This window comes from Schistocerca nitens, chromosome 10 (genome assembly GCF_023898315.1).
Source record: "Schistocerca nitens isolate TAMUIC-IGC-003100 chromosome 10, iqSchNite1.1, whole genome shotgun sequence".
Classification (NCBI taxonomy): domain Eukaryota; kingdom Metazoa; phylum Arthropoda; class Insecta; order Orthoptera; family Acrididae; genus Schistocerca; species Schistocerca nitens.
The window spans coordinates 74,722,232-74,794,320 of NC_064623.1; the positions used below are offsets into that span (position 1 = coordinate 74,722,232).

Sequence of the window (72,089 nt, forward strand, 5' to 3'; positions counted from 1 at the left end):
ACCACGTTTAGTAAAGTCTTCTCTCTGCAAGAAATCAACAGATCAGAAATGTGTGTTGAGGAAGGCTTTACATATTTTTTTAACTGTCTGTTTGCCTTAGAAATTTCTACAATCACACAAGAACTTTCTATCAGGTGATGTCTGTGTGTAATTCCAACAATAACTACTGATGCATTCTTGTTGCAACTCAGGGTTTCTTTCAAATTATTTGCGGCTTTAATTAATTAATTTTTATATACTTCATTGGCACCTCCAATTATTACAGTACATAGAGTAGAATTAGACGTTTTTGCATCTTTTGTTTCTAGTTACTTCAGCCACTGGTGCACCTGGTTTTACAGAAGGAGTATCATTTATTTCATGTTCAGTACATAGATACTGCATATAAAATTATGTAAAAATATTTGACAATAATCGATCATTTTACAAACGTAAGTATTTTGTACCTAAAGCTTCTTTAAAGATTGACATTAACGACAATTTTGCACAAGGAAAATAACAAATAAACCCACTGGAAATTTCTTTATCGTTTTAGTGGCAAAATTTTTATATATCGGCATCGCACTTTCTGGCACTGTAGCACATAAAACCGAGAAGAACAGAACGTCTTTTGGATAGATCTTTAGTGCACTGTAGTACTGAAGGTACATCTTTGTGGAATACGTATGTGTAAATACGAACTTCAACAAATACGGGATAATGGCTTCCGAAACTGAAATCGAGATTGCGTTGTACGATGTGTATTTTTTACTTATCGTGCGCACACAAATTAAAACACGTGCGGTATAGAAGTACATGAGCTATAACTTCGTATATAATTTTTGTTCTGCTTTTGTTTTCGTCAGAGATTTGCATAGGTCAGGGCGTAAGACGAAACTTATGCGAATGAAGCAATGACATTGCTATTCTTTTTTGAGATAAATTCATGTCTCTTTTATTTGGGACATATCGTGGCATCCATTTAGAGATTTCCGAGGATATAGTACGGCTTGACGTAACAGCAAAACTTAATCCTAGAACATTAAAGCAATCCTTGGACATAAAAACGTTAAATGGGGAGGGTATTGTGACACTGTTACTGAATCATTGTAAATTTTACTACTCCATATTTTATTCAAAGGAACTCAATAAAAATGTTGGCGGGAACCAACCAACTGCTATCGTAAATTCTAGGAGGGTTTAGTGATCTAGCGTTAAATTGCAGTGACTTTCATATTCCTCGTTGTTACAAATACTTCGCTGTTATTCTGCGAAAAGGTCGCGATTTCCAGATGTGTAGTTAAGCTGTTTTCGGCTAAATTTTTCTTAGTATCTCGCGATTTCCCATGGTTCTGTTAGGAAGGGACGTAAGAGCGCAACTTGAATTGACAGAAAAAAATCTGTTTCTGGTGACAGAACGATCTGTAGCGTAGCCAGAGGTGAAGGCTACGTTGGAATGCAAGTTTGCTTGTAGATTGGCGAAGCGAAATTTGGGAAAAGGCAGCACAACAAAGGCTTTGAAATGGTAGGAAATTGGGTGTTTGGTATAGTTCAGTGAGGGTCGAGAAATGGTACCTTGAGCCCAATGTGTTGTTCAGAATAATAAAACAGAAGATCCTCCATGGGGCAACGATCATTAGTGACTGCTTCAGTTCACACAAAATATGTGGTCTTTCTGCAATATCGTGGGATGGCACCTCTGAGGTCCCACGACGTTCAGTCCATGTTCTGTGTGTGAACAGAACGATCTTCCGTATCTACGAAGTTCAGGTTTTCAAGTTTTCAGCACCTTAAAGTGAACCATAACCTGAACTTCGTAGATACGGAAGATCGTTCTGTTCACACACTGAACATGGACAGAACGTCGCGGAACCTCAGAGGTGCCATCCCACCATATGGCAGAAAGACCAAACATTTGGCGGGTTACCTAGCTGAGTATATGTTCCGTCGAGCACATCGCCATAAAGAAATAATTACATCAGCTTTTTGCTGAAGCAGGCAAACTTTACCCGTCCTGCTAAATTATAATACTTTCGAAAAATGTTGCAAAAATGACTAGCTACTTCTGTTCCGTGCCTTTTGTCGGAAACTGGCGCCTGCAATTACCTCAAAATTACTGGTGTGTTACAACATCGGTTTGCTTGGTACTGTAACTTATGTACATCACAGTGGAATATCTACTTTATTCGTGTTTCATTCGTAAAATTTTTCCGTCGTTTGTATGTTCGCGCAAAACGTGTAATGGCCTCTCATTCTGTGTTCTGATTGGCTGAAGAGATCGCTTGTGTTGTGCACAAGTTGTGTGACAAAAGCACATCGTACAGCGCAATCTCGATTTCAGTTTGCTACGCTATTGTGCCGCATTTGGTGGGTTGTGTATTTCTACTTGCTTGTTCTGCAAATATGTAGTTTGAGCGATACAGAGCATGAAAGATCTATCCAAGAGACGCCCTTCTTTTTCTCTGTTTGTTGTGCTACAGTGCCTGAAAGTGCGATACTATATATTGTCCCGTTTTATTTATTTATTTATTGTATTTTGCATGCGAGTCACCAGTTGAAGATTTTTGCAAATGTTGTAACATTTTTTTACAAATTTCATACAAACAGTAAATGCATTTTATATATGCCTAAGTGACTACGTATAAGCGTAAATGGTACGTATATCTTACTTAGATGTATGTGTCTTATTTCTTAGCAAGACAACAGAATTTACAGTTTTTGTTTGAACAGAGAGCAGATACATTTTATATATGCACAATTGCTAACATGTACATGATACCAATGTCAGTGTACTTAGAAAAGACTATAAAATAAGATATTACATCATAATTATTACAAATGTCCAGACTTTACATAACAAAATCTGCAGAGATTTCAGTTCAGTTTAACATGAGTACTCATTCAAAGAATATAAGCACTTAAGCACTTACCAATCAAGAATGAATTCAGCTTCACTTTGAATAAGTTCCCTTTGTGGCACATTATAAAGCTCGGCTGTTTATTATATCACATCAGGACATTAATGCATGCACTATGGTCTATTGTGTTTAGCTTAGTTCTTTGTCTGTAATAGCACCTTTCTTTCTTGTTTTACATACCAGCATATCAGAGCACCCGGTTTATTTGTTTTTAGCAGTCATAAAAAAAGTAATTAATTTGCAAAGACACAGTGAGATATTTATGATGTACAAAGATGATCGTCTAGGAGCCTGTGTACCCTCTTCTATGGATAATTCTGACTGCTCTCCCCCCCCCCCCCCCTCTCTCTCTCTCTCTCTCTCTCTCTCTCTCTCTCTCTCTCTCTCTATTTTTTTATTTTTTTTCCCCAAGGTTAATATTCTGTTCATTGGATGTAGCATCAGACCCTCACATCTCTAGTCCATGTTTAACTTGTGAAAATGGCCCCATAATAATTTGTTTTTAATGTCTGTTCAGAAACTGCTTTTGATAGCTGTCTATATAGTGAACTACTGGTATTGTTACATGTAAAACTGATTTGGTTAACCCATTGTAGATTTTCATCTAGGTAAATACCTTGAATTTTACAGTATTTTGTATATACCTTGCAAGTTTGAATGACAGTGACCGTGATTTGTTGTTGACATTAACCTTCAGACCTTGGTCCTGGAAATAACTTGTTACTCGATGTAGTCCCTCAGCTGCAACCAATGTTTACTCACCATTTTGTTTTCTAACGAGTAACAGTGAGGCATCATCTGCACAGGTTACCAACTGGGAATTGAGAGGTAGCTCTCTATCATTTATGTACACAAGGAAGGGGTAAGGCACCCAAACTGAGCCTTGCTGTTTCATATGTGGACTGGGAACTTAAGACTTGAGAATTGATATTGTAAGTCAGCTTTGTACACTGCTTACATTCAACTAGATGTGTAGTTAGTATTTGCATGGATGCGGCATTGCTATCACTATAAGGGGTGAGCATAAAATGATAATTGGATCCTTCTATTGCCCACGAGACTCATCTCCTGATGTAACTGAAAACTTTAGAGAAAACCTCATTTGACTTGTACGTCCATTTTCCAATTATACTGTAATCATCAGTGGACTTTAATCATTCAATGATGGGAATACATTGGATCTAATGGCAACAAATAGATCTCACCTCTTTGAAGATGCCCACATCTAAACTGCTATCAGTGACCATGACATGGTTGTGGCAGCAATGATTACGGAAGTACAAAGGCCAACTAAAACATCCAGAAACATATATATGTTCAGTAAACTAGATAAAAAGTCAGCAATGTCATATCTCAGTGAAGCACTTGAAACTTTCAGCACAGGTCAGCATGTAGAGTTACTCTGGCACAAGTTTAAAAGAATAGTCGATCAACCACTGGATAGACACATACCCAGTAGAACAGTTCATAATGGGAGGGAAACCCATGGTATACAGTCACAGTAAATAAACTTCTAAAAAAACAGAGATTACTGCATAATAGGTGTAAAATAAATCATAGGGCTATAAATAGAGATAGCAATGCATGATGCCTGCAATGACTTTGTTAGCAAAATATTGTCAACTGACATTTCAAGAAATCCATAGAAATTCTGGTCATATGGAAAGGCTGTTTGTGGCATCAAAGTTAGTGTCCAGTCCCTAGTGAATGAGACAGGAGCTCAAACTGAACATGACAAAGCAAAAGCTGAAATGCTTAACTCCATTTTCAAATTCGGCTTTTTAAAGGAAAACCCAGGAGAATTGCCCCAATTTATTTGTTGTACCACTGAAAAGATGAATGAAATAAGTATTAGCGCCAGTGGTGTTGAGAAACAGCTGAAATAGTTAAAATTGAACAAAGCTCCAAGCGTCGATGATATGTCAGATTCTATACTGAATTTGCAGTTGAGTTAGCCCTTCTTCTCACTATAATCTATCATAGATCCCTCAAACAAAAAACTGTGCCCAGTTCTCGGAAAATGGCACAGGTCACACTTGTCTACAAGATGCGTAGTAGAAGTGACCCACAAAAGTACCATCCAATATCGTTGACATTGATTTGTTGTATAAACTTAGAACATATTCTGAACACAAACATAATGAGGTATCTTGAACAGAATGACCTCCTCAATGCCAACCAGCATGGTTTTCGAAAATATCATTCGTGAAATGCACTTTCCTCACATGACATACTGAAAGCTTTGGATCAAAGCAACCAGGTAGATATAATGTTTCTTTATCTAAAAAGCATTTGACTCAGTATCGTACCTACACTTATTGTCAGAAGTGCGATCATATAAGGTATCGAGTGAAATTTGTGACTGGATTGAGGACTTTGTGGAAGGTGGCGACACAGCTTGTTATCTTGGATGGAGAGTCATTGTTTGATGTAGAAGTAACTACAGGTGTGTCCCCAGGAAAGTGTGTTGGAACCCTTGCTGTTCATGTTGTATATTAATGGCCTTGCAGGCAATATTAATAGTAAAATGAGGGTTTTTGCAGATGATCCAGTTATCTGAAGTAAAGTACCATCTGTGAGAAGCTGCATAAATATTCAGTCTGATCTTGAAAATATTTCAACATGGTGTGGAGATTGTCAACTTGCTCGAAATGTTCAGAAATGTAAGATTGTGCACTTCATGGAAAAAAAAGAGATAGAGAGAGAAGAAGAAAGTATCCTGTGCCTATAATATCAATGAATCACTATAGGAATCAGCCAACTCATACCAGAACCAAGGTGTAACACTTTTTAGGGATAAGCAGGTGGTATATTGGTATAATACTGGAAAAGTGCAATCAGTCTACAGAAGAGATTGCTTACAAATCACTTGTGTGACCCATCCTAGAATATTGCTCAAGTGTGTAGGATCCGTACAAAAAAAGGTGGTTGTTGTTGTTGTGGTGATCTTCAGTCCAGAGACTGGTTTGATGCAGCTCTCCGTGTTACTCTATCCCGTGCAAGCTTCATCATCTCCAAGTAACTACTGCAACCCACATCCTTTTGAATCTGCATACTGTATTCATCTCTTGGTCTCCCTCTATGGTTTTTACCCTCCACACTTCCCTCCAATACTACATTGGTTATCCCTTGATGCTCCTGGACATGTTCTACCAACCGATCCCTTCTTTAAGTCAGGTTGTGCCACAAATTCCTCTTCTCCCCAATTCTATTCAGTACCTACCCATTAGGTATGTTATCTACCCGTTTAATCTTCAGCATTTTTCTGTAGCACCACATTTCGAAAGCTTCTTTTTCTCTTCTTGCCTAAACCATTCATCATCCATGTTTCACTTCTGTTCATGGCCGCACTCCATACAAATGCTTTCAGGAAAGATTTCCTGACACTTAAATTTATATTTGATGTTAACAAATTTCTCTTCTTCAGAAACGCTTTCCTTGGCATAGCCAGTCTACATTTTATGTCCTCTCTACTTCTACGATCATCAGTTATTTTGCTGCCCAAATAGCAAAACTCATCTACTACTTTAAGTGTCTCATTTCCTAATCTAATTCCCTCAGCATCACCTGAATTAATTCGACTACATTCCATTGTCCTCATTTTGCTTTTGTTGATGTTCATCTGACATCCTCCTTTCAGGACACTGTCCATTCCGTAAGAAAGAACTAACGGGGGATATTGAACAGATACAGAAAAGGGCAGCATGAAATGTCAAAGGTTTGTTTAACCCATGGGAGAGTATCAGAGGGATACTGAAGGAACTGAAATGGCGGACTCTTCAAGACAGACATAAATTAGCCCAAGAAAGTCTTTTAACAAAGTTTCAAGAACTGGCTTTAAATGATTACTCTAGGGATATACTACAACCCCCTAAGTATGACTCACATAGGGATTGTTAGGATAAGATTAGAATAATTACTACACACACAGAGGCATTCAAATAATCATTCTACCCACACTCCATACATGAACGGAAAAGGAAGAAACCCTAATAACTTGTAAAATAGGATTTACCCCGTGTCATGCATCTCACGATTGGTTCAAATTGCCCTAAGCACTATGGGACTTAACACCTGAGGTCATCAGTCCCCTAGACTTAGAACTACTTAAACCTAACTAACCTAAGAACATCACACACATCCATGCCAGAGGCAGGATTCAAACCTGCGACCATAGAAGCAGCGCGGTCCCGAACTGAAGCGCCTAGAACCGCTAAGTCACAGCGGCTGGCCCACATGATTGGGCGTCAAGTTTACTAAAGAGTAACTCATAGTTCACTGAGTCACACTTTACTGGGGTCCAGAAATATGCATGTTTTTTGTATACTTTGATCAAGGAAACTCTAGTTGCTGTGATCCTTTCAGAAGCCATGCTGCACCTCTGTTAGCAAGTTATTTTTGGAGAAATAATGACTGAGCTGTTCCAGCAATACAGTTTCAGGTACTTTACTGAATATGGGTGTCGCTGATGAATCTGAAATTTTAAACCTCCTCCTTGGATCCTTTTCTGTGTGTTGGTTTAAGTGTGCTCCATTTCAATACATTTTGTGTGTTCTCTGATACTGCAGTTAATCAGACGCATAAGTATTTTAACTTATTCTTTATTACATTTTTTAAATAACAACACAATGCAAACCTTCGCAGCCTGATGAGTACTTATTCTTTAGGTTATTTGTTATCCTGCCTTGTTCAACCACTCCTTTGAATTCAAAAGGTGGCTCTTATGAGCTTTACCTTATCACTTAAGTTTTGGGATTAAATGGATTGACATCTGCAGATACAAAATATATATTTAAAATGTTTTATACTTCATTGGGATTTTTAGTTATGTGTCCTTCATATCTGATATTTACAATTTCAGTTTCTGGCTTTGGAATGACTGCTAAGTTTATTCACTATTATCCTTGAAGTGTTGGCTGTAGTGGCTGATTGAGCTATTTCGCTGCTGTACATCTGTTTTCTTAGACTTGAAAGCTGTTTCTGAAAGATTTTTTTGATTCATTATACTTATCCCTGAAAATCTGATGACTTGTGTAGCACATCCAGGTCCTGGATATTTTACCTGAGTTTGACCATATTTGTTGGAAGTCTCAGTCTGCTGTTTTTTGCACTGTGGTTATGGGTTAGTATACTCTTGTCTTTCCTTAACAGGACAGCAAAAGATAAAATATCTTAGCATAATAACATAGAATCTGGCACATTTGTTTTCTGACCTCTTAGGATGGTAAAGCAGATCCCATTCCTATGTACCTAATTTAATATTGCAAAATATTGCCTCAATAATCAGATTGCCATGCATCCCAGTATCCTACTAAATGTATCTCCTTATCTTAACCTTTCTTTCTTCTTCTGTAGTGGTCAATCCAAGGATTGGTTTGCAACAGCTACAATGGCAGCTTGTCTCCATTCTGTGTGTCTTTCAGCTTTTCTCTTCATTTCTTTATAGGTGTTACATCCCACATCTTTCATGATTTGATCCATGTACCTCAGCCGTGGCCTTCCTCATGGTCTTTTTCCCTCGACATATCCCTCTATGATTGTGTTCAGGAGTCCTTTATGTCTTAATAGATGGTCTGTAAATTACACTCTTCTTTTAACAATGAAACTCCAGAAGCTTCTCTTCTCACCTGCTCTTTCCAGAACCACTTCGTTTGTGACCTTGTCGATACATTTTATTTTGAGCATGCGTCTATAGCACCACATTTCAAAAGAATTTAGCTTCTGGTCTTCCTCTGTCCCGAGAGTCCATGTTTCACACCCATAGCATAACACACTCCACACATATGATTTCAAAAATCTTTTCCTGATTTCAAGGCTGATGCTCTTAGATTTTAAGATGTTTTTCTTCGTGTTAAAAGCAGCCTTTGTTTGAGCAATTCTACTTCTCACTTCTGCCTTGCTCCTTCCACCCCTGGTAATATTACTTCTTCTTCCATGATGTTTTCAGACAGTTCTGATTCGCTGTACACTTTTCCTATATATTGTTTCCATCTTCTGCAACTTCATCATCGTCATCCAACATATTGCCATTTTCATCCATCACAGCCTTACACTTGTTTCTTCTGTCTCCAAAGAAATGTCTCACACATTTATAGATCTTGTCAATATTTCCCTTTCTCATGTTGTCCTCAACTGAAATACGGAGATCATCAAGGTATTTTTCTCTTGCTTGTTTTGCCTCTCTGTTGATTCTGTTTTTCAGACTCTTGTATTTCTCTTGATCTTCCCTCTTCACAGAATTTTTTAATTTCCTTCCTTCTTCCATCATATTTAGTTGGTCATTAGTGATCCATTCCTTCCTTTTCTCTGTCCTTTCTTTTCCTACTATTACTTCTTCTGCTGCTTCTAAAATACCAATTTTTATTTTTTCCCAGCTGCTTTGGATGTCATTGCAGTCCTCTGCATTTGTTTTCTTGTCTGTTTCTAGTTGATAGTGCTTCAGTGTATTTTCATTTTTCAAGTTTTGTCAAATCCCATTTGCATGTACTTCTTTTTTTTAATGTTCTTATGTGGATGATAAATCCCTATAACTGTGTCTTCTCATAATCTTTCTGCATCCTTTGATGTGGAGTTCAATGCTTGTCACTTTGATCAGTTCTTCTGTGATGTACTTATCTAAATAGTTTATTTTCTTAGGCTCAAGATTCTCTCTAACATAAACTGTGACACCACCAACCTTTTGTTGCTGTCTACACTTTATTTTTCCTAAGAAGTATCCCTCTAGTTCACAGTAAATAATTTCATCACATTCTAATCCTTGCTCAGTTAACACTAATCCACTTTTGGCACAGATAACAGTGGCTACGCATTGTGCATGGAAGCAGTGAGCCCTTGGTAGGTTGCTGGATGGAGTTAGTGCCACACACACACACACACACACGTAATTCCCACGAATTCCGGGGAGGGGCACAATGAGCTCTGACGCCATATTCAATCACATCCCAGATGTGTTTGATCAGGTTCAGATCTGATGAGTTGGGGAGCTACCATAGCAACTGGAACTCACAAATGTGTTCCTCAAACCACACCATCACATTCCTGGCCTTGTGACATGATGCATTATCTTCTCAAAAAATGCCACTGCTGTCGGGGAACATGATCATCGTGAAGGGGTGTACATGATCAGCAACCAGTGTACAATACTCCTTGTCCATGATGCTGCCTTGCACGAGCTGCACTGGACCCGTGGATGCCCCAGAGCATAATTGAGCCACTGCCAGCTCGTCTCTGTCCTTCAGTGCAGGTGTAAAGGAGCTATTCCCTGGAAGGCAATGGATTCGCACCCTCCTGTCGGTGTTAAGAAGGTATCGGGATTCGTCAGACCCTCAGCATTCCGCCACTGCACCAGCATCCAATGCCATGGTCACATGTCCATTTCAATCATAGTTGCCAGTGTTGTGGTGTTGACATTGGCACATGCATGGGAAGTCAGCTGTGGCTGCCCATCATTAGGAGTGTCTGGTGCACTGTGCGTTCGGACACACTTGTACTATGCCCAGCATTAAAGTCTGATGATAGTTCTACCACAGTTCGATGCCTGTTCTGTTTTACCAGTCTGCTCAACCTACTATGTCTGACATCTGTAATGAGGGATGGCCATCCAACCCGATGACATCTGGATGGAGTTTCACTTTGGTTTTGCTATGTGTTGAAGACACTCTCCACAGAATTCCTTGAACACCAAACAAGTCACCCAGTTTCCTTAATGCTTGTGCTGACTCTCTGGACCATCACAATCTGCCCTCTGTCAAACTCAGATAGATTGTGCACCTTCCCCATTCTACACATGGACAGCACTCTCACTGATACTACACATGCCGCGCGCGCGCGCTCGCGCGCGTGTGTGTGTGTGTGTGTGTGTGTGTGTGTGTGTGTGTGTGTGTGTGTGTGTGTGTGTGTCTCCAGCTGGCTGTCATTCCTCAACAGGTGATGCCGCTACTGCCCAGATGGGTTTATATCGATAGTAGAGTGGTGGTCCTAATATTGTGGCTGATCAGTGTAGAAGTATGAGCCTTATTGGTATTTTTAACTGATCACACTGATTATCTTCATTTATAAAGTACTGAGTTGGTTCACTTAATTAAGTGCTGAGTCCAGGCATTTGTTTCTGTTGCAGTTCTGAAGCTACTACCCAACTTGGCATCTGTCCATTTAGTTGTCATAGAAGGTGCTGAGGTGCCTCTCTTCTCCATAACAGTCCAATGAGCTGCAGAAGTGCTTGTTGTTGCAGCCACTGAAGCTGTGTGTTCTAAAACATTTGACTGGATAATTGATGCTGAAAAGTTTGAACTTGTTGATATCACAACTTCTGTTGTTCCCACTCACTGACTTGGCTGTTCCCACCCATTGACTTGGCAGGCTGTACACTGACTTTGCCACAAAAATTTGTTGTCTTGAGCTCTGGGTTTTATTGGTCTTGCTTATCTTCTTGGGACACTGCTTGTGTCCGGCCTTCTGAGTACATAGACCTACTGTTGGCGCAAACTGATTTTCCTACTCATTAATGCTCTCTTGACATCACTGTAGTTAATAACAGGTACTGTTTTGGTTGTAGCTGTGGTGCCATTTGGCCAGTTTCATCTGGATCCTACAGTTTGAGTGATATTGAAAGCTTTAGTTGATTGTTTACAAGTAGAGTTCTTTCCATTTCTTCTTTTCCTGTAGCATTTAGGTTCAGTACAAAAGAAGTATACCAGTCTCTGTTCTCAGGAACTCTTGCAAACTGATTATTTGGAAAGCTTTCACTATCTGGCTATTTTCTTATTTGTTCGTATTGTTTCACCATTCGTATAAGACCTGTTCTGAGGATTGTTTCTGTGTGATATTCCAACTATTATTATTATTATTATTATTATTATTATTACATCTTTGTGTTGAAGGCTCACTAGTGTTGATATCATAGCTTTTAATGCCTTATCAGCCTTTTTTTTAGGCTATGTTAATTGTGCCACCCTAGGTGACAGTAGTATTGTTCATTGAGAGGTTCTGTAAGTTGTTGCAGCTTTCTATTATAGTACTGTAGTTAATGGTGCACCTTTTATAACATTTCCTTCAACTATGTAATTACTATGACTTTGATTTATTAAGCTGACTGCAGTTGACTGTCCACGGCTGTCTGCAAACACTGTTATTCTTGCCCCATGTTAGGATGAGCTGCTTGTGGCATTGCTGTATCCATTGTGCGAATATTTTTTTGTTTGCTTCTGCACAACACCACCTTCCGTTTCGAATTCACATTTGCACAAGAGAAATGAAACACTGTTTTACATCTGATGCACATAATTCCTTTGAAGACGCAATTTCCACATTAGCAAAGGCTTGAAAATTTTTGGAAGATAACACAAAAAGTGATGAAATGTACCTGGATGAAAACTTATCCGAAAAGGTGTCTTGCATAAGGTGGAATTGCTCTCCAATGCTACACGATACTATATTGTACTGTTAGTGTTTAGTGCATTACTGTATCTTTAGAACAAAACATTCTCAAAATTAACTTTTAAGGCTGTCTTATTAGTAACCTATGGGCATTATATACCATTTTTTGTCTAGATTTCTCATTAAAGAATTAATGTGATATTTGGCTTTACTTTCAGTATGCAAAATTACACCTATACCTCGTTACACTTTTTCAAACAGACTATCTATGTCATTGGGATGATGGTTCCTTGTCTCCATCTGGCTATCCTGATTCAGGTTCTCCTTGCTTTTTCTAAATTACTTGAGGTAACTGCTGGAGTGGTTCATTCTATAAGGCCATGGCCGATTACCTGCTCTATGGTTTTCAAACTATGCGTATTAACTATGTTAATGTCTGTGTGTACAAATTATGTTTTTAGCTCTTACACTGCAATATCACGACAGGTACAATGTCCTTATAAACATGATCCATGTATAAATAAGCCTGCTGTCGCTGCTGCTACTACTACCACCACCACCACCACCACCACCACCACCACCACCACCACCACCTTCTGAAGAGTACCTTAAATGCAGCTTGCAGTTGGGCTGCCATTTAATGTGCTCCTGTTAAGAATCTTTGTCCCTTAATGTTCAAAACTATGTTGTGGCCTGTGCTGCCCTCATCTAAAGCCACATGGAAAACGCAAGGAGAGTTGGAATATGATTGTTTACAGTGGACTCTTGACCACAAGTAAATTAAATAGTCTCAAAGCCGAATATCAAATATTCAACAAGTACATTTTTGGCTTGTCAGGTCACCCCAAGAATCATGGAAGAGCAAGAAAAATTATGCATAAGAAAGATCCATATCATAACATTTGAATTCAAAGTACAAACTATGCATAGTACAAAATCAGATGTTGCCCAAAGCTCAGCTTGAAAACCTGGGATCAAGACCACTTGCCCTATTTATCTGAAATAAAAAGAATCTACATGCAAAAATACAGTGACTGAGCTATCTAGGTACTACTCAGGAATTGACATCACAGCCCTACAGACACCTGTACCTCGTCTCCTAGGCTCCATACTAAGATGAAGTTCTCGTGCATACCTTGTGGGAAAAGCAGCCTTCCTTACAGGAGTGCTGGTCTCGCAAGGTACGCAGAAAAACTTCTGTGAACTTTTTTTTGGAACATGCCCATGCAGCCATCTCAACACACGAAATGTTATAATGCAGTTTGGTTTTGAAAATTCATGGTGTACATTAGTTTAATTCTGTGAAGATATATTCGCGTAAGATCTGTGAAGGCAGTTCGATAAGTGGTCAGATAGATCGGTCGATAGAGTACTTGGCCACCAAAGGCAAAGATGCCAGGTTTGAGTCCCGCCCAGCAAACATTTTTAATCTGCCAGGAAGTTTCAGATCAGCACTATCTGGTGTGGTGCTAGTATATTCAACAATGAAGCATCATTTTACTGTAAGGATCTATCTGCATCTGAGTGACATGTACAGACATGTGAATACCGTATTTACTCGAATATAAGCCGCACTCGAATCTAAGCCGCACCTGAAAAATGAGACTCGAAATCAAGGAAAAAAAATTTCCCGAATCTAAGCCGCACCTGAAATTTGAGACTCGAAATTCAAGGGGAGAGAAGAGGTTTAGGGCGCACCTCCAAATCGAAACAAAGTTGGTCCATTGTAATATGAGACACAATTTAGGTCGAATGAATGACGATACAGCTACAGTAGTTTGGTTCGAGTCGTAAGCTTAGCAGTAAGCTTTACCAAGTAGCCATTGCTATGCGTCAGGCGCTCCGTCCGTATTTATACGGGTACTCTTCCTTTTTCACGTGCTTCGTCTGGTTTGAATCTATTGCTTATTTTGCTTCGATCTGATAAATGCCGTTTTCTTTGTTATAGGTGTTTATGTCTCTCTAAGCTGAAAATACATTACTGTACTGTGTCATGCATTGTTTGTCGCATTCTGATAGTGCGTGTTTACGGACTGTCGCCGCTCGCGGCATGGCTTGCTTTTGTACGCGCTGCTGCCGCTAACAATAAAAAAGAGAGAGAGAGAGAGAGAGAGAGAGAGAGAGAGAGAGAGAGGAATCGTCTCATTAGCGAAACAATGCCAAGAGACTGCTATTTGTTGTTACTTACACCGCTGTTTCTTTGATAATGATTAACAAGAACCAAATAATAGACTCTGAACGAGAGTTTAGCGAAAATTTTTCTCCGTTTGAAAATTTTTGCGGCCGCTTCTTTAGTACATCAAATTCTGCACAGAAATTAGAGTCATCTTAGATTTGAAAATCTAGTCAGTTGCCGTGCTTCATTTCTGACTATCACTTAATACGAATATAAACATGACACGATACATACATTCTTCCGCGTTTGCTGTTGTCTCACTCTAGTTTCGTAGTTTATTAGGCAGGCAAGATTTAAATGAGATAGCAGCAAACACAAAAGAAAACATGGCAAAATGTTTATATTCGTATTATTCTTATGGTGAAGAGAATACTGCATGTGATTCACAATTCATAAAAGTTCCTATTAGCAGCCATCTCTTGTCACAGATAGGAAAAATTTCAGAACGTAGAGTTGGCCATATTGACAAACATCCCAAACAGTCTTGCCAGTCGGATTTTCGTAGTACATTGAAATTCTGCCGAAGATGAACAATACGGAGTTTGTATTTACTTCGTTGGATAATGTATGAAAATGCAGCGGTCAAAACTCGGGGCGGAGAAAAAAAGCTCGTCTTCCACTTTTTTTTTTTAAAAAAAAAATTATTTACTGACGCAGAGGTTTTGGCGCCAGTATTTATCTTTGTGCCTACAAACCATGCCTGTGTAGCGCTACATATATTCGACAGCAGAAGTTCGTTGTGGCGGCACCTACCAACATTTTTCAGAACTCCCGCTTGCTTTGCACTCGATTTTAAGCCGCAGGCGGTTTTTTGGATTACAAAAACCGGAAAAAAAGTGCGGCTTATATTCGAGTAAATACGGTATATGCACATGTATAATGAAGAAAGTCTAGGTAGTCAGTTGTTACCTTGTTGAAGAAAACATTGTGACATTTGCCTGCAGTCATTTAAGAAAACTTTAATCATCATGGATGGACAGTGAATGAGCCTCCATCCTCCTGAATCTGAGGCAAACACAATAAATGCTCCACCTCCGTCGGATATACCTAGTGTACTGTTCTCTTATATTTGTATATACTCAGAACAGTTTATCTAAATAACACTAAAACTAATTATTCACCTGTTCATTTATACTCTCAACACGACCCACATGACTTTAGACTAACGATAGTACTGGCACTTCTGTTACAACCTGCCTTCTGCCCCTCAGCGAATGCTGTGAAGTGTTTCCTTCAGTTAAGAAATCGAGTTGAACTCACGAGGGCTTAAATCATGGATTTGTTTGATTGATGGGGCTGCTAAGTGCTATACCATCTACTGCACTTCCCTGATTTAAGCCCTCATGAGTTCAACTTGATTTCTAAACTGAAGGAAACAGTTCGTGGCATTCACTTCAGAACTGCTACAAATTCGTCGGGCAATAGACCATGCCGCTCGAACTGTCAACACAACTGGCACTGCTAAGAGTATCCTACGACTTCCACATCACTGGCAATGGGTTATACACAATGCTGGTGACTACTTTGAAGGTCAGTAAAACTTTGAAACACACATCTATTTTCTACGAGCTGTAAATAAATAATTGCCATTATTAAAGTTCCAACCCTCGTATATTACCATCTCCTCTTGGAGCACAGGAAGGGGAATATGTTCCTATTGAAAAGACTGTGACAGGATAGTGAATAACCAGCTGCCTTAATCCTCATTCCGCCTTCCTCACCAAAAATGCGGTCATACCAACATATTTGCACTCTTCTAACACACAGATCCTTTTATCCAGTCTCTCTTTGTTGTGAATACCCACTGTGGTGTCAGGGGCTAGAATAGACCCACACCCTTCCTTGCCTGTCGTAAGAGGTGACTAATAAGTGCCTTTTTTTATGTCGCAGTTTTATGTTGGTATTTTGACTATTCTTTGGACTTCCGAAGGTTTTCGTTCTCTCTTCGTTTTTTAACACTTTTTCCCCTCACCTTTTTGGCTTTTTAAATTCTTGTCCCCATTTTGGGTTGCTACACTATGTCTCACAGAGACCAAGTTCTAGAACATCTTTCAGAATTGGATGTCTGGCAGCTCAACATTGGAACTGCAACATATTTCAGTGCAGTCAACGGAACATACTCAGTTATTGATCTCACAGTTTGCAGCCCAAATGTCTTACCCTAAATTCAGTGATGTGTCCATGGTGATCTTTGTGACAGTGACCATTTTCCTATCATTCTCTCCCTCTCTACTCACAGACATCTGGAACATGCTCCGTGTTGGTTGCTTTGGGAAGCTGACTGGCTTTACAGCCACTTTTGCAGGCATGTGTGTGACGGATACTATTGATACTATTATTCAGGCTCCACCAGCAATGATACCCTAATACCCTACTCCTATGCTCATCCCGACAACCGCTGGTGCGATGGTGGTCTGAAACTGTAGCCACAAGTTATGAGAGAGTACTGCAGGGCAATTCAATGGCATAAGCACCATCCCTCTATGGATAATTTAATAGCATTCAAAAGACTCCAGGCTAAAGTGTGGGTTCTAATAAAGAAAAGGAAGCATGAGTGTAGGGAGTAAAGTGTGTCACCTATGCAATCCCATTTCCCAAGTGTCCCAAGTATAGACTAAACTCTGCCGCATTTGCAGCTATCTGCCACCCATGGTGATTCCGTGCATTCTTGTCATTGGTAACGTCTGCACTGATCCCGTGGTACTTGCTGAATGTTTTGCGGCACACTTCACTGAAGGGTCCACTTGCAGTAATTATCATCCTCATTTCCTGGCCTGGAAACACCTTATTGAGAGCAGCCTACTATCCTTCCATGCAAACAGTTCTCTATCATACAGTGTCCCTTTTAGTGAATGAGAGTTTCACAACACTTTGCTAGCGTATCAAGATATGGCACCTGGACCTGACAAAATCCATAGCCAAATGCTCAAACATCTTCGTGCAGACAGCATGAAACATATCTTTGGGGTTTTTAATTATATTTGGTGGGAAGGAGAATTTCCCCCTGAATGGCGGGAAGATGTAATTATTTCCATCCTGAGACGTGGAAAGGAGCCACATATTTTAACTAACTACCAGCCAATCTCTCTGATGAATGGGCTTTGTAAGCTGTTGGAATGAATGGTCAACTGCCATCTTTGTTGGTGTGTTGAAGCTGGAGGGCATATATCAAGATTCCAAGTGGCTTTTCAGGCTTTTTGGTCCACCATAGATCACCTGGTTCATTTGGAATCTGCAGTGTGCAATGCTTTTGCCCATTTCCAACATCTGGCTTCCGTGTTCTTTTACCTACAGAAGGCCATACAATACCACCCGGTGACATCATGTCCTGTCTACATTGCATTAGTGGGATTTCCGAGGCAATTTACCCTATTTTATCCAGAATTTCCTACCTCTCTGACTTTTTTGGGTCCAGGTAGGTTTGACTCTCAGCAACCGATATGTAGAGGAGACTGGAGTCTCTCAGGGATCGGTTCTGAGCGTAATGCTGTTTGCTGTTGCCATCAGTGGCATCGTAAATGCAGTGGTCTCACAGTCTGTCCATCACTGTATGTGGATGATCTTTGGCTTTACTATGCCTCTGCACTACTGCGCACCACTGAGGACCAACTTCTGGGGGCTGATTGTAAAATACATGACTGGCCTGTGAATGATGGCTATCAGTCTTCTCCTGCAAAATCATGAGTTGTGCATTTTTTCCAACTCCAGACTGTGCACCTGCACCCATAAATTTATCTTGGTGAGCAGTTACTTGACATCGTTTAAACTTTTCAATTCTTAGGCATTTTATTTGACAAGTTAACTTGGCTGCCACATGTCTGCCATCTCAAGGCAGATTGCATGAAGAAGTTAAATGCTGTATATTTTCTTAGTAACTACTCACGAAGTCTGGACTGCATAGTTCTTCTGAGATTTTACAAAGCACTGGTTTTTATCCCACTGGGGCTATGGATATGTTGCCTACAGGTTGGCATCACCATCTGTACTGACTTGCTGGACCCTGTTCACCACACTGGAGTATGACTGGCAACAGGGGATTTCCGTAAGAGTCCTGTTGACAGCCTCCTGGCTGAAGCCAGTGTCCCACCACTGCAGATTAAATGACAGCAGCATCTGGTAAAATACACAGTCACAATCTGTCAGATGCCTACTCAGCTGTGTCACTTAACTGTCTTCCACAACCAACAATTCAGACTGTTTGCGCATTTCCTAAAACTGAATAGACCAGCTGGGATCTGACTTGATAATCTACTGAAGGACCTCCGACAGCCTCCTTTAGCCTGTGCTCCCAGAGATCCCTCTCAACACCCCTAGTGGTCTGTACCCTGAACTATGATACAGATGGACCTCTTAGGTGGTACCAAGAAGGTTGCCGATCCTGTCCTCCGACACCTGTTTTGTTCGATCTTCCACGATTATTCTAATTCAGTATGCATCTACACGGGTGGATCAAAAGTCAACAACAGGGTCGGTTATGCATTTGCACAAAGGGGACAACGAGAAGCTCTATGCTGAGTGCCTGCAGTGTATACACTGCAGAGTTGGTTGCCATATCTCAGGCTTTGCAGTACATCAAATCCATGGTCACAACAAGTTTTTGGACCTCTAGTGATTCCATGAGTTGCTTAAAAGGCAAATCTATGTGCTATCCCAAAAAATTTTTGGTCACCAACAATCCAGGGCCTATTGGTAGATCTCTACAGCTCTTGAAAGACAGTGATCTTCATTTTGACACCGAGCTACATAAGCATTCCAGGAAATAAGCTTACAGACTGTGCTTGCTAAAGACACAACTACAGGAGACATTGGAGTACCAGGCTCCAACTTAAGATTGCAACTTCGACACAATATTTTGAGTCTCTGGGAATTAGAATTGCAGGCTACTGTGACCCAAAACAAGTTGAGAGTCATTAAAGAGTCCGCTAAGGTGTGGCATACGTCTTTGCAGGCCTCTCAGAAAGGTGGCATTGTGTTCTGCTGACTACACATCGGCCACACGAGACTCACCTACGAGTTCCTTCTGTCTCAGGAGGATCCTCCTCACTGCAGCTGTGGTAGTTTACTGATGATAGCGCACGTTCTTGTTGAGTGTGCCCTGTTTGATGTGCAGCACACTCTCAGCATGCCTACCTCACCACCGCAGATGCTTGTGGATGATGAGACAGCCCTTATAAAAGTATTGCATTTCCTGAGAGAGAGAGAGAGAGAGAGAGAGTGGATTTTACACTAAACTCTGCTCTCTGTGTTGGGATGGTTATAGGAGAGAGAGCCTTTTCTTGTGGTAGATACCCACCATGTGACCATGAGTTACTTTCTTCCCCTCTCACTTAGTTGTGCCTTTACACCCCCTTGTGCAAAATGCTGCCTGGGTTATCTCTATTTTCTTTTACCTATCATGTTACAACTAGTGTCATACCATTTTCAAACTCTGTGACTTGCTTATATAGTTGGAGTAGCCAAGTCCCAACTTTTTTGCTTTTTAATATTTCAAGCATTTCTATCATTCTCTGATGAAATGGAGGGACCCTGCTCACTTACACTGTCGTCTTTTGTGTTTCTTTGCCACTGCCGCTGTCTCCACTATTTCTCAGAATTTTGGAAATTTGGGGGGGGGGGGGGGGGGGGAGGTGGGTTCCAACTTAATTTTTCCCCTGTACTCAAGTCTCAAACGTTTAAAATTTTGGTTGGAAATGCACCCTCCCCAATACTTACGTGTTAATGTTCGCTGATCTGGGAGGGTCCAGACCCAAGCCTGTGAATGCTGTCCACTCGTCTCTCTTTTTCATTTCCACTGTCTCCTGTCTCTTTTCCTCCCAATGCCCCTATCTCCATTCATCTCTCTCTCTCTCTCTCCCTCTCCCTCTCCCTCTCCCTCTCCCTCCCTCCCTCCCCCTCTCCCTCTCCCTCTCCCTCTCCCTCTCCCTCCCTCCCCCCCTCCCTTCCTTTCCCCCCCCCTCCCTCTGTTACTGCCATTGTCTCTCACTCACCATCAGTATCTCCTTTATCTGTGGCTCCCACTGCTATTGTCTTCATCCAGCTCTCTTTCTCTTTCACTGTCACTTTCTCCCACCATCAATGTCTCCTCTCTCTTCCATTGCCACTGTCTCTCTGCCACAAAAGGTGTGAATATGCTCCCATGCAAAAAAAAATTGTAAGGGGGGCAGAATGAGGATTGGGGCAACTGGTTCCCCACTTTTCTGTTCAAATCTTTTCAAGATTTACATGTTGTCGTTGTTGTTGTTGTGGTCTTCCGTCCAGAGACTGGTTTGATGCAGCTCTCCATGCTACTCTATCCTGTGCAAGCTTCTTCATCTCCCAGTACCTACTGCAGCCTACATCCTTCTGAATCTGCTTAGTGTATTCATCTCTTGGTCTCTCTCTACGATTTTTACCCTCCATGCTGCTCTCCAGTACTAAATTGGTGATCTCTTGATGCCTCACAACATGTCCTACCAACCGATCCATTCTTCTGGTCAAGTTGTGCCACAAACTGCTCTTCTCCCCAATTCTATTCAATACCTCCGCACGAGTTATGTGATCTGCCCATCTAATCTTCAGCATTCTTCTGTAGCACCACATTTTGAAAGCTTCTATTCTCTTCTTGTCTAAACTATTTATTGTCCATGTTTCACTTCCATTCATGGCTACACTCCATACAAATACTGTCAGAAACGACTTCCTGACACTTACAACAATACTCGATGTTAACAAATTTCTCTTCTTCAGAAACACTTTCCTTGTCATAGCCAGTCTACATTTTATATCCTCTCTACTTTGACCATCATCAGTTATTTTGCTCCCCAAATAGCAAAACTCCTTTTCTACTTTAAGTGTCTCATTTCCTAATCTAATTCCCCCAGCATCACCCGACTTAATTTGACTACATTCCATTATCCTCGTTTTGCATTTGTTGATGTTCCCTCCTTTCAAGACACTGTCCATTCTGTTCAACTGCTCTTCCAAGTCCTTTGCTGTCTCTGACAGAATTACAATGTCATCGGCGAACCTCAAAGTTTTTATTTCTTCTCCATGGATTTTAATACCTACTCTGAACTTTTCTTTTGTTTCCTTTACTGCTTGCTCAATATACAGATTGAATAGCATCGGGGAGAGGCTATAACCCTGTCTCACTCCCTTCCCAAACACTGCTTCCCTTTCATTTCCCTCGACTCTTATAACTGCCATCTGGCTTCTGTATAAATTATAAATAGTCTTTCGCTCCCTGTATTTTACCGCTGCCACCTTCAGAATTTGAAAGAGAGTATTCCATTCAACATTGTCAAAAGCTTTTTCTAAGTCTACCGATGCTAGAAACGTAGGTTTGCCTTTCCTTAATCTTTCTTCTAAGATAAGTCATAGGGTCAGTATCGCCTCACGTGTTCCAACATTTCTACGGAATCCGAACTGATCTTCCCCAAGGTCGGCTTCTTGCGTTTTTTCCATTTGTCTGTAAAGTATTCGCGTTAGTATTTTGCAGCTGTGACTTATTAAACTGATAGTTCGGTAATTCTCACGTCTGTCAACACCTGCTTTCTTTGGGATTGGAATTATTATATTATTCTTGAAGTCTGAGGGAATTTCGCCTGTCTCATCCATCTTGCTCACCAGATGGTAGAGTTTTGTCAGGACTGGTTCTCCCAAGGCTGCCAGTAGTTCTAATGGAATGTTGTCTACTCCCGGGGCCTTGTTTCGACTTAGGTCTTTCAGTGCTCTATCAAACTCTTCACAATGATATCTCCCATTTCATCTTCATCTACATCCTCTTCCATTTCTATAACATTGCCCTCAAGTACATCACCCTTGTATTGACCATCTATATACTCCTTCCACCTTTCTGCTTTCCCTTCTTTGCTTAGAACTAGGTTTCCATCTGAGCTCTTGATATTCATACAAGTGGTTCTCTCTTCTCCAAAGGTCTCTTTAATTTTCCTGTATGCAGTATCTATCTTACCCCTCATGAGATAAGCCTCTACATCCTTACATTTGTCCTCTAGCCATCCCAGCATAGCTATTTTGCACTTCCTGTTGAGCTCATTTTTGAGACATTTGTATTCATTTTGGCCTGCTTCACGTACTGCATTTTTGTATTTTCTCCTTTCATCAATTAAATTCAGTATCTCTTCTGTTGCCCAAGGATTTCTACTAGCCCTTGTCTTTTTACCTACTTGATCCTCTGCTGCCTTCACTATTTCACTCCTCAAAGCTACCCATGCTTCTTCTACTGTATTTCTTTCCCCCATTCCTGTCGATTGTTCCCTTATGCTCTCCCTGAAACTCTGTACAGCCTCTGGTTCTTTCAGTTTATCCAGGTCCCATATCTTTAAATTCCCACCTTTTTGCAGTTTCTTCAGATTTAATCTACAGTTCATAACCAATAGGTTGTGGTCAGAGTCCACATCTGCTCCTGGAAATGTCTTACAATTTAAAATCTGGTTCCTAAATCTCCATCTTATCATTAGGCTATATAATCTATCTGAAACCTTCTAGTATCTCCAGGGTTCTTCCATGTATACAACCTTCTTTCATGATTCTTGAACCAAGTGTTAGCTATGATTAAGTTATGCTCTGTGCAAACTTCTACCAGGTGGCTTCCTCTTTCATTTCTTAGCCCCAATCCATATTCACCTACCACGTTTCCTTCTCTTCCTTTTTGTACTGTCGAATTCCAGTCACCCATGACTATTAAATTTTCATCTCCCTTCACTACCTGAATAATTTCTTTTATCTCATCATACATTTCATCCATTTAAAGAGGTACATATTCGCTGTTTTGTTGTGCTCATACAGGAGGATTTTTCTGTTGGTTCCCTTTTCCCTGCTAGAGTAGCTTACACGAAACTAATCCCATGGGTCGGTAAAGTTTTGAAAGTTAATTTGTAAACTTTGACACATATAAACAACAAATAACTATCCATAATATAAAGTTAATACAAAATCATTTGCTTTATGCTCTTTCTCAATACATTGCTCAAAGACCTCAATTCACCGAAAACGTCCATCTTATGGTTGTATTAGTGAAACAGTAAAAATGTTGTTAGAGATGTTTTACTGAATTTCCAGTCTTTCTAGTTTTACAGTCTTTGGCAGTTAATTTAAGGTCTTTTCAGACAAGTTAAGACTGTTTTTCATTACTACAGTATCAGGTACATTATACAGAAATACTGTGTCATAAAATTTTCAGTCAAAAAAATGATGACTAAAAGCATAGTTTGGTGACGCCGATATTACATCTGTAGTTTACAGTGTCAGTACAACAACTTTGAAACTCTGGATCTTGGTTACAGATAATGATACTGAAAAATGTTTTGAAATTCCTTTGAGAATATAATCTTAAGAACATATGGTAAAATTTTTGACAATTTGCCATCAATAGAAATTACAGAAGTGACCTTCCCCACAATAGGTACCTTTGCTACCAGAAAAATCATGGTTATTCAGGTGTATCTTCATAACGGATACAGATTTTCAAAAATGAGAAAAATAGGATTTATAAATTAAGGTCTAAAGAATGAACAGTAAAAATTTGGACCTTTTGCTACGGTTAGTTACATAGTTTCTTTTGACACACAGTGCAAAAATTGTTATAAACTACTTTTTGAGATTTTCTTTGTACGTTCGGTAACTTTGAACCTCTGATTATTGGTGATGGATAATGATATTGAAAAAAGTTTCAAAGTTCCACAGGAATGTCATCTTAAGAATAAAGAGTAAAATTTTCCACCATGAATAGAAATTATGGAATTTCCATCCCCACAATTGATATTTTTCATACCCCAAGATTGCCAATGAACAAATTGTGCTTTTATAAGCCACCTAGGGTCCACCCTAGACCATACCTAATGCAAAAGAATCATCCCGTTTGCTCAATCTGCCTGCGCTGGAGAAAGTGTGTAGTGTTGTGTTTTAACCCCTTACTGGAGGATAGCTACAGTTTGCTTGTCCTGTCATTAGGTATCCAAATGGTCAGTAGGTCAAGAGTTATCCAAAACAGTTGACCTCTTATCTCTCCAGTGAACAGAAACCGAGATATGACCTGATTGCATTTTTGCATGCATTTTTTTGGAACATTATGGTACTAACATTATGGTACTGTGCGCTATTGCGCAGTGAGAATTTTTGGCATTTCTCCAATATTCCCCAAAATGCCTCATGTTTAAATCGTGTTAAACAGTCTTTAAAATAACAATAAAATTGGGTTGCAATGTTTGGACATGGACACATCCCACCCCCGGCCCAGTCCTGGCTCTCAGCGGCCCTGGAGTCAGCAATACATCACGGACACCCGATGTCCTCATGTGTGAACTCTCCCGGGACGGTATTGTGGTGCCATTTCTCAACAGAACAATTCTCGTTTGCACATATTGTGTGTCTGTATGAACTGGTTGCATGATGTTGAGGGACTCTCTTGGCCTGTGGTATCAGCTCGGATGTTGTCTCCACCTTAGTGTCAGTACCCTGGATATCGAGAACCAGTCACGAGAGTTGTAGGTTGTAGGTCAGAATTTCCTCAGGAGAGAATACAATGGTTTTATGACACCCTTCCCAAACATATGAATGCCTTCATTCAGGCCAGAGGGGTCCAATGTCATATTGATATGAGGGCTCATACTGTCAAGATCTTTGTAAAGTTGACTCAGTTTTCTAATCACTGAAATAACGTCGTGTACTGTCTCAGCCTGTGAAGTTTCATTTCCTCCTTCCCATCTGGCTGTTTCACTTAATTCGTCAAGCACTTTATTTCCATGCTCCTTGACCTGTTCAGTTGTGTCTTTAAGTCCCAGTTCTTGTCTGAGTTTTGTATTCCTTACCATGTCGGATAGTCTGCAGTCAGCTGTTCTTCATAAGGGTCTCATTTCCATAGCTTGCGTTTTTTGTTCATTTCCAGCTGTTAGAAGTCTCACTGAATAAGTATAGTTGGCATTGCCATTGTTTTGTTAAACTGTGTTAGGGATTTCCTCCTCATATTTTTATTCAGTGTTCAGTATACGGTCCCATTAATATTATTGAATCTTCCAATTTTTTTCAGCATGTCTTTTTCAGTTGTGAAAGAGATGGTATTTCCTGATACGTTGAGTTCATTCACTCCTTATTTTTTAGTTAATGATTAATATTTAGCTTGGAACTGAGTCTTGATGTTTAAAAGCCATGACTCATTTTTTGGGTCGATGTTAAATTATAGCTCTTGGCAGTTATATCTGATTTATAAATGGATTTTTGACGGGAGTCCTCATAGCCAGTTGTAAATTTGTGGAAGCGAAACACTATTTTTTTATCCATTTTCTCAACCTTTGGTCAACTTAGATATTGAAAAGCATTAGAGGCAAACTGTATCATTGTCGCAAGTGTAAATGTATCACTTAAACGTTTTATTTCCTGGCAATGCCAATTTTGAAGCCTTTGTACGTTTGTTGGATTACTCATAGCAAGTGCCATGGTATGCCCCTTGTCTAGTATTTCCGTTAGCTTTCTCCTGCCTGCATTGTCAAAGTTTTTCATGTAGTCAATAAACTGATGTCAATGAAATTCTACTTGCTTCTCAATTATTTGTCTTACCTTTCATTGTATACTGTGCAACAATATTATGAATAGGAAAGTTGCTACTCAACATATAGCGGAGATGCTGAGTCGCAGATAGGCACAACAAAAAGACTGTCACGAATAAATAAAGCTTTTGGTCATTAAGACCTTTGTCAACAATACACACACATACTGTCTCTCTCTCTCTCTCTCTCTCTCTCTCTCTCTCTCTCTCTCTCTCTCTCTCTCTCTCTCTCTCTCTTTGTGATCAAAAGTATCCCGACACATGGCCGAAAATCACTTACAAGTTCGTGGCGCCCTCCATCGGTAATGCTGGGATTCAATATGGTGTTGGCCCACGCTTAGCCTTGATGACAGCTTCCACTCTCCCAGGCAGATGTTCAGTCAGATGCTGGAAGGTTTCTTGGGGAATGGCAGCCCATTCTTCATGGAATGCTGCACTGAGGAGATTTATCGATGTCAGTCGATGAGGCCTGGCATGAAGTCGGCGTTCCAAAACATCCCAAAGATGTTCTATAGGATTCAGGTCAAGACTCTGTGCAGCCAGTCCATTACAGAGATATTATTAGTGTGTAACCACTCTGCCACAGGCCGTGCTTTATGAACAGGTGCTCAATCGTGTTGAAAGATGCAGTCGCTATCCCCGAATTGTTCTTCACCAGTGGGAAGCAAGAAGGTGCTTAAAACATCAATGTAGGCCTGTTCTGTGATAATGCCATGCAAAACAACAAGGTTTGCAAGCCTCCTCCGTGAAAAACACGACCACACCACAACACCACCGCCTCCAAATTTTACTGTTGGCACTACACACACTGGCAGATGACATTCACCAGGCATTCGCCATACTCGCACCCTGTCATCAGATCACCACATTGTGTACTGTGATGCATCACTCCACACAATGTTTTTCCACTGTTCAATCATCAAATGGTTAAGCTCCTTTACATCAAGTGAGGTGCCGTTTTGCATTTACCGGGGTGATGTGTGATGTATGAGCAGCCACTCGACCATGAAATCCAAGTTTTCTCACCTCCTGCCTAACTGTCATTGTACTTGCAGTGGATGCTAATGCAGTTTGGAATTTCTGTGTGATGGTCTGGATAGATGTCTGCCTATTACACATTACAACCCTCTTCAACTGTCGGTGGTCTCTGTAAGTCAACAGACAAGGTCGGCCTGTACACTTTCCATACATGTCCCTTCATGTTTCCACTTCACTATCACATTGGGAACAGTGGACCTAGGAATGTTTAGGACTGTGGAAATCTCGCGTACAGACATTTGACACAAGTGACACCCAATCACCTGTCCACGTTCAAAGCCCATGAGTTCTGCAGAGTGCCCCATTCTGCTATCTCATGATGTCTAACGACTACTGAGGTCACTTGTATGGAGTACCTGGCAGTAAGTGGCAGCACAATGCACCTAATACGAAAAACGTATGTTTCTGGGGGTGCCCGGATACATTTGATCACATAGTTTTGGTAAAACTTGCCATAAGCCAACACCGGTTGCTGGCATCTGCATGAATTTCAAATCTTGTATTTTTATTTTCTGTTATTGTGTGTGTACTGTACTTAATGAGTCAACAGTTATATTTGATGTTGCTTTCTAGTTCGTATATGCGTTAGTGACATCAACAGTCTTGCCTTTGTTTAATTTCTATAATTGACCAACATTAAATATTTTGAACCTTGTATTTAATCTGTATCCAAATATGGTCTGTCTTTGATATCAGTTTATAAATTTGTGGGAAAATTTAGACAACATCTCTTTGTGTAAAGTAAATATCTTGTAAGTAAGGAAACCATGACTTTTTTTTTCTTTCAGGAAATAGGGTCTTTTGTGCAATAAAAGTACTGGGCCTTGTCCAGAAACCATGAGCTTCAATTCAAACAAGTGTAATTTTTGTTCTACAGGTAATACTGCACTTTTCTTATTCTTTATGTTTTATGAGCAAGAAATCTTTTGAGAACTAACATTTACTATTATTTATATTGGAACTATGGTTGATATGAACTTTATGTACAGAAAACTGCTTTTGTGTTTCAATGTGCTTTCCAGTGAATGTGAAAAAAATCAGTATGTATCTTTCGTGTTTAACTTCCATTACTTGATTTATGTGAAGTTATTATTGGTATTTCTTTTTACACACACACACACACACACACACACACACTGAATTCCATACTTGTTAGCTTGCAGTTTTTAAAATTTCAGCTTTCTTTCTTCTTCTTTTACAATCTTGGAAAGTGAGACATGTTTGTAATATTTTACTTCACTCTTGTGTACTGCAGGGAACTGGTTGCTTGTATCAATGTTTCTCTGACTTTTCTTGGCTTGTTCATTCATTAATCCATGTTGTATTGCTCATTCTTTTTCATTGTGCTATCTTTTAGTTGTGGGTATATAAGTATGCTTACATGTCCAAATTGTGACCACTCAAGGGTATTTTGTACTTACTATACTGGGAAAAATCTTTGTTTAACGTGCAAAGAAATAACTAAGATAGGTGTAAAGCTTGTTTACTTCATAGAACAAGTAGGTAATTATCTGCATAACTGAACAGAGTTTAAATGGAAAAAGGGTGACTGGTTTGAGGGGAGAATGGAAAGTAAAGGAACATATATATTCCTATGTCTGCAGCTGGATTATGATCTGGAGAAGTTCTCTTCTGTACGATTGATTTGAGTGCTAATAATAGTATGTTCTTGTGGTATATTTTGGGTACTATCTTAGTACTATTAAATGGTATGCATATGAGATTTGCCCTTCTAAGAATTGTTACCTGCCTATTCAGTGGTATTTATAAGTAACCTTTCGGTTATTGAAGAGTCTTTAACATGATGTTGTGTAAGTGGAGTCAATAACATGTTCAGTGCCCCAAATGTTTTAAAAAAAAATCTCCCTGTGACATATTTTGATTACATAAACATAAATTTTGGTATAAATTGAAATTTCATCTATCCAATTGAGAGAACAGCATAAAAATAATTTGATGCAATATTCAGCTTTAACTTGTTTACTCTTTGTATTTTGCTATCAATGACAACCAGTATTTCCATTTCTGTCTGACTGTGTCTCATCTGTGTGAACTGTCTTCAGATACAGCCTTTTAGTAGCTGCTGCTGACACTGCTTTCGTCCTCACCTGACCACATCTAATTACAACATAGACATGATGTTAATTCTGAGAGCGAAACAGTATCATTTGTCGACATTGGGTAGGACACGAATCATCGCGCAAGCAGTCTACATCAGCATCCTAACATGATGACCTTTATGTTTTCGTAATCTTATTAACCATAAATACAAAAAAATTACTGAAAATTGATCTACGATTTATTTATTCATTTTGCTCCACAGTAGCGCTTTGCAATAAGGCAAATTCAGTGATAGAACTGATTTTGTAGTTTTGGCAGGAGGTTTGAGCCAAAGTACGCATGATGCTTGAAACTTTTCTATTACTGCTGTGATTGACACACCTCATGGGAGATTGTACAATTCTAAGTGATAAATTAATGCATCACAGTTTAAGATACTTTATCAAATGTGTATTGCTCATAAAGGAATTTGAAAACAGTGTAGTGGAATTAGTCAAGTTCAATGAGATTCAATTGATTCATAATATATTAGTCTTAAAAACATTACATTGTTTAACCATCTTTATTTCATGAATTCCTTTAGATATGATATTGTTCTGGAAAGAAGAAGTTGATATCATATTCCAATGCAGAATGTTACTAAAATGGAAGAAAATCACAATGACTGACTGGTAAAGACCTTTTAAGTAGACTGTGGACCATTTGTTTCATTTACGTTGATATTATGTGGTCTCTCTTCTTTCTGACATATCCAAAAGAGAAGACAGCATTTTGATCCTGCAGCCATTATTAATCAAGGCACAAAGGAATTACGATATATAGCTGCTGGTGGGCGTTGATTAAATCAATGGGGAAAGTTGAAAATTTGTGTTGGACTGCGATTCAAACCCAGGTTTCATGCGTACTAGGCAGGCGCCCTGACTAATAAGCCATCCAGACACAGTGGTCATTGCAACTGCAAGGACTGCCCAAGCACACCTACTGTCAGACCCAAATATTCAACTTATCCGCACACTACTGACATAGTGCCCCTGCCCATTATCCTCATTACTCACAGGGCTGCAGGGCCAAAATGGTGTCTGCCCTTTTGGACATTTCCAAAAGAACCGGCACCTCATATACCATTAAGGCGAGACCGGCCAATGATCTCTTCAGTGCAGATGCACAACACACTCGAACTCTTCAGCAAAAGGTCGAGAATAATGAGGATAATGGGCAGGGGCACTGTATTAGTAGTGTGCAAATAAGATGTGAGTTTGGTTCTGACAGGAAGTGCACAAGGGTAGTCTGTGCAGCTGCAATGACCACTTTGTCTGGATGGTTTAGTGGTCAGAGCATCTGCCTAGCAAGCAGGAGACCCGGGCTCGAATTCCAGTCCAACACAAATTTTCAACTTTCCCCGTTGATTTTAATCAATGCTTGCTTGCAGCTACAAGTGGTAATTCAAATGGTTCAAATGGCTCTGAACACTATGGGACTGAACTTCTGAGGTCATCAGTCCCCTAGAACTTAGAACTACTTAAACCTAACTAACCTAAGAACATCACACACATCCATGCCCGAGGCAGGATTCGAACTTGCGACCATAGCGGTCTCGCGGTTCCATACTGTAGCACCTAGAACCGCTCGGCCACCCCGGCCGGCCAAGTCGTAATTCCCTTGTGTCTACATTGATATTATTTAAAGGCTTTGTGAAGCTGAAATGTATTTTAGAGAAAATTTATTCAAAGTATATTACAAATAGCATGTTAGTAACTCCTTGCATCTTATCTGCAATATGAATTTTCTTGAAAATTATAATATTCCACAGTGAATTATTTTGCATGATTTGCAAATTATTGCACATGCTTTGGCATTGCAAATTATTGGTAAATATTTTAAATAATAACTACTCACAAGCAAGGATTTCCTATTCTTATTTCTTTCGGTACAGCCTGACTGGCTGTCTTCAAGCTTTATTACATCTTTCATTATTTCCTTTTTTTGGGTTCTACCAACTGCTGTGTATACTCACAGGAAGTTTTCTTTCTAAAATAAACCAAATATGTCACAGATTAATACATTTTTTATTAAATCTGGCAAAACATGTAGCTCACAGACTCAGGACAGTGATTTTATAAACAAAATGTAGCTAAGAGTGTGACTCTAACTGGATTCCTTGCACACAGACTCCAGATTAGCATTGCTGACACCTATGTAGCTTATGGTACTAAACAGTAGGATTGTATTATCGTCAGGTTAGCACGTTTCTAGCATTTGTAAACTTAGAGAAAGCTTTTGACAGTGTTGACTGGAATACTCTCTTTCAAATTCTGAAGGTGGCAGCGGTAAAATACAGGGAGCGAAAGGCAATTTACAATTTGTACAGAAGCAGATGGCAGTTATAAGAGTCGAGGGGCATGAAAGGGAAGCAGTGGTTGGGAAGGGAGTGAGACAGGGTTGTAGCCTATCCCCGATGTTATTCAATCTGTATATTGAGCAAGCAGTAAAGGAAACAAAAGAAAAATTCAGAGTAGGTATTAAAATCCATGGAGAAGAAATTAAAACTTTGAGATTCACCGATGACATTGCAATTCTGTCAGAGACAGCAAAGGACCTGGAAGAGCAGCTGAATGGAATGGACAGTGTCTTGAAAGGAGGATATTAGATGAAAATCAACAAAAGCAAAACGAGGATAATGGAATGTAGTCAAATTAAATCTGGTGATGCTGAGGGTATTAGGTTAGGAAATGAGACACTTAAAGTAGTAAATGAGTTTTGCTATTTGGGGAGCAACATAACTGATGATGGTCGCAGTAGAGAGGATATAAAATGTAGACTGGCAATGGCAAGGAAAGCGTTTCTGAAGAAAAGAAATTTGTTAACATCGAGTATAGATTTAGGTGTCAGGAAGTCTTTTCTGAATGTATTTGTATGGAGTGTAACCATGTATGGAAGTGAAACATGGACAATAAAAAGTTTAGACAAAAAGAGAATAGAATCTTTCGAAATGTTGTGCTACAGAAGGATGCTGAAGGTTAGATGGATAGATCACATAACTAATGAGGAGGTATTGAATAGAATTGTGGAGAAGAGAAATTTGTGGCACGACTTGACTAGAAGAAGGGATCGGTTGGTAGAACATATTCTGAGGCATCAAGGGATCACCAATTTAGTATTGGACGGCAGCGCGGAGGGTAAAAATCGTAGAGTGAGACCAAGAGATGAATACACTAAACAGATTCAGAAGGATGTAGGTTGCAGCAGGTACTGGGAGATGAAGCAGCTTGCACAGGATAGAGTGGCATGAAGATTTGCATCAAACCAGTCTCCGGACTGAAGACCACAACAGCATTTTTAACATGCATGTACATGAATTTGCTTCTATACTGGCTGATTTTGTACTTGAAGACAGTTACATAATTATTTTCGACAGTTGGCACACATGCAGCTTGCAGATGTGTGTCAAAAATTATGCCATTAGTTTTAAAAAATCGAATTTTGATTCCTGCAATCATAGTTCAGGTGTAGATGTTGACATGGTGACTCCTTCCATGTACAGTTAAATCCATTGTGATGTTTAGTCTCAAGTATTTTGATGCAACTACCAATGCTAGTCTGTGCTGTGCAGGAATCCACATCTCTACATGAGAACAACACCCTACATCCACTTGCACCCTCTTACTACAGCCAAGCCTTGGTCTTCCTCTAAAAAATTTTACCCCCTACATTAATTTCATTTGCCAAATAAAACTGCTGAATGCCTCCAGATGAGTCCTGTGTCTTCTTCTAGGCTAATGGTGTCATAAAGCTCTTTTCTCTGCAAATCAGTTTAGTGCCCCTTCATTCTGTCGATATAGGTTTCAGTATTGTTCTGTAGCAACACATTTCAAAGTCTTCTGTTCCTCTATTGTCGGTAATTTCATCCACATTTCACTTCCATACAAGGCTACACTGGAGACAAGTACTTTCAGAAAATATTTCCTAACACTCACATTTATATTTTCTGAAACTGCCAGTCTGCATTTTGTGTCCTCTTTGCTTCAGTCATTGTCAATTATGTTATTAACCAAATGGCTAATCCATGTACTTCTTTTACTGTCTCATTTCTGAGTCTCCTCAGCATCACCCAGATTTGACAAATTTCCATTAACTTTCTCTCCTCAATTCAGTTCAACTGGTCTTACAATAAAAGTCTGCCACAATAGGTGTTATCAAAGCTGACAATATTCCTCCAAGAAAAGTAAAATATTGTATGTAATTAACTATTGTAATTTTGTCACAAATTCATAATAATATTTGTTTTTAAACTTAATTTCATCAACAAGACACATTCAAAAAATCCTATAATTACTGTTTAATAATTTCATATTATTTTGAAATTTGTTTTTGTTGAAAGTTTTGTATCATATATAACAGTTTATATCATATATGTACTATAATGTAACACAACAATACTATACTTGATTATTTTCATGTGTATAAATGGTAATTTGTTACACTTGCATTGTAAATGCTTAAAACTGCTTCAGTAAATATACCTACCACCTGTCATATCCAGATGTAATCGTCTTTTGATCAGCAGACTGTGAAGGTATTTTTGTGTACTTTCTGACTGAGCCTGAGTTATGTAGAGAATGGTCCCACTGTAATTCATTCATATTCTACAATAAACATTTTATAAGTGACAAAGTATATACTCACTTTTTGAATTGGTCTCTTGCTATGCTTGCTACAAGAACAGCGTCATTTCGTTTGAAGAACCATAACTAATGTATTTCCCTCAATAAATAAGGTTAAAAATAAAAGCAAAGTATCATGATGACTTTGGTAAGTATTTATAGTGGTGAAATGGGTTGCCAGATGGTCAATATCTTTTAATAAGTCAAAACATATTGGAGATAGTTGGCTGCATTGCCTTGTATGTAAATTCTAATGGGACACAATGGTTTGATAAGTTAACTACTGTGGAAAGCTCATTGCAAATCAGATTTAACTGATGAATGACCAATGCTGATCAAAAAATGTTGCTCATTACATATAGTAATACACTCACAGAAATAAGTTTTTGAATCACAGCATGCTCGTTAATATCACAGAACAGCACATTTTTCAATCAGTAACTGTATGACACTAATATTCATTAAGCTGAACCAAATTTATCAATGTGTTTATAAAATAACCGCATGTACTTTGTCAATGTATTAAAATGTGTTGTCATATATTCTCTTCAGTGAATAACCACGTGAATTTCAGGTAAACTACTGTGACCATTTATGTTTCACATAAACTATCCTTTTCTTATTTTCTTCTCCATCACAATAAATTTACTTCTTTCTGTAATATATGTATCATATCCTGAATATTAAAACTTTTGACATCCATCTAATTATACTTGCAAAGAAGTAAATCCATAATGTTCTTAAGTACAAGGAACATGTTCTGAAATATTCAAAAGACTCATCTTTTCTAAAATAATATCTGATTCTTATAATAATTTAATGATCCTGTTCCACAGTTGTAATCTTATTTCTCCATTCTCTTATTTGGAAGAAACACATGCTTTAGAATATCAAACATCTGAAATAATTTGGCATCAATTCATGCATAGACTTAGAGGTAAAGTGAATCTGCAGCTGGGCGAGATGACCTAGGATAACTAAATCTGCTCATTAAAACAATACCTAAATGAAGAACATTTCAGCCATTCAAAATTACATGCTTAGTTGAATGTTAATAGTCAGGTAATTAATATTGTGAAGGCATTTGATTCACATAAAGGTACAATATTTTAATGAAGACATGATATAAAGAAATCAGTAACTGTACATATTGTGTTGTGACTTAATTACAAATTATGCTATCATTATTCTCATGAGTTTCATACAGAGAATATTCATTAGCAACATGATTAAGATTGATACTCCAGGAATGTCATCAATAAATGAAGCTCTCACCGCCATCCTAATCACACCTTCGGAAGATAAAATTTAAATTCTAGAATGTAGGCACTGTAGCTGCCCTCCATCGATTTGCTGTCGTCGACTTCTCTGATGTGTGATATTAATGTTGTTATCTACTGTGTATGCTCGGCTTTTAGTTCTATTTGTACCTCAGATAGAGCAGCCACAAACATCTTCACTGTAAAGGCAACTGAATTTCAGATTTTCATAATAATTCATGTTAACTTTCATTTGTTGCTCCGTTAGTGAAGACAAGATAGTTAATAACATTAATTACTAATACACATATAATTATGGAAATTGCTTTAGTTTTTTATTAAAAACGTTCAATAATAATTAAATGATCATGAATGATTGTGCTTTGTATAGAGGGAATAAGAGGGTTGATTCTACAATCACTCTCGGCAATTACAGCAACTAAAATGTCCATGATTTTTATAGTTTGTCACTCATAGTGATCCATTACTATACTTCGATACAGTCATTCAAACTTCGTATGCTTTTATTTTCACAAAGCTACATGTCCAATTCCATTCTTGTATTCAATTTAATGTCCCTTCGTATAGTCCACAGATCCTATTATCGGTTATTCGGCATGTAACAGAAGTTAATACTGAGCGCTACTTTTTCTCACACACACACACACACACACACACACACACACACACACACACACAATTCCTCTGATATTCTTAGTCCATGACCTTACAGTAAAAGTCTGTCCCATATAAATTAACTATAGTCAATTTTGTTGCAGTTTTACAAAAGTGCCCTGATCCCTTCCATAGCATATCACACAGAAATGCCCGCCATATTGCACGCTGCAGCCATGAAGACTTATTCAGAGCACAGAAGACAAGACAAGAGTACTAACAATACCCATGTATGGTTTATATAGTACAGTTTAGAAACACAAGTAGCCGCATTAAACCGTCTTTGATTTCCCTGAAGCACTACTTTGCTGCAGGCATTATTCTGATGAGACATTATATATCAATAATTTTAATTAAAGCTTTTTCACTGCTTTTAATTATTTCCAATATTATCAATCGCCTCTCCACTATATGAGAATAAGCCTGATAATATTGTTCTTGATTAAAAGAATGGTTATAGCACCTGTCAGTAGTAGTCCAAAGTCAGAGCATATTGAAACATGAGTGATAGTAACACTTTGGGACATATGTATTAGTCTTAGAAACTGGCTTGTGGAGAATACAAAATGAGGTCACGAGGACTTGCATCATCTTCAGAAGCAGGATTAATATGTAAGCAAAAGTGATGTAGAGGCAAAATTAATAGCATGTTGCCAAGAGTTAATAACTACGAATATTACTACTACCTCTCATCTCAAAGAGAACAGAATATGTAGAAACGTGTGGATACCACCTCACAGATGTTGATGTTGGCAACAGAATTGCAAGTTTCCATCAGACACCAATAGCAGTTGTGCGGGATCCGACAGACTCAGTGTGGCACACCCACTGAGCACCTCCAGTGGCCGTGCACTACGAGCACCCTCTACCACCGTGATGTAAGATGGCCGGCAGCAACCACGTATCCAATCCTACTCGGAGCCTCTTCGCTGCGTGGCACTACATAGGTGCTGCCTAGCGGTGGCTCGGAAACTGTCATCCGTGCTTTAATTCAAAGAGCCTCAGTGTTATTGCTGTTGTATGAGCTGGACTCAGTTTCTTGCTGAATTATTTGTAATGTTTCTTCATACACTTGGAGAAATATAAGTTAAGTAAATCTCCTGTTTCATGTGTTAATTTGTTCACTAATCATTTCTGCTCATCTCCAGCGTTCTGCACCACTCTGTAGCCCCCCTATGCTTACTACTTATAGAAAATACATAGACATGATGCAATATAGAAGCGTGTAAAATGTCCATGCTACATAGCTGGGAGACCTGTGCTCATTGAGTACGTAACACTGCACGTGTGTGTATATGTGAAGTAGACAAAGTTTGTGTCTGTACAAACATTTACATTTACTCCTAGCATATTGTGTCTTTAACCAGAATTTATTAAAATTCTCTCTCAAGAATTTGTTAAAATTCTCTCTCAAGATTCAGCATTATTTAAATTTTTAGTGAAACACTGTCAAAGAATTTCAACAAATTTAATTTTGATACTATCAGTTTTGTTGGAACAAAAATATTCTTTTAATGTTAAATGAAATCGGTAAAATGATGATGCTATGTGACCTATCTAACCACAACCCCGTCTCCCTCATGTGGTTACCCGTTACCTTGTTTCTCTTTCTCTTCCCCCCCCCCTCCCCCCCCCCCCAGCTGCACTACTGTTTCTCCACTTTTCCATTTATCTAATCACTATACATTAATGTTAACACTAAAACTATGTTAAGCACATAATTTTATCTTAACATTTGCAATACCTATATTTAGAATCTTCAGTTTTTGTTGAAGTCTGAGTATTTCTCTGGACAAAAAACAAATGCAGTAACAAAATATAACTGTTTAAATGTATGAAATTAACAAGAATAACTGGCAAAACCCTCATCATGTGAGGAAACTGAAAAATTCACTGATCTGCTCATAGGATGCAGTAAATGCCATCTTGATTCACATCACTTTCAGAGTAAAAGTAGATTTTTCTGTTTATAAAATAGATGCATGCTATCACTCATTGTATTGTCCCTCATTATTTGGTGTAACGGTGTAGCTGGTCTTTTTTTCCCTCTCCACTTTGCAAGAACAATTTCTACTCTCAGGTATGTTTGTGGTAGTAGTGTTAGGTGAATAACCCAACATCTATGCTTTATGTGGATGATACTGTGCTCAAGGCTTAATTTAATATATATGTTCGACAGCAGAAATGGTATATTGTTAAACATTATGGGATGTTGTTTGTTTCAGATAAAGGGACTGTGACAACTGCTATTGCAGAAGCAGAAGTAGCAGAAGATATAAAAAGTCCTTTGAACTATTCAAGTGGGACAAGATTTAAGAATTTCTCAACTGCCAACACCTGGACTGTAAGGGGACTGAAGAGCTTGACTGCAGCAACAACCTGCATCGAGTCCGTTCCGTTCAAGCACCAGGACTCCAGTACTTGGTGCATGGTCCTTACAAGGGACTCAGATGGACTTTATCTGTCATTTTTGCTGAAAGAAAGTCCAACTGAAATGCTTCTGAGAGCAAGTGTAAGGGCAGACGAGATTCTTCGTACTGGAGAAAAGCGAGAAGTGTACCCGAGCACGTGGTATAATTTGGATGAAGGAGAGAACACTGAAATGCTGCCTGTTAGGAAAACTGAAACTGCAGGAGAGGGCGATGACGAAGATGAGATAACCTTGCAGTGTGAAGTCTGCATACAGTGCATTGAACAGGATGAGCTACCTGTGGTAAACACGACAGAAGTAAAAGCTGATGTAGTAAGGGGTCTGTATGAGATGTTGCTCAAAGAAGTCCACACAGACTTTGAGCTTCATGCAGGAGACACTGTTCTCAAGGCACACAGAGCACTACTGTCTGTACGGAGCCCTTACTTCGCTGACATGCTGCAGCCTGACACAAAGGAAGCCCAGGAAGGCTTCGCACTGGTCTCAGATGTGAAGCCGGAGGTATTGAAACAGGTTCTATTGTATATGTACACGGGTGTCGCTCCGGCACTCAAAGACATGTCGTGGGACCTACTGAAAGCAGCTGACAAATACCAACTCCGGCACTTGAAGCGCCAGTGCGAAGCACACATTGCCAGCTGTCTGAATGTGGAAAATGCTGCAGAAACTGCAGCCAATGCCTCTGTTTTCTCGTGCGACATGCTGTGGGACCGAGCCGTCCTTTTCATCAAGCGCAACCTCAGTGAGGTGATGTGCACGCCTGGATGGACTGAAGCAGGAGCTACACATCCGGAAGCCATACAGCGTATTAACGAGCTGATGGAATGAGCCAGTGAGAGGTAACTAACTGTACCTGTTCTCAGAACCTTTGTCCAGCTGTACTGTCTTTTTATTTGTCTTCATCTTTCTCCCTGCCTTTTCTCATTGCTCTGCAGGGTCAGCAGTGTTACACAGGATGTCCAGATGACACCACCAGTCCCCTCAGGACAGAATCTTTGTGCCCCTTCTGTCTGTGTCAATAGTAAATCTAAAAGTGTGAGAATGTTTTCTAAAAATTTGCATACCATTTCATTGAGGCTCAGCCCAGTATTTACCTAGTTCGATGTGGGTAACTATTTAAGATAAACAAATCCAGGCTGGCCAGCTCGTCAGCCCTCATCATTAATCTGCGAGGATGGGATCTAGAACATCCTCACCTCCCTGAATACCAGAAGCAGGTATGTGGTTGTCTGGGTAGTTTTTTGACAACTGTATTACAATGGGTGATTAAAAAGTTTCCATTCGAAGGCTTCACAGTCCAGAATCTTTATACCGTTCAGGCAGAATCACCCTGAGTATTGAGGCAATCATCCCACCAGATTCAAGGTACTAGTCTGGTTAAACACCGTGTCCGCTGCATGCGGATGCCTGCAACTACCCACTGCACACCCTTGTGCAACAGGAATTGTCAACCCTCTGAAGCCTTTTTTAAGGGACTGAAGGCATGATAACCACATGGGGAGAGATCAGGACTATAGGGCAAGTGCTCCAGTATCTCTCACTTGAGTTGGTCCATAACGAATGAGGCTGGCTTCCCAGATTGACCAGCATCTTCTGTCAAACCTCATAACTCCAATCACTGATTTGCAACAGATATGCTGCTTCATATACATTCTTCATTCTCCAGTGGATGTCGGTCTTTGTTTGTCCTTCAGCAACCAGGTAAAAAGTGACAGCACGTCGGTCCTGTTTGGACACAGTTGACAATAACATCACTGTAGTTCATCCACATTTCTGCACTTACTGTATGCACGTCATAAGGACACAAATGCCACACTAATCTCTTGTCTGTATGTCAGTCCTTATATACCCACATCAGAGTTGTTCCACGTTCGAGACACGCAGTAGCAATGCTCTCAGACAGAAACTTCTCGATTGTCCCTTGTAGCATGTGGCATCAGATCTTTCTCTGCCCTCCTGTCACCGTCTTCCGTCCAAAGTCAGCTTTTGATGGTACTTTGTCTTATGCAAGTAGTGCCTTCATCTCTTCTTAATTACTGCAGCCTTCATCCACTTGATGAACCTGTTTAATGAAGGCATGCCACAGTCTCCCTCTATAATTTTTACCCCACCCACATTGTACCCTGCCCACCATTCCTTGTCGCCTCAGAATGTCCCATTGACATATCCCTTATTTTAGTCAAGTTGTGCCATAAATTCCATTTCTCAGTGATTTGATTCGACACCTTGCAACATAATTTTCTTCCGTGCTATTGACAGAATTGTCCTTCCACTGCTAATCTTTATTTCAGCATAGAAATGGCCTCTCAACACATGTATAACATTAATCCAGATATCCAACATTGCCATATAAAATTTACATAGCATAAGACAGTTTATGCTCTAAAAATATATTGCTACAAGTCATTAAAAGAGTTTATTGGTGGTTATTAAAAAACTCATTGTCTAGCTAAAAGACCATGTGCAGTTTACCCTTCAATTTTTTGATACAAATTTCATTCTCAGCTTGTAAGAGCATAGCACACTGTTAGAGAACTTGGTCCTATACAGATAAACATCCCAACAGGCTGGGAGTGTGGCAAAGTGAGTCCCAGTTGGGAATATGTGAAAGGAAATTTACAGTCCTGGCATCCTGTTGCATCCTGATTGAATGTTTCACAAGGGACTGAGCAACAGGGGATCATACTAAATGGAATTCAGCTGGTCAATTGAAGTGAGATGGACAGTTGATTATCTGACTTAAATCCCTCAGGTGGATTTATGGGCTTGCAGGATGATTAGGACAATAAGCAACTAAGAAGGGAGAATTAATTTCTAACTTTTATTCTGAATCTCAAATACTCAGAAATTATTTCCCTAGCCGAGGTGCCTCTACAGTAGCCCTAACACAGACACTGACTATTTATCAGTTGTTCTGTCTTCTAGAATGGACCCTCATATACACTACTGGCCATTAAAATTGCAACACCAAGAAGAAATGCAGATGATAAACGGGTATTCATTGGACAAATATATTATACTAGAACTGACATGTGATTACATTTTCACGCAATTTGGGTGCATAGATCCTGAGAAATCAGTACCCAGAACAACCACCTCTGGCCGTAATAACAGCCTTGATACACCTGGGCATTGAGTCAAACAGAGCTTGGATGGCGTGTACAGGTACAGCTGCCCATGGAGTTTCAACACGATACCACAGTTCATCAAGAGTAGTGACTGGCGTATTGTGACGAGCCAGTTGCTCGGCAACCATTGACCAGACGTTTTCAATTGGTGAGAGATCTGGAGAAGGTGCTGGCCAGGGCAGCAGTCGAACATTTTCTGTATCCAGAAAGGCCCGTACAGGACCTGCAACATGCGGTCATGCATTATCCTGCTGAAATGTAGGGTTTCGGGGGGATCGAATGAAGGGTAGAGCCACGGGTCGTAACACATCTGAAATGTAACGTCCGTGTCCATCTGTGATTGCTTCTAACGTCTAACCTGTACTGCTTTCTGCCTGACCCCACACTTCTTGCTCACCGCATGCTCCATCGTAGAATTTTGTCCTGCTTTTCATCTGATCCCCCTTGTCTCTGACATGAGGTAATATTGAAAGGCATCTCACCACCATACTGGTTATACTGGTGTGTTGTTCTTTAGATTTCTCCGAGTCTTCGTGGAGAGGACAGGAAGCCTTCCCCTGTATATCCACAGCATCCTGGTCCTTTCACTGACTTTTCATGACATGGCATGTACTGCAGCACAACCCCCCCTCCTCTCTCTCTCTCTCTCTCTCTCTCTCTCTCTCTCTCTCTCTCTCTCTCTCTGCCCCCCCACCCCCCCTCCTGCTCTCAATTTTCCTTTTCCTCCCTCTCCTCCTGCTATCTCCTTTTTCTTAGCCTTTTTGTTTAACAGTCTTCTCCCTTTTACATTACTTATTTGTTATTATTTAAGATTTCTTTTCATTAGTTGATCTGATGGAATTTTCTATTTTCCAGGAGACATAAGTGTCTCAACTTTATCTTTGATAATGAAAGAAGCTGATGAAATGGCTTAAAATTTGTGCCACAGCCGTGACTTGAACCCATGTCTCCTGCTAACTAGGCAAATGTGCTAACCATTACACATCTGTAATGGTATAGGTAACACACCTGTACAGGCTGCCCTCTTCCAGTACCCTCCCTGACACAACTGCTCGAAAGTAACATGCTCCTAAAATACTGTGAACATCTCAAGTTTATTTTATGAGCATAACGTGGTGTCATCGACGACATATGTGACATAATTTACTACTAAAAAATCATCTTTAAATTACTTGAAACTGGCCTGAGGCTGAAATTGTACAATCATACATGAAATAAAGAGAATGGCAGCTGAAGGCATCAAGAAATCTTCCAAAAAATTACACCACCCTTGCAGTATGGGTTGCAGAGCTTTAATTGACGCTTGTGTTAGGGAGGGCAGTGGACTAGGGAAGTCTGTACAGCTGTGTTACCTGTACTGTTACAGTGGTTCATGGCTACCACATCTGCAAGAGACCCAGGTCCGAGTCCTGGCCTCGGCATGAATTTTAGTTCATTTCTTCAGCATCTATCATTAGCTGTTCATTAGCTCTATCTCCTTATTTATTTCGCTGTTGTCTGAGGTCTGAGCTTCGTGTACCTCATTTCTCTACTGCCTAGGGACCTTGTTCCTTTAAGTGTGTCTCCTAGCTTATTTCGCAGAGCTTCCCTAGTCACACTCTGTCCTGACCGTCTGATCCCTGTGGCTGCTTCTGCTCCATTCACTTTCTGTCTTTAGTTTTTGTTAACTTCAGTATTGTTTCTAGAATTTGGCTTTTCACTGTGGACATGACACTTCACCTGATGACCGAGGGAAGTCTCCCAGAAACGTTGCTCGGACTGGGCAATATAGAACGACCGAGTTAGTATATGAGTGTCTTGTTTCACCAAATAGAAGAAAGGAATCTTTAAAATGTATTTTAGTTCAGAACATTAATGCATTACACTATTAACATTAATGCATTACACTATGAATCTGCGCTTGGAACTATTTTGCTTCACTTCTGCTGTCAATATTTTTTGGTGATCAGAAATGTACACAAGGAAACTGCAATCTGTCTTATAGTGAAACCTGCTCTTTGAGGGAGACTACATTGGACTGAAGGCACCAATAGATGTCTCTGCAGTGAAGGTGTCGTGAGTCTACACAACAGTAGCCATTCTAGCAGAGGGATTAAATCAGCAGCTCTTTATACCTTCAAGTGGCACTCATTTCAATTTTGGAACCGATTACTGCATTTTGTTACATCATAACTGTGCTCATACTGTAAGTTCTCCCTTATAAATTCTAATTAAAACTACCATATTCCTAAGGCTCATGTTATCAGACCTTTTGAGTATGACGCATTATAACAGACCGTGTTGAACTAAGATATTAAACTGCAGACGAACTGTACATAATGTGTCTGTCATTATCTGTCACATAACATTAATTGTAAATGATGGTAATAATAGATGACCATTTACTCAGATTATTGAACTTCCAACAATAGAACACTCCTAACTACACCCTGCCCACTCACATTGATGAAATTCATAAATTCAAGTCTGTTCACTCTGAAAAGCTATGGTCAATCCAACCTCACTATATCAATTAAATCTGCCCCTCAATACAGCTATTAAAAACATTCCCCTTCAATTTCACTTACACCTGCCCTCAGACACTCTCACCAGATACTGACCAACTCGAACCCATTACTGACTTCGCGCACTCGCCACCGCTAGTGTTGTCAGCGCGACACGACAGTACCACAACCACTGAAAGAAAGCACAAAGTGACAAATAATTCTGGAAGCTAAAGTCCACCAGTTAGCGTATGCTGATAGGTAGCTCGCTGGTAAGGCTACGGATAATGGCACCCTTACACTCCCAGCTTCATTCTCACAACTTACATGACTTTTATAGAGTGAAACAGGTTCCCCACTTGCAAAGTGCTATGTCTGTATCTTTAGCTATTAGTGATTGTTGGATTAAGTGACTCTGGAACAAAATACACAGTCCAATCACTTCAGTGTGACCAACATCTGTGTTTGACGTCAATACACAGTAACCAGTTACAGTTGGCAAGTGGCAGCACTGGCAGTGGACAAGTATAGAAAGTGTGTCAGGGATTGCGGAAAACAGTACATTCGTTGTTGTAATGCCAGAATGGAGGGATTTGTCTGCTGTCCAGTAGGGTATGATTATTAGCTTCTGGGCCAAGGCTGGAGGCATTTCCAAAACAGCTAATTTGTAAGCTATTCGTGTGCTGCCATGGTTAAAGTATACTGTGTGTGGAAGAATGGCACTATCCAAACCAGCGCCAAGGTAGTAGTGGTGCACAACAGGCCAGTGGTGATGGGAGGACAATTGCTGTGAAAATGTGTATGGGCAAGTAGATGTGCAACTGTTGAGCAACTGACCACCCAGATGAACTGGTGGGCTACTAACAGTGTCTGCTTAATGACAGTTCAGCGAACATTGCTGCATATGGCCCTCTGATTTGGGCACCTGGTTCATGCTCAAATGCTAACTGTTGTTTATTAGTGACAAAGGCTGGAATTTGCACACTAGTACTGCACCAGGACGTCACTGAGTGGTGACAGATGGCCTTTTCAGGTGAACCACATTCTGTGCTCCATCGGCGTGCACAGCCCAGCAGCAGTGATCGGAAGGGCCAAAACTGGAGGAGGGAGCATTAGGTCTGCGGAATGTTTTTGTGGCATTCCTTGTGTGATCTCATCATTCTGAAAGGCATAGTAGATCCTTGAGGACCATGTGCACCTCTACGTGCAGTTTGCTTTTTTCCCGGCACAATGGTATCTACCAGTGGCAGGATGCAATGTGTCACACAGCTCGCAGTGTGCATATGTGGTTCAAAAAGCATTAGGATGCGTTTACCGTATTTCCCTGGCACCATACTTCCCAGATTTAAATCTAATTAAGAATCTGTGGGACCACCTCATTCTGGCTGTTCGCGCTGTGGATCCTAAATGGAAAAACCTAGGTCAGCTGCCCACAGCACTGGGATTGGCATGGCTCCACATCCATGTTTTTTGCCTTCCAGAACCTGAGTGACATGTCCACACTGCAAAAGGTGATTACTCATTCTTGACTGGTGGTCACATTAATGTGGCGAGACCTGGTACTGGACTACTAATGTAAAGGTTCATGCTTCCTTGCTGTATTGATGCTATCTTCTTCTTCTTCCTTTCTTTTTTTTTTTTTTTTTTTTCCTTCTACATCTGACAACAACTTGTTAATGTGAAAAATGCCAAGATGCACGAGGCTGTGGGTTCCATGTCAAACTGGATAAGTCATTTCTAAGGTTATTTCACTATGCCCCATTAGTCCTATTTGATATGCTTGAGAAATTTTCAAAGATGAGACACCGAGTGTTTTGTAGGCCATCTCTTTTGCGAATGCCCTCATTAATCGTTCTTAAGACATGATCCTTTACAAACCTCAGATTAATTTCTTTTAGTCTTCCATGTGTCCCCCCCCCCCCCCCTCGAAAGTTGTGCCATCTTATCTCGAAAACTGTCTCCATAACAATTCCTTTTACTGGCAATGCAATGGAGTGTTTCTTACCTAATTTGCATCCAAAGACTAAGCACAGTTCAATTCTTTCACAGCCATTGTCCTTTTTATGCACAAAAAACATAACACTTCAACACAAATGCACCACTGAAAGTTTTTCAGCAATCAATGCTCTGGTGGCAACAGGATGAATCATAGACCCATTTAATATGCAACACGTTTTTAAACTTGCGAAAGGCTTTCAACAATTCACATGAGGTCTGTTCTTAGTATTATCACTACAAAGGGTCACAACACCACAAACAGACTACAGAGACATCTATTGGTTCAGGCTTAAAGATCAAGCTGCCTTTCTTAGGACATCATTAACTTCAGCCAGTCACCAATACCACCACCGAGCGAGGTGGCGCAGTGGTTAGCACACTGGACTCGCATTCGGGAGGACGACGGTTCAATCCCGCGTCCGGCCATCCTGATTTAGGTTTTCCGTGATTTCCCTAAATCGCTCCAGGCAAATGCCGGGATGGTTCCTTTCAAAGGGCACGGCCGACTTCCTTCCCCATCCGCCCCTAATCCGATGAGACCGATGACCTCGCTGTCTGGTCTCCTGCCCCAAAAACCAACCAACCAACCAACCAATACCACCACATCCCGATGCCGGTCAGCCCCAGAGGACAGGTGATGATGTAGGCTGATGACAAGCATTTAGCCAGTTACAGTTGTATAAATCGTGTGTGTGTGTTTATTTTTCTCTTTTAAGAACATATTTTGTGGTTTACTTTACAGCTCACTTTGAATGCAGTGTTACATAGCCCTTTGTCATAAGCTGTAGTGTACAAGAGCTCATTTACACTGTAGAAACAGTTTTATATCAATGCTTAGAAAGAGTGTTGCAAATCTTTTTGTTGTTGTTCTCTCTGAAGTTTGAAGTGAGTTTTTCTATGGGTTTTGTTTGTGTATAGGATGGCTGTGATTTGAAATCCATGGTAGTGTGTTTGGTCGTGGAAGAAATTTAATTTCACTGTTGTTTGTCGATGTATTTAGTATTGTGAAAAAAATTGAACTATGCCCATTATAGGGCATCATGTTGGTAGATGCTTTGTAGTGTTAGTATCTCAAATACTTGCATATATTATTCTCTACATTTAAGAGTGGCAATTACTGTTCTTGCTCTTTCCTGCATTTTCGACGCTCTGTTGGTATTGGTTTTTGAGGTTCCACCCCACAAAATTATGCCATAACTTAACGTAAACTGAATTGGTGTAGTCTGTCATTTTCATAATATTTGTGTTCTTTAGGTAGCTGAGTTTGTGCAGGACTGTTCACACAGTCTCTGTTGGGTCCAGTGCGAAAATTTCTTCGTGATTATCACTAAACTCATGCTTAAAATTATTTATGGCTGGTAAATGAGAGATAAATCATTTTAACAAACTAAGCCCTCACAGTTTAATCACTTGCAGATGGCCTTTTTACACAACTTTGTTTGATAAATGACGTTCAAAATAATGTTCCACCTAGTTTTGGAGTAATGCGTGATCTCTAGTAGTTAATTTTAAATGTTAGCTTCTAATTCCAACAGTTTGCACACACCTTAAACCAGGAGTGAATGTAGCAATTTGCCACCCCAAAGCAGAGAAAAGTATTTCTATCCCTCATTTCAAAATAAATGTACCACCGAGTAACTTAAATTTGTATGTAACTGAATACAATAGCTACTACTGCTGCTGCTACTCTCACCCACTACACAAAAAGGGCGACAAGACAGACATCAACAGTTACAGAGGAATTTCCCTGCTCCCAGTCACTTACAAAATCCTTTCCAAAGCACTTTTAAACAGGAGAGAATCCCAAGCAGATCCATTAATTGGTGAATACCAGGCCGGTTTCAGGAAAGGACAATCATGTGTATAACATATCTGTTGCTTAAAGAGGATAATACAAATGAGAAAATGCAGAAACATAGTAATTACATTCAGCTACTTCAGGAAAGCATACGATTCAGTGGACCATGAAATCCTGCGTAAAGTTATGGAAGAATTTGGGATCGACCGAAAGACATGAAAAAATCACAGGGCACTTACAGGAACAACATCCAAAGTGAAATTCGTAATATCAGAACCCTTTGCAATCAAAACTGGAGTCTGACAGGGGGATGGACTATCCCAAATGCTTTCAACATTGTTCTAGAAAAGAACATCACGGGATGTGAATCTCATGTAAAGGGCTTTCGTTGACAATATAGCAATTATCACCAATAACAGAAGCAATTCACGCAGTGGAAAAGCTACATGAAATTACAACAAAAACCAGACTACAGATATCTCATGAAAAAACCAAATATATGAAAGACAGCCAGAAGATAAATCCTCTTTAATCACAAAACATGGTAAAATTGCACAAGTCTGCCATTTTAAATACCTTGGAGAAACTATACAGTCCTCAAGATTAAACTGAACCGCCAATAAACAAAAGAATTGCTGAGCTCCAGAACACTTACAAGCTAATATGGACGCATTACAACAAGAAGTGCATTTCAAGAGATGCAAAATTAAGGCACTATAGAACAGCGATTCTTCCAGAAGCAATCTACACAGTTGAAGCAGTGGTGATTGATGGTCATTCAAAAATAGAAAAGCAGGAAAGAAAAATTCTCAGGAAGATTTACAGGGCAATCAACAAAAATGGCATTTGGACGAAGAGACCACAAAATGAACTCTATAACAATAACAGAAGAAATCGGAAAACACCGAGCCAAATTTTATACACATATCTACAGGATGTAAGACTCCAGAACAGCAAGGAAACTTTTCAATATAATAACAAAGAGTAAATGCGGCACAGAATGGCTGAAAGAAGTCCAGAGGTATCTGCAGCAGATCAACATGAAAAATCTCGAAGGCCACACTGAGTGCCCGAATAAAATCACAAGGGTGAAGTTTGAGGTGGTTACATTGCACCAGCCTGGTAAAAAATGGATAGAAGAATGGAAGGAGCAGCATTCTCAGAGGATGAAGAGTTTTTGGGAGGCAAAGAAGAAATATGTCCGGAGATGAAATTATGAATTCAAGTTCAATCATTCTCCTAAAGGGGAACAAACGTTATAATAATAATAAATATATGCAAATTGAACTTGCAACATTCAAACCAGGCAAAATGTTATAAAATGATGTTATTAATTACTCAAAAATTCTTCCAAGGCTTTGTGATGCTGTCACAGTTTTCTAACACATTTCAATGGTTCAGTGTTGTCCCATCCAGGAAAATGAATTTGAACTCAAAATTGCTGTTAAAACTCTTCCAGTGCTCCCCCCCCCCTCCCCACCCCTCTCCTCTCCCTGCAATTTTGATATCAATCTGCCTGTAATAACCAGAAATGTATTCATCTGAAAATCTTACTTTCCATCAAAAGCTTTATCAGGCTTGGTTGTTTCTTCTACTTTCAATATATTGACTTTTTTCCTATCTGGGCCCCTTTTTTTACATATTCATCTTACTCTTTTCTGCAACTCTTTTTATATGTGGTGTACATAAAATGGTTTTCTCGAATGTATTTAAGTAAAGAATCGTACGACTTTATTACAGTATCAGTATCAACACTTTGCAATAGCTTATACCTAGCTTTAAATCTCTTCAATAACATTAACTAAGAAGTAGTTGTTATTGCAGTTAAGACTGCTCAGTGTTCCAGCTGCCTCATATCTTAGTGAAGCCTTTTGAGTTTCATTGTCCCGAATAACTTCCAAAGCTAATATTATTTCTACCCAGTTAAGCTAATTCTTCTGATTTGTGCCCTAAATTTGGGACAAAGCAAATACATCTTTTTATAAAAAACCATAATAACAGAATACAGCTGATCCAGTTGCATAATACCATGCTGGAGTCAAATATGTAATATGATGAAGAAATATTTAGTTTCCTTCACTTCATCCACACTATCCTTCATCACCCTTTCTGCAAGAAATGGTGTAAGCTCTTAACATGTTTGAAATGAAAGATATGATGTGCTCCCTTTTCCGTTGTTTCCATGAGTACTATGTGTTTAACTAGAAGAAGACTGAATTCCAGTATTGGCTGTAGCGCCTTCTCAAAATTTCTACAATGTGTTGATCCAGATCCATAGTTGTAAACCTGAAAGGTAGGCCTAGTATGGAAAATTTTTGACTACAGCAACAATCCGTTTTATCATGTCCCTCCAGTATTTTACTTCTGTTGCAAGCTGAGATGTTAGGTTTTTATGCTTTCTCCCCATGATTTATCCTCTAGCTTTTAAGTTAACACACATTTCCTACATTCAGCAGAATTTTCATGGGCAGTTAATCAGGACCGAGCATTTTTTCTGTCATTAAATCTCTCATTAGGTTTTGCAAACTGCGATGCACCATTAAACAATAAACAAGGAACAAAATTTACACCATGCTTGCCATGAGAGCATGCTAAAAATAGTCTATTGTTTCTTGCCATTCCTCATGGTTCTAAAAAACCTTTATTTCACTACCTTGGATAATTAGTATATTGCCTGCATGAGTTACTGAAATCACAATCCATATTCTGTGATGCAGGACCTTCTTAGTGTAATGACCGTGAAGAATTCATTTGTTATACAGTTCACAACATTGTAAAAAAAAAAGAACCATCCTAATCATTCACTCTATATGCGCCATCTGGGCCAAGTGAAATGATTGTTTCTATGTTGTTGTTGTTGTTGTTGTTGTTGTTGTTGTTGTGGTCGTCTTCAGTCCTGAGACTGGTTTGATGCGGCTCTCCACGCTACTCTATCCTGTGCAAGCTTCTTCATCTCCCAGTACCTACTGCAACCTACATCCATCTGAATCTGCTTAGTGTATTCATCTCTTGGTCTCCCTCTACGATTTTTACCCTCCACGCTGCCCTCCAATACTAAATTTGTGATCCCTTGATGCCTCACAACATGTCCTACCAACCGATCCCTTCTTCTAGTCAAGTTGTGCCACAAACTCCTCTTCTCCCCAATCCTATTCAGTACCTCCTCATTCGTTATGTGATCTACCCATCTAATCTTCAGCAGTAGAGAGGATATAAAATGTAGACTGGCAATGGCAGGGAAAGCGTTTCTGAAGAAGAGAAATTTGTTAATATCGGGTATAGATTTAAGTGTCAGAAAGTCGTTTCTGAAAGTATATGTATGGAGTATAGCCATGTATGGAAGTGAAACATGGATGATAAATAGTTTGGACAAGAAGAGAATAGAAGCTGTTATTACTGTTTCTAATATCAGAATGATTGTTTCTAAGCCGTTATTACTGTTTCTTATATCAGAAACTTCTGACTCGAATAAGTCACATGGTGCACTATTTTCAATGCTGTTCACAACTATTACACTCCACATTATTGCGTTCTGATCTGTTTAGATTTGAGCTCAAGCTGTAACTAGCTGGCTGTGTTTCATTTTTAAATAGTACATTGATTTCTGTACTCTTCCTCGCAGTTTCCTCTTTCTTTATTGCCGTATCTTTCGTGAGTTTCCAGTACCGAGAATCACTTACTCTTCTCTGACTGTCACCCATTTTAATCAATACTAAAATAGAAGTCATGAACTAAACACAAAACAACTACACTCATTACAGTTTCAAATTGAACTGAACTCTCACTTAACCTGTTGGCTGTTAGAATGATTAGCAGTATTCCTATGACTGTGTCAGTGGCATCTCCTATGCTGAAGCTTAATTGTGAGCAATAACATTTGTCTTCCTAACATATAGACCTACCACATGAGAATGAACAGTATTGGAGAAAGTGGATAATTGTGCCACTGTCAAAACGTAACATTATTACTAAAATAAAAACTGTCCTTATCCCATTGCCTCACAAGACCACCCATGAAATTTGAGCTGATTGTTGCCAATGTTAGCCATATCCGTTTAATTCTGACTTAAATTCACATACTCTTTTCAAGAGTTGTGAATAAAGTGCTTTAAACAAACAGTAACAGCTTATAAGCCACTCTCTAAAATCTGCCGGCCTTTAACATCTGCTGGCCCAGGTAGCTGCCTAATCTGCTTAGGCCTAAATTTGCCTGTGCTTTAAAATGCCTTACACAAACAGTATTAATTTTCAGTGTCTTCTGTTTCAACTTTAGTATCCCTCACTCAGCATGTCACAAATCAGTCTCTTCTCTTCTATGACACTTTACTCCTTCAACTGTCCGCATTTCCTTCTTCCTCTGATTTTACATTGATATATTTTCTCTGGGCAGAGCATGCACACGTACAACCTTCTCACACGCATGTGAAATTTACTTATTTCAGTTAGCATAAAAGTTTTAATTAAGAAATATGTAAGCCAAGAAGTAAAGAAATTGCATCCGAACCTCTTTATTTGTTCCAAGCGTACTCATTCTGTCTTCAACATTTTTCTGTAGCCTTACATTCTCATCTGAATTTCACTTAAAAACAAGGCAACACTCCAAACTAATACTTTCAGGAAAGATATCCTAACACTTAAATGTGTGTTAGATGTCAACAAATGTCTCTTTTTTTCCAGAAATCCCGTTCCTGCTTTTGCCGCTCTGCATTTTGTATCCTCTCTACTTCCGCCATTGTCACTTACTTTCACGCAAATAGCAAAATTGCCTACTGTTATTACTGTCTCATTGCGTAATATAATTGCCTCAGCATAGCTTGATTTAATTATCCTACGTTCCATTACCCTTGTAAATAATTGATACCCATCTAACAATCTCTTTTCAAAACAGTATCTGATCTTCATAGTCCTTTTCTGTATCTGATAGAATTACAGTGTCTTCAGCAAACCTAAAAATTTTTATATCTTCTGCCTGAACTTAAAAGAATCAAATTTCATCTTGGTTTCCTTTACTGCTCACTTAATGCATAGATCCAATAACACCAAGGATTGGCTACAGCCCTGTCACACTTCCTTCTCATCTACTGATTTCTTATCATGCTCTTTGACTCTTATAACTGTAATGTGTTTTGAGTACAAGTTGTAAAATAACTTCCACTCCATATTTTACACATGCTACGTTTAAAATTTTAAGAGTGGATTCAAATTTATGTTACGAAAACCTCGTAAAGTAAGTCATTGGGTCAGCACTGAATCACAGAGTTCTACATTTCCCCAGAAGCCAAGCTGATCTTACCTCTAGTAATTGAAATCGGACACAACCGAAAGGTGCAGGCCGACTAGCCGAGGCTGTCGACAGTGAGTTGCCAAAACTGCAGAAAGTCAACAGCTGTGAATAACAATGAAGATGATAACAACAGCTATGGACAGCAATGATAGAATGACAAGTCAGGAGAGGAAGACATATCGTGAGCCTAGACGTAGCAAGACCAAGAACTGAACGATGTGCAGTCAGAACACGACTCACTTCTGAGCCCCTGTGCTGCCAGCATTACAGGCATCCTTGTGAGCACCAGTAGGGTGGTGCACTGGGCATGGCCCTTGCACAGCACTTTGGCAGCAACAGTAGTGCTCACTGGTTGTAGGGATGCCACCTAGCAGCTGTCGTCTGTCTCTGTGCCTCCGGCGGTCTGTGCAAATTGTCGGCCGGGGTATCACATTACTGGAGATTGGCTTCTGTAAATTTTTCTCTTATTGTTTAAATAATTCTTGTTCATATTTCTTAGCTATGATAGAAGGTGCATTAAATACATAATGCAACACATTTTTTTTTAGGAAAGCAGGTTGATTTTATTCACGATTCCAATACAATATATTATTCCCCACCAGTTTTGGCTACAAAACCCAGTTTTTCAATTTAATCTCCATTCAATGTGACTACCTTACACTGTCTTACTGGAAGGCCTATGTGCCGGCATGGTACCACTATATTGGTCTGTGTAGGAGGAGCCAATGTCTTGCTGTATCAATAACCTCCACATCATCCATATACTGATTTCCATGGAATGCATCCTTCATTGGGCCAAACAGATGAAAGTCAGAATTTGTGAGACCTGGGCTCTTAGGTTGGATGAGGAAGAACAGTCAAATGAAGTTTTGTGAGCTCCTCTTTGGTGCAGACCGGTGTGAATCGTTGCGTTGTCACGAAGGAGCAGAAGTTCATTTGCATTTTTTTTCTTCAATTTCCTGAGGGTAGCAAAATACACTTCAGGGTAGATCATTGCACAAACGGAGGACATCAAACTGAATAACCCCTTCAGAGCACCAGGAGACATTTGGCACGACTTTACCAGCTGGGGGTGCGGCTTTGAACTTCTTGTTTGGCAGAGAGGTGGTGCGGCGCCACACCGTGGATTGCTGTTTTGTTTCTAATTTGAATTCTGTTTCATCGCCAGTCATGATGTTCGACAAAAATTTGGTTGCAATCGGCCTTGTAACATAAGAACAGCTCTGCACGGATGGTCCTCCATTGGTCTTTATGGTCTTTTCTTGAGCAACGAGGAACCTATGGAGCACACATCTCAGCTGATGAGCGACTGTATCAGCGCTACAAAAGAGACGTCCATTTGTCCAGTGAGGAATTTGATTGTAATCCATCGACCACCGTGAATGAGACTGACTGTCCGCACGTTTCGACGTTGCACAAGTCGCAACTGTGTGCGGCCATTCAGCAACTGGGAGGTGGGACATAGTGCCACCACCCATTGGAACTTCATGAAGCTGTAGAGGCTGAAGTGGGAGTGTTCGACAATGTCCTATAACGAATTCTGCAGTTTTTAAGCGAAAGTGACTGAGAAAAAAAATGTGTTGCATTGCTCAGTGAATGCCCCTCGTATTCAGCTGATGATTGTGCAATATTAACTCCTATTAGCACCTGCCTTGTTTCAAATTGGAATCGTCACTTTCTTCTTGAAGGCTGGGGCTGTTTACCTCTCCTATATCTTGCATAATAGATGGAGGTTGTTTTGCTATGGCTGGCTCACCAAATGGTCTCTCATTCTGATGGAATGTCCCTGCTCCAGCTGCCTTGTTTCAGCTTAGGTCTTTCATTGCTGTGCCAGATTCTCTGTGCTACATAATCTTCATCTTGTTAGTCTTGTTCAGACTTTCACCTTTCAGCCTTCCTTCTCTTTATTGCTTAGTATGTCATGACATCAGAGTTCTTACTATTCACATAGGTGCTTCTCTTTTCTATAAAGGTCTCTCTTAATTTTCCCGTAGCTGGCATCGAGACTGAAATAAAATTATTGGACACTTTTATAGATCACAGTTCTGTGTGTGACAAGCTTAATCCTTATCCACACTGGGAGTTTTTATAGTAATGCTGGTCATGGAGTGGATTTTCAGTAGCTGGAGGCTTCGTGTCATTTCACTCTACCTTTAGGAGTAGAGAATGAGGAGTATCTATAATCTCCTGACAAACAAGGTTTACATTTACAACAGTTTATACTGGGATAAAACTTCATATCTTCACCTACAGTCAACACTCGGTAATAATTTTTTTTGTCCAGATTGGAGCACTAGAAGAATGGCTAGTTGTATGTCTTATTCCTCTTAGTCCAGTCAATGAAAGAAAATTAAAGGAAAAATCATGTACATGCCAGTCTTTGTACAGTGGTAGAAGCGAATATCAGCAACAACATTCCTCACTGGCAAGGTGTGAACATGAGAGAAGGGGAGGGGGGGACGTTTAAAGGTCACTTTCTTATCTTGAATAATAACCCCTTGGCTGCTCTTGAAAACACACATGGACAGAATCTACATAAATTTCAGCACACTGTTCTACACAGTTAAAAGGATAAATTGATTCTTAGTCATGTGTTGTGAGTGCATAGCATTCTTCTAGGAAAGGCAGCTTCCCCCACCACAAGCATTGTTTACTTTTCATTTTGCAGACAGATGATACCTCCCCAGCATTTCCTGTCTGGTTCTCTTATGTGAATAGACAAAACAACTTCACTAACATCTTGATTATATAGTGGAGCTATTTTCAGTTTATTAATTGAGTACTTGTTTGCAGTTGTTGAGTGAGCTCTTATGTAAAATATGTTCCTATAAACAGTAGCTGAGAAGAGATAAGTTAAAAGTCTGATGTTGTCAGTGACCTTTGTATTGTTTGTGTGAAAGGGATTGGATTGGTAAATTTGGCACATTGCTGTTGTCTATTGTTGACAGTGTACTGTAAAGTTGTATAGCTGTGTACTGGGTGGAGCCAATTACCACATGTCCACAGCATGTACACTCACGTTCAGAAAAAACTGAACACCTTGAAAGACTAGAGATAAGACACTCATATTCACAGGACATGTACATTTGTACATTCTGCAGAAAAGATTAGCATTTGAATCATGTCAGCCCACGTGTTCAAGGTCAACATCTATGGGGTGGAATCCAGAATTTTTGAGACCAGTGCTGCCATCTGGGGCCGGAGTGGCCGTGCAGTTCTAGGCGCTGCAGTCTGGAACCGAGCGACCGCTACGGTCGCAGGTTCGAATCCTGCCTCGGGCATGGATGTGTGTGATGTCCTTAGGTTAGTTAGGTTTAATTAGTTCTAAGTTCTAGGCGACTGATGACCTCAGAAGTTAAGTCGCATAGTGCTCAGAGCCATTTGAGCTGCCATCTGGAAAATAGGAGTAGTAGATCTTTGCACCGCTCGGTGGCGGGAGCTGCATATCTGATCAGTCAGTGTGCGGAGTGGCATTCAGCTGGGAGGACATGTTGCCTGTCCACAGTGATTTCCGTAATACTCTGTGTTTGGTGTGTGGCGATTTTACGATGGATCTGTGAACAGAACAGCGTGTGTGTATCACATTCTGTGCAAATCTCGGGAAAAGTGCTGCAGAGACCCTTGTAATGATTCAACAAGTGTTTGGAGGACAGAGCATGAGCAGTACATGTGTAAGTGGCATGCTCAGTTCAGGGCCAGCTGTACAGATGTCAAAGATGATGCTCACTGGAAAGCCTGTTAGCTGCACAACGCCAGACATTGTTGTCAAACTTCAACAATTGGTTTGTGCGTATCGATGTCGAACCATTCGAGACCGTGCGGATGAAGTTGGTATTGATTATGGAACATGTCAACGAATGTTGACATGAATTGGGCATGCATCGTGTTGCTGCAAAATTTGTGCCAAAGATCTTGACTGCCGATCAGAAGGCACAGCGTGTTAGTGTGCGCGGGCCTTTGTCAGACCACATCTGATGATCCAACCTTCTTGTCACGGGTTATCACCGATGATGAGAGCTGTATTTACAGTTATGACCCAGAGACAAAGCAACATTCGTCTCAGTGGAAGAGCCCGGGCTCTCCAACACCCAAAAAAAACAAGATGAAGAGCAAAGTGAAGAGAATGATCATCGTTTTCTTTGATGCCAAGGGAATTGTGCACCCAACCAAACAGTGAATTCTGCGTACTACTGTGATGTTTTGCAACAGCTCCGTGAAAAATTGCAGCGACGTCGGCCCGAACTTTGACGTGAGGGGAACTGGCTGCTGCATCCCAATGCACCCTGTCACACGTCCTTGCTCACTAGGACGTTTTTGGCAAAAAACAACATGGCGGTTGTACCCCACCCACCGTACTCATCAGATTTGGCACCTTGCAACGTCGCACTATTCACAAAACTGAAACTGAAGTTGAAAGGCCGTCGATTCGACACTCTAGAGAGGGTTTAAGATGCATCACTGGTAGTGATGAACACCCTCAAGGAACAGGATTTCCAGAAAACATCTGACCAGTGGCAGAAGCGCTGGGACTGGTGTGTATTTGTGGATGGGAACTACTTCGAGGGTCATGGTGACCATTAGCCCAAAGGTAAGGTTTTTGACAGATGGCAGCACCAGTCCCGAAAATTTTGGATAGCACCTCATATATCGCGGTGCACCACCACCTACCTGTAAAATGTGCCTGCAGCTCTCGTTGTCGCTATAACCGAAGGTAATAGATCTGTATGGCTTGAGCAGACGAGCAGGCTGCTTTGCAGACATATGTGCAAACCATATCCCCAAATTAGTGAGTTTGAAAGAGAATGTTTTATTGGCATGAGAAAATATGATGCATTGACCTGAGAAATTTCTGCTCATTTGTGAAGAAGAGTTTCAGTAGTGCAACAGGTTGTGCAGAATGGTTCATGGAAGGCCGTAGAACATGATGAGATGGGTCACGTCGTAACACCCAGACCACCTCCTGAGAAGATTGACACCGCATCCAAATGGCATTGCAGAACAGATCTGTGTCCTCCTCGGCTCTGGCGCAACAGTGGAGCAAAAAAAATGGTTCAAATGGCTCTGAGCACTATGGGACTTAACATCTATGGTCATCAGTCCCCTAGAACTTAGAACTACGTGAACCTAACTAACCTAAGGACATCACACAACACCCAGCCATCACGAGGCAGAGAAAATACCTGACCCCGCCGGGAATCGAACCCGGGAACCCGGGCGTGGGAAGCGAGAACGCTACCGCACGACCACGAGATGCGGACGACAGTGGAACAGAGTAACACATTGCACACTACTATGGGAGACAGTTTGTCCCCATTTATTGTGGCATCGGTTACGTGCACATCGTCCACTTCTCTCCCTGCCTTTGACAAATGTGCAGAAACATGGTAGATGGCAATGGTGTATAGAACATTACTGGGGACAGGAATGGCATCAGGTGGAGTTTTTGGATGAATCAAGATTCTGCTGGTTTGAAATGATGGATGCATTTTGCTTTGCCACAGACAGGGAGAGGGGCATCACAGTGATCTAACTCAAGGACTTATGAAATGGGGTGCTATTGGGTACAACCAAAATCATAGTTGGTGCGTGCCCAGGGCACTGAGACCAGTGTGACCTACGTGAATGACATCCTGTGACCTGTAGCCGTGCCCTTTCTGCACGACACTCCAGACGTCATTTTTCAGCAAGACAATGCACGATCACATGTTGTTGCACAAATACATGATTTCTTGGTGTCATAGGATGTCAGCCGTTCGCCCTGGCTTACCAGATCACCAGACTAGTCACCAATTGAAAATGTGTGGGATATGGTGAAATGACGGGTGCTGCTGTGTGATCCAGTGCCAACTATCACAAGTGAATTTCAGAACCAGGTGAATGCAGCATGGATGGCTATACCACAGGACACCATTCGTGCCTTATGCAAGTCGCTGCCATCATGCACTGAAACAAGTTATCATGGCCCATGATAAACCTTGTGCCTATTAGGCAACAGGACACTTGCTGATCATTTCTGCAGAACATACTAATATACACGTCCTATGAATATGAACATCCTATCTCTAGTCGTTCGGGTGTTCCGTTTCTTCTGAACATGAGTGTATATTTTCCAAGGTGGGCATGAATATGTTGGATGGAATGAGACTGATCATTTTCAGATAAGAACAGTAATCTGATGTTGTTTGATTTACAGTGAAATATCTGAAGTTCTGTAACAACTAGGTAACATACTACTATTACAGAGGGAGCCAAATTAAGCCTCAGTCTGTTGAGACATCAGGAGACCGGAGTTTAGGGTGATGCAGTTGATACCCCTCATGGTGTGAAAAGTATACCAGAGAGTGATATTGGAGACAATGGAAGTGACATTGTTGAATACATTTTGCCAGCATGTTACAGTTGGGACAGGCTCTTCAGTGGCATTGACAGCTGACATCTCCAGCTGTGGAGCTTTCCTTTCATAATTAGCTCACTTAACACATGCAAATAAATACTCTTTTAATAGGCTGAAAGTAGCTCCCCTACATAAACATAAGCTCGTCAAAGTTATTTTGTCTACTCACATTAGAGAACTGAACAGGAAATGCTGAGGAGGTAGAGTCTGCCTGCAAAATGAAAAGCAAGTAGCACTTGTCTTCCACTTGTTACGCTCTCTCCAAACAAGTGTTTGCCAATTACTGCTGTTCTCCACTGTGTGTGTCTCATGTCCAATAATACTTGCGCCCAATTTAAATTCCATTCCATACACACACAGTCGAGTGTAGACCACACAAGTGTCCTGCAAGCAACATTTTTGGAAGAAACATTAGTTTACAGGTAACGTCACATCTCCCATTTGCTTTATCTACAAATGAGTCTATAGATGAGCAAGTGAGATCATTCTAAATAGTATGCTCACATATTTTTAAGCCCAAGGATTTACGGTGCTTAAATGACTCCATTTGTGTTTCATTAATTCAGTAGTCAAAGTTTGCCCCACTTTGGAATTTGCATAACACCATTCCTTTCTGCGTAGAGCTAGTATCAGTTTTTGCATCGCCAGGCTGATTTTTGTCCACACCTGATTCAATATTATAGCTATTGGATTGTGCTAAATTGTAGGTAGTAGCAGCATCTGCAAAAAGGCCAGACTGCTGCTAATACTATCAATTTAGCATATAATACATGACAGGCACAGAAATGATTTATCACACTTCTGTGAGACACACTCAAAACTGATTCAATGTAAAACAGAATCTCGAAACACGTATGAGAAGCTGATACTAAATTTTTGCCTCTAGCAGAAGATGGAGCTATAACATCAGCAGATGGAAGACAGAAGAAGCAGAATTCAAAGGTGATTTAGAGAGATCCCCATGAAATTCATTTCCAGGAGTTCCAGGAATAATTGGGTATGCAATAAACGGGAACTCAGAACATGTTATTGAACACTGAACTCAGCTGACTTTAGTTTAGCACTAGTGACAAATGAGGAACATTCATCATATGCTTTATCAAGATAAATCAACTTTGATATATCTTTCTTATAATAATATAATAATTCACTTCAGTTGTCTTCTGCACAACCAACACATTTCTTAATTACTGTTTCAAATCACACCTTCATCTCTATTTTACTCAGAAATGTCATTCCATTGTAAAATGAAGAAAGTTAAGGATGAAGTTCCCTTTTGATATTCCGTAGTCAACAATTACTGTTTTGTGACCCATTTTTTTATTTTTTAATGGAAAACATTTGTATTGTCCAATGAATTTATAACTGTAAAAATGTAACTAAAACCAAATAAATGTAAAACACTGAAATTTCTACTTTTATTCTGTACTTGAGATTGAAACCTGAACAAAAGCTGTATTTAATTGTTGTAATTGGATTTGTAGTACCTCTGATCAGTTTACTGCAGGCCCTACAGCAGTGTTGCCATATCAGCATCTGAGATCTAAGTTAATTTTTTATCTCATCCTACATGGAAAATGAGCTTAGCTGACCATCAGAAACATCGCTTCAAAGTACACACTCATCATTTTGCAAAAATAACTAGAAAAGTTTTGGATAAAATAATTTTGGGTATTGGGCCACATTATTGAAATAACTAAACTGCCGATGTTTCAAACAACTTGCTGCGGTCCTTACCCTGAAGACGATTGCAGCAAGTCCGTTGAAACATTGGCAATTTAGTTGCTTTGTTAGTTTTCAGTGGTGCAGCCCAATATCCAAAATTATTTTACCCAAGATGACACTGACTGTGGAAGCCTATGAGCTTTTACCCATGTAATTGTGGTAGATTTAAACTGTCAAATTATGTCTCCATGCAAGAATCAGCAAAAACAAACCCATAGCAGCTCAGATTTATCATACTCACATTTTGCGATAAAGTGAGAAACTGTCCATGTCAACGACGCACTGCCTTCTACCGTAGTAACATTTAAAATGAAAGGAGAATACACAAACATACATTAATTGCAGTGAGAAAACAACAATACAAGAAATAAGGATTTTGTCCATGATTATATACCTCTTGTTCATTAGGTCACAGCTTGTTTAAAATTCTTCCCAATAGACAAACAACAATTTATGAATTATCAAGGGAAGTGCGCAATGCATTCAGCATTTAAATGATATTTTTTTTTAGGGGATACCTCCGTCACTAGTTACCAAATATTTCCATTAGTTTCGATGTACATTTTTGGCCTGAATTCTTACTAAGAGTCAGTAATGAAGAGTAAATAAACAGAATTGAGAGATAATAAAGCGAAACTCTGAAATTTGTCTAGAACATAATATTTTCCATATAAGCATAATAAACTTCTGAATTAAAATGGGAGAATTTGTAGTACCAATGAAGAAAGATGAAAGGACAAGGGTGCTACAGTATATGATTTGTTACACTTATCAAAACCTCACTTGGAAGACATAGAAAGGAAAGATCTTCCTCAATGGAGAAGCTAATGTCATATTGTACAACCAGTAAGCAGAGTTGAGAAATGATATATATGTAAAAATTATGGTTACCTTCCAGGCCCTTTAGACTAGTGCATACCTGGAGAAACAGCTCTTTGAAAGCTTTCACAAGCTAGTGGGAATAACAAGTTAGCAGTACCACCAGTGCACATATCTATTGGAAAATATCTTCAACTTCATAAAGTAAATTGGAGAAAGAAAACTTCATAGCCTGCTTACTTAAAATTAAAATCTATAATAAAATTCATTTAGTTGTGACACTCAAATATTAACAATAAAATGTGCTGCTGGCTTAGGGTTGAATCATAAAAGAGAGAAAGAGTAACAAAATCATAACTAATTACTTTGGAAGAATGCTTAGGCAACATACAGGAACAGTTCAAAGAAGGAATTTACATTTTTCATCCAGACTATCAAGTTGTTAACTCTGAAACATATTCCCATAGTACTGATTACTGTTTCTTCTGGAACAGTTGAGTGTAAAATCAGAGAGAATGGCACGAAATTCTCTGCTGGAAATTGTATCTGATTACAAGCACAGCACTCGTGAACTGAAACTAGATTACCAACAATACTGTAAAATACACACCACATACACGTAAAATGAAACAGTCCAAGAAAAAAGGAAAAATGTACACTATTGGCCATTAAAATTGCTACACCACGAAGATGACATGCTACAGACACGAAATTTAACCGACAGGAAGAAGATGCTGTGATATGCAAATGATTAGCTTTCCAGAGCATTCACACAAGGTTGGCACCAGTGGCGACACCTACAACGTGCTGACATGAGGAAAGTTTCCAACCGATTTCTCATACACAAACAGCAGTTGACCAGCATTGCCTGGTGAAACGTTGTGATGCCTCATGTAAGGAGGAGAAATGCTTACCATCACGTTTCTGACTTTGATAAAGGTCAGATTGTAGCATATCGCGATTGTGGTTTATCGTATCGCGACATTGCTGCTGGTGTTGGTCAAGATCCAATGACTGTTAGCAGAATATGGAATCAATGTGTTCAGGAGGGTAATACGGAATGCGGTGCTGGGTCCCAATGGCATCGTATCACTAGCAGTCGAGATGACAGGCAACTTATCTGCATGGCTGTAACGGATCGTGCAACCACACTTTGATCCCTGAGTCAACAGATGGGGATATTTGCAAGACAACAACCACCTGCATGAACAGTTTGACGACGTTTGCAGCAGCATGGACAATCAGCTCGGAGACCATGGCTGCGGTTACCCTTGACGCTGCATCACAGAGAGGAGCGCCTGCGATGGTGTACTCAATGACAAAGCTGGGTGCACGAATGGTAAAACGTCATTTTTTTGGATGAATCCAGGTTCTGTTTACAGCATCATGATGGTCGCATCCGTGATTGGCGACATCGCGGTGAACACACACTGGAAGCGTGTATTCTTCATCACCATACTGGCGTATCACCCAGCGTGATGGTATGGGGTGACATTGGTTACATGTCTCGGTCACCTCTTGTTTACATTGACGGCACTTTGAACAGTGGACGTTACATTTCAGATGTGTTACGACCCATGGCTCTACCCTTCATTCGATCCCTGCGAAAAACCTACATTTCAGCAGGATAATGCACGACCGCATGTTGCAGGTCCTGTACGGGTCTTTCTGGTGAAAATGTTCAACTGCTGCCCTGGCCAGCACATTCTCCAGATCTCTCACCAATTGAAAACGTCTGGTTAATGGTGGTCGAGCAACTGGCTTGTCACAATACGCAAGTCACTACTCTTGATGAACTGTGGTATCATGTTGAAGCTGCATGGGCAGCTGTACCTTTACACGCCATCCAAGCTCTGTTTGACTTAATGCCTAGGCGTATCAAGGACGTTATTACGGCCAGAGGTGGTTGTTCTGGGTACTGATTTCTCAGGATCTATGCACCCAAATTGCGTGAAAGTATAATATATTTGTCCAATGAATCCCCGTTTATCATCTGCATTTCTTCTTGGTGTAGCAGTTTTAATGGCGAGCAGTGTATCTATTAAACAATATAAAGAATAAAACTGAGTTTCTATACAAGAGTCCGCAGCTCGTGGTCATGCGGTAGCGTTCTCGCTTCCCGCGCCGGGGTTCTCGGGTTCGATTCCCGGCGGGGTCAGGGATTTTCTCTACCTCGTGGTGACTGGGTGTTGTGTGATGTCCTTAGGTTAGTTAGGTTTAAGTAGTTCTAAGTTCTAGGGGACTGATGACCATAAATGTTAAGTCCCATAGTGCTCAGAGCCATTTGAACCATTTTTCTCTATACAAGAGGTGGTTGGGGATAACAGACATTGCATCTACAAAGACACATCCATATGCAAGCGCATTAGATTCACTGCTGCAGATGTAGTGTACACCTACTGTAGACAATAGTTTCAGGTACACAGCTGCTGAAGATGCGGTACTGGACAAATTGTTAAGCTGCATAAAAGCATTCTTTCTTTTCATTGTGGTGCTTTCTTGAATGTTATTTACATTTTGTTCTCTTTTAGGAGGACTATATTTGAGCAAAATTTATAATTAATGACTTGAGGTAGATTTTATAACAGATGTCTATTAAACAGATATCTGTTATTACAAATCCATCTCCTTCCTTCTGTTTTCAAATTATGTTTTAAGGTACTGTACCTTCAACAGAATAAGGATAAGGATGCTCCTTCACTAGCAGAACTTATTAAATATCTACCAATGTTAATACAGTTATGAAATGAATAATACAATAATAATTGATTGTCAAAGTAACTCTGAAATAATGTATTAGTACACTTGAATACCACTGAGGTATGCTTGGCTACTAGCCGACACCAATATAAATATGAGGGAATGCTTGATGGGTTACAAATTGCTACTGTAGGCGATAGAGACTCAAAATAGTACCACCAAGCCTGCCAAAGTAATTCAGTACTATAGTCCGATCCATGAACGATTGCAGTTCACTCAGCTTAAGACACGGACAAGGACTGCATTGTCGCCAGTTCCGAGAGACTGTTGCGATAAGTGCATACACCTTTTCTGCGCTTCACTTACCGCCACCGTCAGCTGTGACAACTTACAAGAGATGGAATAAAAATTCACTAAAAATCTTGCTACGATCACATTTAATGCTCGGATTGGCTACGAACTAAGTGCAGTGCACTAATAACACTGCTGAATGTTCACTGGTTGCCGGAGAACGTGTGATGTAAATGCGCAGAACAAGCCCAATGTCGACTGCCATCGTTCGACTCCAACTATAGACAATTTCTCTTCACTACATCAACACACAGCTAAGCCTCACTTCTGCTCTTGCCTATAACAAGTGGCTTAGTTCCACACATGCATGCGCACAGTCACACACACATAAAACATGTGAAACATAACATCAGAATATTCTTTATGCAAATTAAATTACTTACCTTTTTTGACTGAATGGTTGTGCATCAATGTAACTATAGTGAACCTTTTTGTGTAAATTTAAGAATGTTTAAAATGTTATGAATTATTGAATCAGTACATAAAGGTGAAGATTGGAAAGAAACAGTAACACAGTGTCTGTTGTAATATTACAGCTGCAGTGTATGGATTAGCTTCTGTTAATATGTTTTTCGCAAAATGATACAAATCTGCGGATCCTTACAAATGATCTTAAATTGAAAAATTATTAACTGCAGATAAAGCAGAAAATTATACCCATTTAACACTTTGCTGTCAAGTAACTCTGGTTTTTTTGCTCAAGTTATGTAGTGGACAGAAAATGGTGATGGTGAGAAAATTCTTTATTTGAATGCAAATAGAATATACCTGGGTTTATTGTTATTGTTTGAAATAACTTTCATTAATCTCAATGACTTTTACTTTTGTATGACTCTAGTTTATGTCCATAAGCTAATGGTTGTTTGTGTTATAAACATCCATTGATTTGTGAAAAATGATATTCACCTCCAAAGTAGTACCAATGTGATTCCTCTGTGCCTCACTTGAGGTGTAACTGCAGTTCCAGCAACTGTGTGAAACATTCAGGATGTAATATGGAGATAGGATTACTGAACAAACTGAAAGCACACACACACACACACACACACACACACACACACACACACACAGTGGATATATTTATTATCATTTCGTTGTCAGATTTAATGCGTGCTTTGGTGCTCACAGTAAATCCCTTTTAACAATATTTGATTCGTTCACTGACTATGTCCTCAGACATGAAAATCAGTAAACAGTCAGTTCCTACAGCTGAGTCTGCACCACTGCTGTAGTTCATAATCTCAATCTGTGTCTTAGCCTAAATCACGTTATCTCCTTTGTACATATTCTTTGCTGATATATCAAATATTCATGTTCTTGTGATGAGACTGTCTGCAACCCTCCTCTGTGTGACACCTTGTAAACCTAGACCCATTTTGTCTTCTGCGCCAATTTTTTTATTAAATCTTTAGTCTCAGTCCTTGAGATCTTCTCTCTTGGTCTCCTCTTCTTCATTGATACTTTCAAAATCAGTGTCTTGTCTTAAAATTTAGTAATGCTTTGCATCAATACCATTATGATAATCTGCTTGCAACTTCTTTGCTCCGCTTGTATTGGCAACATAGCTTACAGTGCTTCAGTACTAAATTCCCTTCTCCCTGCTACACATTCCCACTATTACCACAAAGGAAACTGCCTCTTTTTCACAAAATTATCATTCTTTTCCATTAATAAGATGACACATCCCTTACATCTGTGTTTACGCATCAATGTCGCAGCTTCAGCTGTTGTCACATAAATACTTTGATTCTCCTTCCCACATTTCTACCTCCATCAACTACTGTCAAGAAAGCAACTTCTTTTTATAGAACACAACTTATTTTTTCACAAATAAACTGACAAGTCTCTGCTGAAATGTTCTTGTAGCTCACCTTCTTATATGTCTGAAGCAGAGTCAGAACACTCACATGCTTTAATATAACTTTGATGCAACTCGGTCAGCATTAATTATCTCCCTTAAGCGGAGGTCCTGCAGAGAAGTATCACAATTTGGAGCAGATACAATGCAAATTAAATACAACATCCACCTTGAAGGCTTGAGAAGAGATACTGGCATTTCATTTTAGAGCTGCCAGGCTGCGACATCAAAATGTAAAAGGTCTGCTGGTTTCTCAAACTGCACACCTCTCTATTCAACTCTGCACAAATGTGAAACAAAACAACCACACACAGTATGTGTTTCATGACTTACTCCCTATCCAATACTACTTTACTATTTTGCCATAAATAGGGAGTGAGAAATGTTATTTGCCTAAATGGCATGTAACACTACACTGCCATCCATCCTTGCACTTCAGCAGCCCATGAACTGTTCATCCTCATTTTTGTTCCTTCTTTCTCCACAAAATTTTCAAATATTACACTTCTTCTATTGGACCAAAACTCTTTTGCTAATATGTAATTCATTATACACAAATAACAGGTGTTATATCAACACCACCATGCTGGATACGACATCTGTTACTTTTCTTTGAATTTTTGTTGATGCGTATGTAAATATATACAAAAAATATAATCGGTAAGATACAGATTACATTGAGTCCGAGTTACATATAAAGTCTATTACAAAAATACACCGTGTTTATTAGCTTGGGAGAAAATCTCCATTATAGAGTAGCATTTGTAAAGGATATTGCATACAGGAAATTACATAGTTTATATAAACAATTATCTATTGATTTTCTTCATGATCTTAGGGAAACCTAAGGTTGTGTGTGCCATAAAATATTTCTGTACAGAGTGAGGCAAAAGTCTAGTTACACCTCTGTAAAAATCGAACGGTGTGAGGAATCATAATGGCCTGTGGTATATGGTGCCTGTAGATGGGGTCACAACTTGTAGGAGCTATGGTGATAGCGGCGGCCATCTTGAAATCCGCCATCTTGGATTTGGGTTATGATTTTCAAATGTGAAGGGGGTTATGTGGCACATCATTTTGAACTGCCTCTCTTTCTCAAGAGTGCACGTGTGAAGTCTATTTTTAGATATCTATATTTGTGTAAGACTTATAATTTGTTAAAGTTTAGGACACTTGTGTGGCTCAGTAGAGGCACACGCCGCCTCAGTACAGCAGCAAAGGTGGACTACATTGTTGATTTTTATGCCGTACACAATTGATTTCAAATGTCCCCACAGATAAAAGTCAAGAGGTTTAAGATAAGGGGACCATTGTGGCTACTCAATAGGATCCCTCCTACCTATCCAGTGACTATCTGATTTCAGTAGCAAAGCAGGAAAGTGGACCATCTTGATGAAACGAAGTTGGGAAATCACTCTCCGGATTCAACAGCATTGGAAGCACACAGTTACAGAGCATGTTAAGCTACCTCTCTCCACTCAAGGTTCCATCAATAAATACCAGACCCACCATTCTTGTGCCCCAAATTCCACACCAAACCATCACTTTTTACAGGGACTCATCCACAAGGGGTTTGCATGTGACCAGTAATGATGATTCTATTTTGTTTTCTTCTCTTTGCACATAATAATTAGCTTTATCTCTGAACAACACCTGGTATATGAAGTTTGGATTCCTGTTAAACTGATCCAGAGCCCATTCTGTAAACTGCACCTACTGTTCAGGGTCATCCTCCGAGAGATAAAATTGCAATTGTAACGTTTATAGTATGAAACACATGCAGGATTGAATGCTGACTGACACTGCTGAATACTGATGATAGCTGGTGTGTACTGGAATGTTGACTTTTCACAAACAATGTCACAATTTCTGTTGCAGTCTTCCCCTCAGTTGCTGTTCTTGGATATCCACTGCATGGCGTGTTCACCACATAACTTGTTGCACGAATTTGTCCAATAACTTGGTTAATGTCATATGTGAAATGTCATTGCCTCAGGATGCCAGGCATTGAAGTCAGCAGCAACCACTCTGGTACTTCGTCCATTACTCATTAACACAATTTCAGTGCATTCGTGTAGTGTAGGTGCCATTGTGGATCACGTGCAATAATAAACAGAATTGATCATCTCCTTGCAGTTTCAAACTTTAACAGGGCATAACTCCTACACAAATAAAGAGATCTTAAAACAGATTTCAGATTTGTGTTCCTGAGAAAGAGGCAGTTCAAAATGATGTACCACATGCCCCCTTCCCACTTGAAACATGTAACCCAAATGCAAGATGGCGGATTTAAGGTGGCCGCTGCTGTAGCCGTAGCTGCTGTAAGTTGCACTGCAACCTACAGACACCCCACACCGTATGCCATTATGATTCCTCGCATTATTCGACTTTTATGGGTGTGTATCCAGACTTTTTCCTCACCCTGTGGCATTAATAACACACCTCTTTCCTTAACAGAGTGGAGCTTTGCAAACAAAAATGCAATGATCCACTCTGATAAGCTGCCCTCAGAGCCAGTTTGAGGCCCAAGCAACACTAGTGGCTGCTTGAGGCATCAACTGTAACTTGTATACAGTGTTTATAATAATTAGCAAAAACTGACATGGCTGAAAGTATACGAGAACAGAATAAAAATGATCCAGTAAATGTGGATCTGAAAAGGAGCTGTCTGCAAGATATTGTGAATGTGGCAAATATTGTCCTAGTTGGTGTAAATGTGTTACAAATGTAATCTTTTTGATTAAGTCCCTTGTAGCTGGACTCAAAATTTAAATAAGGCATACCTTAACAAAAAAAATAATATACTGTGTCAGCATGTCACTTGTTACAATTTACTGTACAATTGTACCTGTTGGAGGAGCTGTTTACTGTACAGTTTGCTATTCCAGTTCTTCAACTGTATCAGTGGGAGTGCTGTATACTTCACTTTTGAGTTGACTTCAGGCGGAAATATCCAGAGGATTTAGAACAAGTGATCTTGGTGACTGTGCACTACCTATCTATCTTGAACCATATTTGCACTCCAGATGTCTAATATCAATAGCAAAATGTGCCTGCCCCACATTGTACATGTGCCACATATCACCTTGTTGCTAAGGTAAGGAAGCCCATGGATGAAATTTGATTTTATAGAAATGTCTTCATTTCAAATACATTTGTATCAAGACAATAATCACTACTGAAGCCAGGGTGGCACATAACCAAACATTGGTCAATGGCCTTGTCGTGGGCGATACACTGGTCACCAGTTCCCATCAAATCACCGAAGTTAAGCATCATTGGGTGTGGCCTGTACTTGAATGGATAACCATTCGAGCATGCCAGATGCTGTTGGCAATTGTCCCTTTTGCCTTTACATCAGGAGGGTTGGTGGTATGAAGCCCCAATCACAAGTGTTTGCGGCAGTGTCCTGGATTCAGTTCCAAACTTCTCTGCAGTGTGTTGTGAAGTAAGATCACATGACACTGTTGGTGGTGGTCTGTCTGTCAGATGGGGAAGTTAGGCTTGGAGGCCCCCCTGGTGCTTGGTGCTAAGTGCTTACATCAGGTTTCACCCTCTCCCTTTATCATCCGACACTTGCACGACACCATAATACACACACTCCCATTAGAGTCCCTTCCAATAAACAGTTAGTATTAAACAAAATATGATGCTCACAGTTTACGAAGGAAAGGTGCCTACAGGTGCGAAGGATAGAAAACACCTTTCCCATTAGGTGACAACCTGCCATCCAGAGTCTCCCAGACAATCATGCTGTACGACTTCACTACACATTCATAAATATCTTGCAAAGGGGCACTTCACAAACCCTTCTGTATTGGAACTTTCTTGATTCTATTATCATTAACGTATCAATTTTTGACATCAATTGTGATCCACCAGGTAAATGTAATAACAATTTTTTACGGTTCACATAGATAAATAAATAACAAATGTTGTGTGGCTCACAGCTTCGTGGAAATATTTTCATCTGAGGTGGCCTTGACAGTTTAAATTGGTTATGTCACCAGTAATCAAATGCAAATCCTCCATGTGAATGCTAACATTTAGCTATGGAGGGGACACAGGTAAAATTCTTCTTTACTGTAGTGCAGTGTCCGGTTTGTGCTATATAGATCAAAAGCAGTTTTCATTGAGACATGCATGCATCTCCAAATGCACGTTGCTGCAGACTAAATAGTACAATCACGCACACTGTACTACAGTGCAAGATTTCACTCCACAGCAGTGCCATGTGATGATTGAAAAACAGTGTCTTGACTTGTGCTGGAACCACGATAGTACAGTATGAGCACTAGGGAATGGAGACACCAGCACGAATGAAAGTTTGGGCTGCTTCTGGAAGCATGCTCGGATAGCCAAAGTGGCTATGGTGACTGCTCCTAACAAATGGGAAATCTGGGTTTGAGTCCCAGTCTGGCATGGATTTTCATTTGTTTTGAAGTACTCTCCATCTGACACAGATCCATAATTGCAATTTGCAAATCATTTCTTACTAAAAATATTTATGATTAGAGTTTGATAACCTGAGGGCATTTCGACTAACAAAGTGCAACACCCCTCCATAGCAAAATATCAAGCACTTCACGAATGCTGAGCTATGAGGAATGAACTGTTTACAGACACAGTATCACGCACTCTGGCCAGCTGTGGCACATCCCTCCTCTCCATCCATCGGCATAATCGCCAGTGATATTCAAACAATGTGGTAGCAACTCTTGACAGTGTTGCCAATTTGTGTTTCTTAAAACCAGAAAATATTCTCAGCGACCAGCTAACAATCTGGCAGATTTCTCACATTTCTGCAAGTTTAATAAATTAAACACAGTCAAATAATTTAAGTACTGGTAATTTAATTTGTTCGTTTCACGCTGCTATTAAAAGATGTACAGTCGTGCTCAAAAGTATCCGAACGACTTAAATTGCATTTCGCCTGATTCGCATGCAGCCCCCATAACGCAGCTGTCTAGCAGGTCGTCCAATCGCTCCTCGGTACAGTCGTTTGACTACGGAAAATAGTTCCAACAAGTCACCACTAGAAAACACTGCTCTGTATCGCAATAACTCAAGATGTAAAGTAATACCACGATACTACAAATATCAGGGAACACCTTACCACAGATAATTGTAAGCTCACATTTATTACAATAAATGACATACCTGAAATGTTACCACTCTCATTGTTACGTAGGTAGGTTCAAAAAATGGCTCTGAGCACTATGGGACTCAACTGCTGAGGTCATTAGTCCCCTAGAACTTAGAACTAGTTAAACCTAACTAACCTAAGGGCATCACAAACATCCATGCCCGAGGCAGGATTCGAACCTGCGACCGTAGCGGTCTTGCGGTTCCAGACTGCAGCGCCTTTAACCGCACGGCCACGTAGATAGGTAATGCACGTAGTAAGTTCGTCGTATTCATGATTTCCTCTTCAAA

The 72,089-nt window shown here is 39.9% G+C and overlaps 1 protein-coding gene across 6 annotated transcripts; it reads left to right on the forward strand.

The window, feature by feature from the left end:
- The first annotated feature begins 2,287 nt into the window (after positions 1-2,287).
- LOC126210289 (speckle-type POZ protein-like) lies at positions 2,288-60,558 on the forward strand. 6 transcript variants are annotated; one of them, XR_007540643.1, is made up of 5 exons: positions 2,483-2,633; positions 27,817-27,905; positions 37,910-38,954; positions 42,929-43,023; positions 60,087-60,558. XR_007540643.1 is itself a non-coding variant. In XM_049939484.1 (4 exons), exons 2-3 carry the CDS (start codon positions 27,866-27,868, stop codon positions 38,941-38,943), a joined length of 1,074 nt encoding a protein of 357 aa, XP_049795441.1. In that variant the 5' UTR covers positions 2,288-2,346; positions 27,817-27,865; the 3' UTR covers positions 38,944-38,954; positions 60,090-60,551. The 6 variants fall into 6 exon arrangements, 3 of the variants coding, with proteins under 3 accessions (XP_049795441.1, XP_049795440.1, XP_049795439.1); XR_007540642.1 differs by having other exon boundaries at positions 60,090-60,558; XR_007540644.1 differs by lacking the exon at positions 60,087-60,558 and adding an exon at positions 43,228-43,413.
- Positions 60,559-72,089: the final 11,531 nt, after the last annotated feature.

What these genes read in the sequence shown, in the direction of transcription:
- LOC126210289 (XM_049939484.1), top strand. Translation starts at nt 27,866, where the DNA reads ATGAGCTTCAATTCAAACAAGTGTAATTTTTGTTCTACAG. An exon ending in GTGTAATTTTTGTTCTACAG is followed by an intron (nt 27,906 to 37,909) that starts GTAATACTGCAC and finishes TGTTTGTTTCAG; the next exon opens with ATAAAGGGACTGTGACAACT.